We start from the raw sequence: 72,089 nt of genomic DNA on the forward strand, positions 1-72,089 counted from the left end.
AATTAAATAAAATGACCATGAGTTCTTATAAATTCCAAAAATTACACCACAAAGCAAAGACAGTTAAGAGCATATCATTTAAATTTTAAACGAAGTGTATGATACCTAAATAATAATCAAAAGAAACCTACAATAAACAGGCCTACCTATGTGATCAGTGGGATAACATAGATGTTATGACAGATGAGACAGAGACTCTGTAGAAGCTGAGGCATTCTTTTGTGCTCTCATGTTCTTGCTGGGATGGGTGGTCCAGAGCTTCTTCTCCTTAGAGGCCATGTAGGACATGTGGTTCACCACCCTGTTGCTGAACCCATATTTGTTATCATACCAGGAACTAAGCTTTAGATGTTGTCATTAAGAGCAAGGCCAGACACAGCATCAATGGTGGAAGAGTAGGTATCACTGTTAATGTTGTAGGGGAGAACCTTTAGTCTAGCCTAGGATGCCCTTTAGTGGGTGCTCCAATGTTTCTTTACTATGTTCTTGGTACTCTCATACTTGGCAGCTTTCTCCAGGCAGCAAGTCAGATCCATGATGGGCACATTGGGTGTACAAACTTGAAAAACTATGAGAGTGAACTTCTCTTCAGTTCTCAGATGACCTTGCCCACAGTTTTCACAGTGCCAGAAAATGAAGAAATTATGTTCTTGCCCACAGCTTTCATAGTACCAGATAATGAAGGAACTATGTTCTGGGCAGCCTCATGGTTATCAGCACAGTTTTCCAGGCAGGGCCATCCAGTGTTCTCAGTTGTCATCATGACATGGACTGATGTTTTGAGTTATTCCATAATGCCAAAGTTGCCATAGATGAACTTGAACAGTAGGTGCTAAGCAGGAAATGATACAAAAGCACTGCTGAAAATCTTGAGTAAATTGTCTTACTTTTTATGGATCTCATACCATGTACTCTTTGAGCAGACCTGGCTCTCTATTGTAGTAAAGACATGAGTAGAATCCACAACATACCTGGCACCCCATTTGATGGTAGGATCTCACTCCTGGAAGATGGAGATGGCTTTCCCATTATCATCAAGTTTTCCATTTTCAACCTTGACTATGCCATGAAACTTGCCATTGATAGAGTCATTCTGGAACATGTAGACCATGTAGGGGTCATTGATGGCAACACTATATACTTGGCCATAGTTAAAAGCAGATTTGGTAACCAGGTACAACATACAGTTAAATCTGATCACTCCATCCTTCATCATCCTGTCTAAGGAATGAGGCTGACACTGCAGGAGAAGATGGGGCCTGTCACTGAAATGGTAGAAGACATTTTCTTCCATGCTGCCTTCCATAGTGACACAAAAACTTTCCCTGAAATCTTGTATGACAATACAATACTTGTAGTACAATACAATACTGTGATTATTGTATTAGCATAATCTTCAAAGTGAAACTATGACATAATCATTGGTAAAATATGAAATAATAATTCTGTATCATTTCCTAAAATAAAAATGAAGGCATTTATCTTCATGTGCTGATAGTGCTAAGAGTCCTACTCTTAAATTTTAATAGTCATATATGATTAATAGTTCCTTTATTGTCTATTATGACAAAAAGTAGTTGTCTTATTATAAACTACAAATTCTTTTTCTGTATTAGCTTAAAAAGTGTTCAGAAACTCCATCAATTTTCAAATAAAGCTACCTTTTCTTATCTATTTCCCAAGGGTTCTAGTTTCCTTTTTGTTCATGAGATTAAACCATGGCCAAGAGTACCTAGGGGAGGAAGCTATCTTCTTCAGGTTGTTTGCAGTAAAATCCTGATACTAAAATTTTGTCTTGGAGGAAATCATGGTAAGATGTGGAATGTTATTGGGGAGTTGAAACAACAAAATACTTTAAGACAGCATGTTTAAAGGGAGGAGTATGGAGCTCATGAAGACAGAATGTTTACAAATAGGTAAAAATTACAGAATGACTTCGGGGGAGGTGAAATATTTCATTCTGCATAGATGCTCAGAAGAAAATAAATCAATATATCTTTAGGAAACTCCTGAAACTGATCAGATTATTCAGACTTCTCCTTTACAAACATATAGAAGCTGGGAGAACTGTTAAGAAAAGCTGAGGTATCTAAACGACTCTCAGATAAGCTGAGCTCCCAAGGTAAGGCTCAAAGCTAACTATCAGTAATTAAACAGAAAGCAATTAAACAGTGTGCAAGAAACACATATTATGCCACTTTTATCACAATTGCTCTGTAATACAGCGTGAGGTCAGGGATGTTCTAGATCCCTAGAAGTTCTTTTATCATTCAGAATAGTTTTTGTTATCCTGAGATTATTTTTATTCCAAATGAATTTGCAAATTGCTCTTTCTAACTCTATGAAGAATTGAGTTGAAATTTTGCTGGGAATTGCATTGAATCTGTTGATTGCTTTCAACAAGATGGCCATTTTTCCAATATTAATCCTGCCAATCCATGAGCCCATGCTCATCTTCTGATCTTTCCATCTTCTGAGATCTGCTTCAATTTCTTTCTTCAGAGACTTGAAGTTCTTGTCATACAGATCTTTCACTTGCTTGGTTAGAGTCACACCAAAGTATTTCAAATTATTTGTGGCTCTTGTGAAGGATGTTGTTTCCCTAATTTCTTTCTCAGCCTGTTTATCCTTTGAGTAAAGTAAGACTGCTGATATGTTTGAGTTAATTTTATTTTTTTTCTTTTTTCTTTTTTTCAGAGCTGGGGACTGAACCCAGGGCCTTGCGCTTGCTAAGCAAGTGCTCTACCACTGAGCTAAATCCCCAACCCCTTGAGTTAATTTTATATCCAGGCACTTTGCTGAAATTATTTATCAACTGTAGGATTTCTCTGGTGGAAGTTTTAGGGTCACTTTAATATACTATTATATTATCTGCAAAGAGCAAAGTTAGTGCTGACAGGAGCCAGTGATGAATGTCTGTCTCCTGAGAGGCTCTGCCAGAGCCTTACAAATATGGATGAGAATGCTTGTAGCTAACTATTGGATTGAGCACAAGGACCCCAATGGAGGAGTTACAGAAAGGACTGAAGGAGTTAAAAGGGTTTACAACCCCGTAAGAAGAACAATACCAGATACCACCAGAGATCCTAGGGACTAAACCACCAACCATTGAGTACACATAGTGAGACCCATGGCTCTAGCTGCATGTGTAGCAGAGGATGGTAATTCCCAGCATCAATAGGAGGAAAAGCCCTTGGTGCTGTGAAGACTCATATTCCCAATGTAGGGGAATGCCAGGGCCTTTATATGGGAGTAGGTGGGTGGGAGTGGAAGCATCCTCATAGAAGCAGGGGAAGGGGGACATGTGAGCATGGAAAAGAGGGTAATATTTGAAATGGAAATACATGAAAAATTCAAGGAAAACAAAATAAAATAAATACCCAAGTGGGGTGGGGAACAGATACTAGCTAAGCTGCCTGGAAGAGAGTCACATCAGTCCAACTACCTGATAAACACAGTCTTCAAACTCTATACTGCCTCCAGGTTGTACAGGGCCCTGCAGGTTCCAGCTTTCATGGTTTCCCACAATTATTAGAAGGGACTTCAGTGATGTAGCTGACTGAACCATTTCTGTTTTTGTAAGTAACCTGTTACTCATATTCCTATAGGCAACCTCAGTGAAACTCATGGGTTCATTAAGCAGGATTTTATGGTATTCCTACTTTGGTCTGTCATTAGTTCCCTAACTATGGTAAGTAGAGATTTCTTATTGTATCTCTGTAAATACTGTCAAATAATATCATGTCACAGGGAAATCATAGTGACACTCAAGCAAAAACTGAAGTAGAAACCATAGAGAAATATTGCGTACTGGCTCACTTCCTGGCTTATCCTAATGATGGTGGGCTCGGCATACATTCATCAAATAGAAATCAGGACAATGCCCCGAGGATGAGCTCACAGTTTAGACCACTCTGGAACATTTCTCAAATGAAGGTCACTCATCCCAAGGTCTATGTGTTGGGTCAATCTGACGACACAAACCAACATTTGTCAAGCATAACCACAGAATGAAATAGAATTAGTGATGTTGTTAAGTAGTAACATAAATAGAGTAAACAAATTTTGAGTATTCCTCTTCTCTACTCCTTTAATTGCCTGTGGGATGACTATTGAGAGAGACAGATGATATGAGGATTTTGCCCTTCGTTGCTTCTTCAGCATTGTCTTATGGAAGATTTGAACAATTCAGGAGTATTATCTCTGATAGGCTTCTATAGACACAAATTTATTTTCTATAAAAAGTGAACATTAAACATTTATGTTTCTTCTTGCAGCTTTAATGAGAATCTTAAGGACTTCTAGAATTGAATTACCTGCCCCATGAGTGGGAAAAGACCCTAATAGAAACGGGAAAAGGGATGGGAAAGTGGGCTTGCAGAGTGGAAACTGAGAAATGGGATAATACTTGAAATATAAATAAATAAAATAACCACGAAAAAATTAGCTGCCCTAGTTCTTTGAAATTATGCAGATTTATTAGTTCCAGAATTTCATACTTTTAAACTTTCTGAATGAAAATGCAAAAGGAATATTAACACAATTGTTATTATGAACCTTTCAATTGGTTACCAAAATGCACAGGTATAAATAACTAAATAAGATTATTACTATTGGTAATATTTTCCACACTTGATTCATACTACTATCTATTTGAATCACTAACATATCATGTGCTTTATTTACTCTTTTTTATATTAATATAAATAAGAGGGCTGGCACCCATGTCTTACTAATACCTTTCATCCAGCACTAAGCATTAAATTTGATGCGTGAATATTATCTCATTTATCAAGTGTCATTTTGTGTGTGTGTGTGTGTGTGTGTGTGTGTGTGTGTAGGTGTTTATGTGTGTAGGTGTGTATTATTTTAACAAACCAAGTATTTAAGTAATGTTCAAAGCATAAGGAATGATAGTACCTGGCAGCTAACCAAATCCTCTGATCCCAGGTACTCTGGAAACTTAAGCAGAAAGATTTTAAACTCATGGCTATCCTGGAAAATAGAATAGGAATAATTCAAGATCAAATCGGAAAGTTATTTAGGAAAATCTTGTTTCAAAATTCATAAAAACACAACTCAGTGTTGGTTCGAATATTGAATTAAACCCTATCCTAAACTTAATCTTTCATTATCTAAAAGTATTTACGGTACTCAGAATTATTTCCATATAAAAATTTGTGTTTGACTATGATTAGTCTCCTTCCACATACAGGAAAACCAAGACCTGAGGAGAAGAGAAATATAATGTTAAAATTGCAAAAAGATCACTCTCAGCTTAAAATTATGAAGTTAGGATTTCAATATTCCTTAAATCCAACATTAGGAGAAACAGAAATGGATCAACAAGCAAAAGCTAATCCTGGTGAAAAGCTGTGTTCGTGTGTATCTACAAACCCAGCAATGCAATCCTACAGCAATGTGGAAGACACAGCAGAATTTCTGGGATGTTCTTGGACCAGCTAGCTATGGCAAAGTATGCCTGTACTTGCACACACACATATGCACTTACATACATGTCTGTACACAAATAAGTGAATATTTAAATCAAATACTATATTAGTTTGTGCTAAGTTGACTTATTTCTATAATTATGGTTTCTTTTTACTTTGTGAAAATTTTAATTATAAAAGCTTCAGTGGCAATTCCTGACATGCAACATTTTTTGTAGTTGATTAATCCTTTTTTATTGGATATTTTATGTATGTACATTTCAAATATTATTCTCTTTCCCAGTTCTTCCCACTCCCATTGCCTTTCCCACTATTTCTATGACGATGCTCCCCCTCCACCACCCACTCAACACCCTGGCATTCTCCTACACTGCGGAAACCAGACTTCACAGGACCAAGGGCTCTCCTCCTATTGATGCCAGACAATCCCATCGTCTGCTACATATGCTGCAGGAACACTTTTTTGAATAGAACAAAATATTAGCAATTCCAAAAGAAGGCAGTGATAACCTTTGAGGACCAGGGTTTGTTTTTTACATAATATAACTAGAAAAGAAGAAACTAAACGTATTCTTGTATGGGAACAGGAACTACTTTAAAAGCTCTGTTTCAGCTCCTTAATTTTACTGTGTGTACAAATATGGTTATTAAAATTCCCACAGGATGACAAATGAATGCATATTATTGGTTTGACCACATGTCCTCAAGTATTTCCACTGAAATAGCATTTGTAAACATGACATTTACTTTTGACTTCTGACTGGTGCTATTCATTGATCTCAGTAAGAAGGCTTGCACTCTCTGTATACTGCTAATGCTGTCATCTGCTACAGGGAAGTTCTTTCATTCCTGTCATACCTTTAAAGAAATTAAGAGTTAGAAATCTCAGTGTATGTTATGATTCAGTTTGGACTCCAGTAAACTGGATCAAATTCAATTTGAAAAAGACGTTTTACAACAGAGTACAGAGCACAATTTAACAAAGAGTGATGTCATGAGGATAGTCTTAAAGCATCCTGCTATCAGCAGTGTGTACTCTGCCTCCTACTCACAGTGTTGAGGTTTGAACTCTCAGCTGTTGCAGCTGCCATGCCTTTGTTCAACCATCCTAGATTCTAAATTGTAAAGATCCCTTTTGTTTCCTCAGATGAAGTGAATATTGTTATTAGTCTGTTCCTTAAGTTAAAGTTAAATTTAAAAGTAGGTTTCTTGCTCTTATTGAATATCCTTAAAATCTTTATGATTTAGCTTTTTAGCTATTGAAACATTGTAATAATATTTTAAAATTCATATTGTTATATATAAAATTTAAAAATATTAGGTATTATAAAATATATTATGATAAGCCTATTTATCAATAAAATATTTAATTGTTTAATAGCTTGTGCTACATATGTTGTTTGCAATTTAAAAAATAAAAATTGGAAGACTGAAAATATTGATTTTGAACATAAACCTGTAAGGGAAAAAATACTGGCACTTCTGGCAATTATTTTCAGATTCTTTCCAATATAAAAAATTTGTTGACCTATACAGAGAAAAGACAGAGCCCCATGTGTATCGAGTGCTAACAAGAAATGAGATAGGAAAAAATATAACACAGTGAATTAACTCAAGTAGAAGACAATGTAATTCGAGAGAAGTAGGAAAAAGCATCAGCTGCAGTTTTTGGCGTTTTACACTGTTAGACACGGTGGGTTATTCTTAGACACTGATATGCTGCTTCATTTGATTCTGAAAGGGAAAATAAGAGGGAAGCACTGTCATCCCCAAATCACAAATGAAGACTGAATTTCAGTCAGGTTAACACAGACACTGACTCAAAGTCTGATCTAAGTGAGTCTGAAGCTCATGTTCCAATAATGTGCTTAAGTCCTCAAATAACCATAAAACACCTGAGAGTACATCTTGTGGGAGAGCATTTTCTTAGCGAGTATAAGATCAAGATCCTCAATTTTGTTGTAAGTGTTTAAAGTTTACACTGTTATCCAAATACAGGTTGGAATTGAAGGAAACTCTATGAATGTCTACATACATGTTGTAAATATAAAAACAAGCAGTATACCTTCTAGGAAATTTTAAAATATTTGTATGAAGGGAGGAATATTTTAGTTTATAAAAAACAGTGAGAATTTTATCAGCTAAGTCAATGTTTTAATTTGGCTTTCTGGTATTCTTTGAAAAGATATATTTACAAACTAACTAAGCTTCAATTCTTATTCCAGACCTGCATTTAAATATTGCAAACATCATGTTAAGAATAAATTTGAGCTTAAATTTTGCCTAGCATGAAAGGAAGAGTGTGGATAATTATTAATACCTTTTGTGTTTCAACACAGAAAATCAATATAAACAAAAAGATTTTTTTGATCTATTATAATACATATCAAAACTTGCCAAATTAACTATATACTAATTAGGTATAGGTGTGAAATTCACTTGCTAATCACTCTGATTATTTTGATAAATATTCTGATTACGAACTGCACTTTGCACTATTATTAAATATGTTTTATCTTGTTGGTATAATTCTGAGAAGCTAGTGAACATATCTCTTGAATCTGAACTCAAAACAGGGATTATTGCATAAAGCACATCGAATGGTCTATTCACTTCCAATCACTTCACTTCATTAGGCCTTCGGATAATGTCATTATTTATGAGACTGGGTAGAGGAATAGATCAAGTAAGAAATAAGATTACTGTTAGTAAGTAGTGTTCTTAAACCATAATTATTGATAATAAAACTACCTATTGATAGTAATAACTATCAATAGTAATAACTATTCGTAATAATAAGTAGGATAGAAAATATCAACCTGAGTGATGTAACCCAGTCACAGGAAAACCACACATAGTATGCACTCACTGATAAGTGGATATTAGCCCAAAAGCTCAAATTACCCAAGATACAATCCACAGACCACATGAAGCTCAAGAAGAAGGACCAAAGCATGGATGCTTCAATTGTTCTTAAAAGGGGGAACAAAAATATTCATAGGAGGAGATATGGAGACAAAGTTTGACCTTCACTGAAATGCTGTCTTGTTCTATAGAGTATGCCAGGCTCCATAGCCTGGAAGTTGCTGTAAAGTCTATGCCGGTCCCCACTATTGCAATAGTATTACAATTTCTGACGTATGCTACCATATCTAAATGAAACAAAAATGTAAGTAATTGTACAAAGCTTTGATATAGATCATGATAGGTACTTTGTATATTTAAATTACATCTCAGAGCCAATATAATAAAATATTGGTAATGTGAACTTGATTGCTTTAAAATAATCACACAATTTAATGGATATGAATTCTACTGAATATCTTTAATATGATGACCGAATAGATAAAGGCTTCTATTAGGAAAATGGCATCTGAAATCTGAGTTTTGTTACCTTTGCTACAAAGAGCAGAAAGTAAATTATTGTTTGTTGGTACTTTTATATAGGCAGAAACAATAACGGATTCCAATGCCCTCAGTTTCTGGTTTATAAGCTCTAAATCATATCTCAAAAATCTGAATATTGTGGACTATTTTAATAGATGGCCTAATTTTTTTACAAATGAGAAATTATTTTTGATGACCCTATACTAATCAGTAGAGAATTCAAAATGACTAAGATAATGTGCTTTAACAGAAATGAACCTACTTGAAAAAAAACCTTATAGCTTCCTTTCTTCAAACTAACAATTTTTCCAGTTCATTCAATTATTCTTCAGTCCTATTGACCTAATATGAAGCTGCAGAATCAAATGTATATAAAATTATGAATTTAGTTTGCTATTTGAATATTTCTCTTGTTTTTATAATCAAAATTTTATACCTTTAAGATTTCTGATTCTAATTGTCAGACTTAAGTACGGTAATGTGTGGTTCTGACACAATGGTCTAGCTTCTGTCTCCACCTCAGGGTCTCTTAGGAGATTTAACCTCTGCTTTGAAGTATTTCTTATCTCTAGCTGTCTTCTCTGTTTCTTCTCTCCTCTTTTACTTCCCTGACCTTCCTTCCCCTAGTCCCTCTTTTATTCCATTCTTTCTCATTCCTCCTGGCTGCCTACAGAAAGCAGCACCTTTCTTTATGACACAACAGGACTCTCTGTCTCCTTGCCACAGGCCTGAAAACAATAGCATCAGCTGCTGACCAAAAGCTTCAAAACCAAAACTCAAAATAAATCCTCTGTTTACCTTTTTTTCTCTAAAGTTAACTTGCACATAGAAATATTCATATGCATGTACTTGCATAAACACTCAGAGAGAAGGGAGAGGGAGAGGGAGAAAAATGAAAGGAAAAGTCAGGTCAAGTAAATAAGGAAGAAAAAGAAAACATGAGCAAATATTTGCAAGAGCTATCTGTTCTATTACAACTTTTCTGAAAGTTTAAAATCATATGCACAGAAATTCTTAAGACCCAATTTAGAATTTCAAAAACAACACTTAAACATGTTACTTATTATGACCATAGCCTTATTTTTAAAACTTGTGTAAATACTACCAGCACGTGACCATCTCATTTATTAACGCCTAAAGTACTGGTGTTTCCCTTACACTTAACATAAAAATGAAATACACCAGACTTTGATTTAGAACTCATTTTATTTTTATTGTTCTTAATTTTGCTTAAAATTTTGCCTTTAATCTTGCTTTTTAATTTAAAATATTGACAAAATTTGATGCCTTTTAAAATATACTTATATTCAAATACCCTACTTGAAATATAATTAATAAACAAAATGCTAAGTAAGCTGTGATACTCTCAGTGACAATATTAATTATCTAGAGAACCAATTGAATAGTTTCATCTGTGGACCTTTCAAAATACTTCCCCAACCTTCAGAAAATATATAAATATTAAATATTTTACAGACACCACATTTCTTCTGGAATTTATGGAAATTTATAAAGCGAAAAGTAGAGACAGATAGCAAGGAATAGGAAAATAAAATAACAGAAGAATACCGGAGCAGAGGTGGTAAATTATCATGCAATAATTATTTCATAGGATTGAATAGTTAGCTCGGTTTTCTATACAGGACATCATTTCTCTCTCATTGAATAGGTGTTACATCTAATTACAGAGTTATTAGTTACTGTCAAGGAGGCTGGGAAACTGCTCACCTTTAGAGTTACTATCCTCTTTTGGTTTTTAAGTTGGTTCATAGGCATCAGGGCTAGGGTGGGCTGTTGCTTGCTCCTTTTGAAACCTTTGGGGTATCTTCTGGTACACTGAACACTAGTGCTAAAGAAGGGGATGTGTAGGGTTGTTTGTCCACTTCCACTCCACCACAGGGCATGGCCTCATGGGGAGGCAGAAGCTAGGGGGTTGGCTGCACTTATCCCACACCAACCTGCTTTAGGGAGGCACCCAGGCACTGCTCCTTGGTCGGAAAATCCAGTCTGTAATGTGGGAAAATCCGAGCTGGATCAGGGTCCCAGGGCTTGCAATGAAGCCAGAGCCATGGAGTTCTCAGACTTAGACATCCAAGTGACACTGGAAGTCATAGAAGAGCGGAGAACAGAGTCAAGGGCATGATTGTCCTTAGATTGGCAGGGGCAGGCTTGGTGGCAGTTGTGGCTGGGAGCACAGAGAGGCCTTCTGCTGGAGATTACACTGTGGGTTACACTTCTTCATGGTTCCCAACAGCAGATCTTGGTGAAAAGAGACAGTTCATGATTTTAAACAGTCCATTGTCATGGTGGAAAGTGGATTCATAAAACCATACCACCATTCTCAGGGTAGGCCTGTGATTAATTAGCTTTTGCAGGGAGGAATGTCTGGGAAGTAAAGCTTATTATCTAAGCCCTCTGGGCCTCTAGGTACCTCATTAGCATGGAGAGCTCTGTTTTGGACCTGTGTGACCTCGGACACATTACTTTCATGTGAGAAACATGGTACATGTTCCAAATCAGGAGTCTGGCAGGGAACTGGGAGTCACCTAAGGGTCAAGTGTGTGCCCACTGAGCTCCAGGTCTCCACCTGCTCTACCTTACCAAACTTCCTGGCATGGTTTTACATCCCACAGGGTCATTTATGTCAATTATAGCTCTGAGGTACCTGCACAATTATCTGAATTTCGTGACATCTTCAACAATAAGGGCTTACCTTCTAATTCATTAAACTAACATAGACTTTAGCAAGTCTGTAAACATCTGTCCTTTTACTTACAGATAAATGTAATCTTCACCTTTTATCGGAGCATCTTCTCTCTGCTCAGATAGAGACGATTACATAAAACCACAATTAATTAATATTCAGAGTGGTGGAGCCCATTCTCAATGGATACATCTACAAAGCACTCCAGAACCTAACACCCAGGAAACATTGTGGAAGGAAGGACAGGAATAAAAATTGTAAAAGCCATGGATCAGGGAGTTTGCTGTAAAATTATGTCTCCTAGTACTATCAGAAGAAATGCCCACCCAGTATTAACAAACATGACCACCAAGAAATGGACTGAACAAGGATGACACACATGCCAAGCTGAATAGGAAAAAAGCCCTGAAGCCCCAAGCCTACAGTCAGAACTGTAAGCAATTAGGCAAAGCTGAAAAAAGGAGAGGTGCTTTCCCAGGTAGGAAATAACAATTGGTACTTAATGGCCAGCCCTGAAAACATACATAAGTGGGGGTAGGTGAGCAGATGAGGCAATACCCTCTCAGATGTGCAGAAGGAAAGAAGATAGGTGAAGAACTCAGGGAGGGGGAATCTGAGAAGGGGCAACTTTTTAAAAGTCAATAAATTATTTTTAAAAGTTTTATTGGTTACATTTACATTTCAAATGTTATCCCCCTTCCCAGTTTGCCCCCTGAAAACTCCATATCCCAATCCCCCCTGCTTCTATAAGGGTATTCCCCCACTCACCCACTGCCACCTCACCACCCTAGCTAGCATTCTCCTAGGCTCAGGCATCAAGCCTTCTCAGGACCAAGGGCCTTTCCTCCCATTGATGTCCAACAAGGCCATCCATCCTCTGCTACATATGCAACTGGAACCATGGGTCCCTCCATGTGTATACTTTGGTTAGTGGTTTAGTCCCTGAAAGCTCTGGGGGTGGGACTGGTTGGATTATATGGTTGTTTTTCCTATGGGGTTGCAAAACTCTTCAGCTCTTTCAGTCCTTTCCCTATAATTTATTAAAAATTTAAAAAGATAAAATTATGTGAACTTAGGCTATATTTAGGAACATACATTTCTATATAAATAAGTATATAATTAGTTTAAAAAAGCAAGAAGGTCATGAATGGAAGGTTTTAAAGGAAAAATGGGAAAGGAAGTATAAAGAGAATATCTTGTGTACTGTATGGATGCATCATCTGTCAGTTAGAAAACCTATGGCCTATAGAAAAGGATATAATAAAAGGTGGAAAATCTGGAAGACAGAAAAACTACTTGGATAGAACCAGGCATGGAAAATTTGCATAGAAAGATGGGTGAGATGGGCACAGGTAATCAGCCATGTGGTAGAATGTAGATTAGAATAAATGGGTTATTGTAAATTATGATCTAGTTTAGAAGAACCTAAGTACATGGCCAAGGTATTTGGAAACATATTTTTAGTCTGAATCTTATTTTGGTGAGAAAGAATCAGGCCTAACTTCTACAAGGAATATGCATTAGTAATTAAATTATAATACTTAAAACAAGGAAGCAGAATGAAAAGAATGTAAGATCCCATAAAGAAAATTTGTCTTTTCATTTACTTCTGCAACTAAGAATACCATAAATCACAGAGAGGCAATTCAAGTGACGTGCTTGGAGACTATCTTATATTGCAAGATGCTTTTTTCCTGCAAATTGTCATAATATGGCTATCTGGAATTGGCACCAACTTACAAGAGAAAAATAGTTTTCTCCAATCGAATTTTACTTGGTATCTTTGTTGTACAACATTGGTATATAACACTTAAAAATAATCTCCATGTTCAATAGTAGAAGGAACAACAAGAAAACAAACTCAAGGGTGTTTTTCTAGACATTCAAAATTGTATTGTGTTGTTCGGAGTTTTGTTTTTTGTTTTTTTTTTTCCTTTGCTTACTTGTTCTTTGTGTATACCATGGTTTTCACATTTATGTTTTTATGGTGTACATGTGCCTGCTCATGCCCGAGTGCTTGTGTTTGCTTGCAAATCTTTCTTCTGTTTTTTTTTTTCTTTATTTAAAAAAAATAGCTGTTTCTTATATTGTGGCCTGTTTTAGAAACAGAAATGGTGTTGAATTGGATGGGTAGGGAGATAGAAGAATTTGGGAGAAATTACAGAGAGGCAATTGTGATTAGACTATATTGTATAAAAAACAATTTTTGGAACCTTGCTTATCCCAGCCCATAGTTCCCTGCTCCCAAACCCCGTGGGACAGAGAGCTCATCACCCAGACATGTGGGCACTACAGAGACTGCAGGGCAGAAGAGACAACCACTTCTGCCCACCTTTGCCCAGATCCCTGGCCCAAGAGGAAACTGTATAGGACTTCTGGGAATAGGAAGATAGGGGCACTCAAGCAGCAGGAGCCCTGCAGTCCAGACAATGCCTGGATCTGAAGGGACCCAGACAAAGAGCTCACTACACCCAAATCCCGTGGAAGGGAGAGCTAGACCTTCAGAGGAGTAGATACGCCTGGTAAACCAGAGGAGACCCCTCTCTGCCAGCATGTATGACTCTAAAGGAAAATGCCTAGCACCATCTGGGCCCACTGTGCACAGGGACCCCGGAGAAGGAAGGGCAGGCCCTTCTGGTTGTTGCTCTCACAGAGAGCTGAAACCCAGCACCGAGGAGCAACTCCAGGCCCGAGACCAGAAGTAAGACAAAATTTTCTGCTCCAAGTGACCTGCCTGGTGGACTCAGGACACACAAAAGCAAAATTCCTCTGGGACTGGACACTTCCAGTTTCTAGCTGGACCTGAACCTTGCTGATCCTGGCCCACAGTTCCCTGCTCCCAACCCTGTGGGAGGGAGAGTTAGACCTTCAGAGGGGGAGACACGCCTGGGAAACCAGAGGAGACTAACCTCTGCCCACATTTCTGATTCTAGAGGAAAACACCTAGCACCATCAGGGCCCCCTGAACACAGGGACCCAGAAGTAGGAGCAGACGCTTCTGGTTGCTACACTCATGGAGAACTGAAACCCAGTCCTGAGGAGTGACTTCAGGCCCAAGACGAGATGTAAGACGAACTTTTCTGCTTCAAGTATCCTTCTTGGTGGACTCAGGACACAGGCCCACAGGAACAGCTGAAAACCAGTAGACAGGAATGACTACATGCCTGAAAGTAGAACACTCTGTTCCCATAACTGGCTGAAAGAAAAGAGGAAAACAGGTCTACATCACTCCTGACACACATGCCTATAGGACGGTAAAGCCACTGCCAGAAATAGCAGAACAAGTAACACGACAGACAACCTGATGGCAAGAGGCAAGCACAAGAACCCAAGAAACAGAAACCAAGACTACATGGCATCATCAGAGCCCAATTCTCCCACCAAAGCAAACACTGAATATCTACACACACCAGAAAAGCAAGATATAAATTTAAAATCACATTTGAACATGATGATGAAGAACTTTAAGAAAGACATAAAGAACTCCCTTGGAGAAATGCAGGAAAACACAAATAAACAAGTAGAAGCCTATAGAGAAGAATCACAAAAATCCCTGAAAGAATTACAAGAAAACACAATCAAACAGGGGAAGGAATTAAAAATGGAAATAGAAGCAATAATGAAAGCACAAAGGGAGACAACCCTGGATATATAAAACCAAAGGAAGAGACAAGGAGCTGTGGATAAAAGCATCACCAACAGAATACAAGAGATAGAAGAGAGAATCTCAAGAGCAGAAGATTCCATAGAAATCATTGACACAACTATCAAGGATAAGTTAAAACGGAAAAAACTACTGGCCCAAAAAATACAGGAAATGCAGGACTCAATGAGGAGATCAATAGGTATAGAAGAGAGTGAAGACTCCCAGGTCAAAGGACCAGTAAATATCTTCAACAAAGTCATAAAAGAAAACCTCCCTAACCTAAAGAAAGAGATGCCCATAAACATACAAGAAACCTACAGAACTCCAAATAAATTAGACCAGAAAAGAAACTCCTCCTGTCACATAATAGTCAAAACACCAAATGCACAAAAAAGAAAAAAAAAGAAAAAAAGAAAGAATATTAAAAGTAGTAAGGAGAAAAATGTCAAGTAACATATAAAGGCAGACCTATCAAAATCACACCAGACTTTTTGCCAGAGACTATGACAGCCAGAAGATCCTGGACAAATGTCATACAGACCCAAAGAGAACACAAATGCCAGCCCAGGTTACTGTATCCAGCAAAACCCTCAATTAACATAGATGAAGAAACCAAGAAATTCCATGACGAAACCAAATTTACACAATATCTTTCTACAAATCCAGCCAAACAAAAGACAATAAAGGGTAAAGCACAATACAAGGAGGCAAGCAACACCCTAGAAAAAGCAAGAAACTAATCATTTTGCAACAAAACAAAGAGAAGACAAGCACACAAACATAATCACAAATCCAAATATGAATATAACAGGAAGCAACAATCACTATTCCTTAATATCTCTCAACATCAATGGACTCAATTCCCCAATGAGAAGACACAGATTAACAAATTGGATAAGTAATGAGGACCCAGGATTTTGTTGTCCACAGGAAACACACCTCAGAGTCAAAGACAGACACTACCTCAGAGTAAAGGCTGGAAAACAACTTTCCAAGCAAATGGTCTGAAGAAACAAGCTGGAGTAGCCATTCTCATATCAAATAAAATGGAGTTTCAACCAAAAGTCATCAAAAAAGATAAGGAAGGACAGATCATATTCTTCAAAGGAAAAATCCACCAAGATGAACTCTCAATAACAAATATCTATGCTCCAAATACAAGGACACCTATATACGTAAAAGAAATTTTACTAAAGCTCAAAGCACATACTGCACCTCACACAATAATAGTAGGAGATTTCAGCATCCCACTCTCATCAATGGACAGATCATGGAAACAGAAATAAAACAGAGACATAGACAGACTAACAGAAGTCATGAACCAAATGGACTTAGCAGATAGTTATAGAACATTCTATCCTAAAATAAAAGGATATACCTTCTTATCACCACCTTGTCACGCCCACCTCGGCCAGCAAGGAAAACACAACACGGTTGGATTCTTCTCAACAGCCTTTACTGCAGGACACATTCATTGTTGACACAGGGACCTCAAGCGGCAAAAGCGCTCACCTTATATACACAACAGTATGCTAATAATCCTTCACGGATTGGCGGGGCATGGGTCACCCCACTATCACCCCACTGTCATTCCACTATCACCCCACTTCTTGTCCTCCAGCGATTGGCGGAGAACGAATCACCTCACCAGCATGGTACCGCCCCCTCATTAGCATATTACCGAAAACTGACACCAGGTGCAAAACCTGCGCATGCGCAGCACTATTGTTCACCACAGGAGGGCACCGGATCATACAGCTGCCCTGACGAGGGGACAAGCCTGCCCATGCTCGGTAAGTTGTTTACATTCAGACAGGGCTGGCTGTCAGCGCCATCTTTGTTTTGCCGCGGCGCTCCCTACACCTCCTCATGGTAGTTTCTCCAACAATGACCATATAATCAGGCACAAAGCATGCCTCAACAGATACAGAAAAATAGAAATAAATACATGTGTCCTATCAGACCACCACGGCCTAAAGCTGGTCTTCAATAACAATAAGGAAAGAACATGCACATATACATGGAAGTTGAACATTGCTCTACTCAATGATAATCTGGTCAAGGAAGAAATAAAGAAATAAAAGACTTCTTAGAATTTAATGAAAATGAAGGTACAACATACCCAAACTTATGGGACACAATGAAAGCTGTGCTAAGAGGAAAACTCAAAGCTCTGAGTGCCTGCAGAAAGAAACAGGAGAGAGCATATATCAGCAGCTTGACAGCACACCTAAAAGGTCTAGATCAAAAAGATGCAAATACACTCAGGAGGAGTAGAAGGCAGGAAATAATCAAACTCAGAGCTGAAATCAACCAAGTAGAAACAAAAAGGACTATACAAAGAATCAACAGAACCAAAAGTTGGTTCTTTGAGCAAATCAACAAGATAGATAAACCCTTAGCCAGACTAACCAGAGGACACAGAGAGTCTGCCCAAATTAACAAAATCAGAAATGAAAAGGGAGATATAACAACAGACTCAGAGGAAATTCAAAAAATTATCAGATCCTACTACCAAAGCCTATATTCAACAAAACGTGAAAATCTGGAGGAAATGGACAATTTCCTAGACAGATACCAGGTACCAAAGTTAAATGAGGAACACATAAACCATTTAAACAACCCCATAACTCCTAACAAAATAAAAGAAGTCATTAAAAGTCTCTCAACCAAAAGGAGACCAGGTCCAGATGGGTTCAATTGAGAATTCTATCAGCCCTTCATAGAAGAACTCATACCAGTACTATCCAAACTATTCCACAAAACTGAAACAGACGGAGCACTACTGAATTCCTTCCATGAAGCCACAATTACTCTTATACCTAAAACACAAAGATCCAACAAAGAAAGGGAAATTCAGACCAATTTTCCTTATGAATATCAATACAAAAATACTCAATAAAATTCTTGCAAAACAAATCCAAGAACAGATCAAAACAATCATTCATCATGATCAAGTAAGCTTTAGTCCAGGGATACAGGATTGGTTTAATATATGGAAAACCAACAACGTAACCCACTATATTAAAAAACTGAAAGATAAAAACCACATGATCATTTTATTAATCTTCAGAAATCATTTGGCATAATTCAACATCCCTTCATGATAAAAGTCCTGGAAATAACAGGAATTCAAGGCCCATACCTAAACACAGTAAAAGCCATATACAGCAAACCAGTAACTAAAATTAAATTAAATGGAAAGAAATGTGAAGCAATCTCACTAAAATCAGGGACTAGACAAGACTGCCCACTCTCTCCCTACTTATTCAGTATAGTTCTTGAAGTCCTAGCCAGAGCAATCAGACAACAAAAGGAGATCAAAGGGATACAGATTGGAAAAGAAGAAGTCAAAATATCACTATTTGCAGATGATATGCTAGTATATTTAAGTGATCCCAAAAGTTCCACCAGAGAACTACTAAAGCTGATAAACACCTTCAGCAAAGTGGCTGGGTACAAAATTAACTCAAATAAATCAGTAGCCTTCCTCTACACAAAAGAGATACAAGCTGAGAAAGAAATTAGGGAAACGACACCCTTCATAATACTCCCAAATAATATAGAATATCTCGGTGTGACTTCAACCAAGCAAGTGAACGATTTGTATGATAAGGACTTCAAGTCTGTGAAGAAAGGAATTGAAGAAGATCTCAGAAGATGGAGAGATCTCGCATGTTCATGGATTGGCAGGATTAATATAGTAAAAATGGCCACATTACCAAAAGTGACCTAGAGATTCAATGAAAGCCCCATCAAAATTCCAATCTAATTCTTCATAGAGTTAGACAGAACAATTCACAAATTCATCTGGAATAACAAAAAAACCCAGGATAGCTAAAACTATCCTCAACAATGAAAGGACTTCCACAGGAATCACTATCCCTGAACTCAATCAGCATTTCAGAACAATAGTATAAAAACTGTATGATACTGGTACAGAGACAGGCAGATAGACCAGTGCAACAGAATTGAAGACCCAGAAATGAACCCATACACTTATGGCCACTTGATTTTTGACAAAGGAGCCAAAACCATCCAAAGAGGGGAAAAAAGCATTTTCAGCAGATGGTACTGATTCAACTGGAGGTCAGCATACAGAAGAATGTAGATGGATCCATTCTTATCTCCCTGTACAAAGTTTAAGTCCAAGTGGATCAAGGACCTCCACATCAAACCAGATACATTCAAACTAATAGAAGAAAAAGTGGGGTAGAATCTCAAACACATCTGAAATGAAGAAAATTTCCTGAAAAAAACACCAAGGACTTACACTCTAAGATCAAGAATCGACAAATGGGATCTCATGAAACTACAAAGCTTCTGTAAGGCAAAGGATACTGTTGTTAGAACAAAATGGCAAACAACAGATTGGGAAAAGATATTTACCAATCCTACACTGATAGAGGGCTTATATCCAAAATATACAAAGAACTCAAAAAGTAGACTGCAGGGACACTAATATCCCTATTAAAAAGTGTGGTTCAATTAAACTAAATAGAGAGAAAATTGAAGCAATCCCACTAAAATCAGGGACTAGACAAGGCTGCCCACTCTCTCCCTACTTATTCAATATAGTTCTTGAAGTTCTAGCCAGAGCAATCTGACAACAAAAGGAGGTCAAGGGGATACAGATCGGAAAAGAAGAAGTCAAAATATCACTATTTGCAGATGATATGATAGTATATTTAAGTGATCCCAAAAGTTCCACCAGAGAACTACTAAAGCTGATAAACAACTTCAGCAAAGTGGCTGGGTATAAAATTAACTCAAATAAATCCGTAGCCTTCCTCTACAAAAAAGAGAAACAAGCCGAGAAAGAAATTAGGGAAACGACACCCTTCATAATAGACCCAAATAATATAAAGTACCTCGGTGTGACTTTAACCAAGCAAGTAAAAGATGTGTACAATAAGAACTTCAAGACTCTGAAGAAAGAAATTGAAGAAGACCTCAGAAGATGGAAAGATCTCCCATGCTCATGGATTGGCAGGATTAATATAGTAAAAATGGCCATTTTACCAAAAGTGATCTACAGATTCAATACAATCCCCATCAAAATACCAATCGAATTCTTCAAAGAGTTAGACAGAACAATTTGCAAATTCATCTGGAATAACAAAAAACCCAGGATAGCTAAAACTATCCTCAACAATAAAAGGACTTCAGGGGGAATCACTTGTAATACTCAAGCAGTATTACAGAGCAATAGTGATAAAAACTGCATGGTATTGGTACAGAGACAGACAGATAGACCAATGGAACAGAATTGAAGGCCCAGAAATGAACCCACACACCTATGGGCACTTGATCTTTGACAAAGGAGCCAAAGCCATCCAATGGAAAAAAGATAGCATTTTCAGCAAATGGTGCTGGTTCAACTGGAGGTCAACATGTAGAAGAATGCAGATCGATCCATGGTTATCACCCTGTACAAAGCTTAAGTCCAAGTGGATCAAGGACCTCCACATTAAACCAGACACACTCAAACTAATAGAAGAAAAACTAGGGAAGAATCTGGAACACATGAGCTAAACAAAGAATTCACAGCTGAGGAATGCTGAATGGCTGAGAAACACCTAAAGAAATGTTCAACATCTTTAGTAATAAGGGAAATGCAAATCAAATAGCCCTGAGATTTCACTTCACACCAGTGAGAATGGCTAAGATCAAAAACTCAGGTGACAGCAAATGCTGGCGAGGGTGTGGAGAAAGAAGAATATTCCTCCATTGTTTGTGGGATTGCAGACTGGTACAACCATTCTGGAAATCATTCTGGAGGTTTCTCAGAAAATTCGACATTGAACTACATGAGGACCCAGTTGTACCATTCTTGGGCATATACCCAAATATGCCCAACATATAACAAAGACTCATGCTCAACTATGTTCATAGCAGCCTTTTTTATAGTAGCCAGAAGCTGGAAAGAACCCAGATGCCCTTCAACAGAGGAATGGATACAGAAATGTGGTACATCTACACAATGGAATATTACTCAGCTATCAAAAACAATGCCTTTATGAAATTCATAGACAAATGTTTGGAACTAGAAAATATCATCCTGAGTGAGGTAACCCAATCATAGAAAAACACACATGGTATGCACTCATTGATAAGTGGCTATTAGCTCAAATGCTTGAATTACCCTAGATGCCTAGAACACATGAAACTCAAGAATGTTGAACAAAATGCGAATGCTTCACTCCTTCATTAAATGGGGAACAAGAATACCCTTTGCAGGGAATAGAGAGTCAAAGATTAAAACAGACACAGAAGGAACACCCATTCAGAGCCTGCCCCACATGTGGCCCATACATATACAGCCACCCAATTAGATAAGATGGATGAAGCAAAGAAGTGCAGGCTGACAGGAGCTGGATGTAGATCTCTCCTGAGAGACAAAGCCAGAATACAGCAAATACAGAGGTGAATGCCAGCAGCAATCCACTGAACTGAGAATGGGACCCCGGTGAAGGAATCAGAGAAAGGACTGGAAGAGCTTGTAAGGGCTTGAGAGCCCACATGAACAACAATGCCAACCAACCAGAACTTCCAGGGACTAAGCCACTAACCAAAGACCCTGGACTCTGACCTCATAGGTAGCAGTGAATATCCTAGTAAGAGCACCAGTGGAAGGGGAAGCCCTTGGTCCTGCCAAGACTGAACCCCCAGTGAACATGATTGTTGGGGGGAGGGTGCTAATGGGGGGAGGATGGGGAGAGGCAGCCTGTATAGAAGGGGAGGGGGAGGGGTTAGAGGGATGTTGGCCCAGAAACCGGGAAGGGGAATAACAATCAAAATGTAAAGAAGAAATGCTCAAGTTAATAAAGGTTGAAAAAAAAAAGAAGAGTAGGAGATGAATGAGAATGATTTGGGGAGAAGTGAAGTTGATGTAGAATATGACGAATATACATTGCAAACATTCATGAAATTTGCAAAGAATTGATAAACTATTTGAAATATTATATTTTATTTAAAATGTATACTTCATTTAAGCTTGTATTGTTATTGTTATTATTATTATTATTATTATTTCAACAAACATAAGATAAAAGAAATAATTAGTTTTAAGATGAATACACCACCTAGTAAATGAAAAATTATATATGATTTCAATAATAAATTTATTTGTGCATCTAGTTTGCTGATTTTTTTTGAGTACACATTGTTTTTCCTCTTCCATAGAAGTTATTTCTTCTATACTCAGCATTCCTTACACGCCTATAGTTTTTTTGTGTAGCGTTGAGAATTGTGGACTTTCCCATGTCCATTGTGACATGTCTACTGCTGCTGTCCCTGTTCTGCTCAATGGTCATTCCTATAAACATAAATATGACACATTATAATAACTGGGAAATTTTTATTTAGTAATATTAGTCTTTTGTCTGTGTGTAACAACAATTAATAAAATGAAGAGATCATAAATTTGAGAAAAATATATACGTATCTAGGAATGTTTAGAGAGCAAAAAGAAAAGAAAAAATGATGAAATTGTGTTTAATTTCAAAATAAAAATTATGATAAGGAAATAAATAACATATAAAATTATATAGGTTAAGAATGTTATCATATATTAGTTTGAGAATGCTAGTGTTCACCTTTAATCCTAGTACTCAGGAGGCAGAAACAGGCAGATTTCTCTGAGTTTGAAGCCTTCCTGGTACACATAGTGAGGTCTAGGGCAGCTAAAATGATGTAGTCAAACCCCATTCTTAAAGAAAAATGAAAATTTAAAAAGGTATACTAAATAGATGAAACTATGAATTATACTGCTCTATTACTCAGTCATTGGTAAGTAGACATCTTTAAAGCCTAGCAATCCTGAACTGACTCAGCTATGTTTAGTGAATATTTTCCTCTCAAACAAGAGCTTCAGTGTTTCAATACCATCTATGCTAAGACCATTTATACCTTCATACAAAGTAGGTTCCCAGTGATATGATTTGACTCTAGCTAGCAATTATGGAATGTAGCAATTTTAAGTATAATAGCTAAAAGTGTTTGTGCATACAAAGAATATGATTCTAAAAATATGACCAAAGAATCTACAAAATCCAGTTGTTAGAACCTTCTCTCTTTCAGTGGGCCCATAATATATTCATATTTATATATTATATAAACATTTCTAATATGTATTAGAAAGATAATACATAAAGAAATGTTTATACAATAGATTAAGATCACTGTTCCCCTCCTCAAAAAATTACCATAACCTCCTGATATCTATGCCCACCCAATTCCACATACTTTGTTTCATTCTCTCTTTCTTTAGAAAACAGACAAAGCAGAACTAAATAAAAGTTTTAGAAAACACAAAGAAATAGCACAAAAATCACACGCTTAGATCAACACTCATAAAGCATGAACTGAGAAACTGTAATATACCAGCAGAAGGCCAGTAAGTCTAAAACATCCAAACAAAGTCACATGAGGCAAAAGTGTACAAAAACACGATTAAGGTGATTTTTTTTTATTGACCATCTCTTGCTGGGTATGGGGTCTGTCCTTAAGTGAGACTTCACTGTGGAAAACTAACATTTCTTTTTTAAGTGGATGTCGATTATAAGTAGCTAACTAGTCAGGACTGATATCTCTTGTATACTTCCTCTTCTCAGAGCTGGGACTCCATCCTGCTAGACCTTTTGATGGCCATGCATGTGCATACTACCACACTATCACGAACTTTTACATCCAGAACTTAGTTACAGTCCACCATGCCTTTGTCATTAAAATGCAGCCTGAGTAATTTGTTTCATAGTAACTTGTGGGAATACAGTAATGCTATGAAATCTCTCTCAATTGTTCGTTTACCTCTGCTAATCATGAGTAAGTGCATCTAAACTTACAGTGTTTATGATTTACATTAGGTCACAAAATCCAGACAATTAACATTATTGTTCTATTCTCTCTGTCAATTGCTTTTTCACAACCACATAACTAAATGTTTCTTTTTCTAAACTACACAATAGTATGGAATTCTTGCAAAATGTCTTGTAAAGGATGAGGGGATAGTAAAGGATGCTTTAATAGGGGAGGAGAATGGGGGAGAATGCATAAGAAAGGGGAAAAAGTGTAATAAATAATATTTTCAAAAGAAATGGAAATAATTATTTTATATTTACCTGAAATTTTATTTGAGACATAAAAAATTGTGTGTGTGTGTTTATGTGTGTGTGTGTGTCTTTTAAATGAAATTCCACCACTTACTGTGATAGTCCTCCCTATAACAAAGAGGACACAAAACAATATAATCTGTGGCTATTGCTTTTGGTTTTCTTCCAAAAGTTGATAGTAAGCCTCTGTTGCAGAAGACACCACGTATTTTGAATATAGGACTCAGACCATTCAATCTTTACCTAAAAACTTAAAGACTAGTTTTTATAGAATCTAACGGTGATATGTAGAATGCCTAAGATAGGAAAACAATCAATAGTCAGCTATTAAAGCTATAAACCACAGCAATGACCTCCATGACAAGGTATCTCTAAATGTTTAATAGTAGCACTTATAATTTGATAGTTACCAATATCTTTCTTGTTGGAGTCAATGTCCCTTGAAATGAAGGTAAAGGGAAATTATGTGTGTGGTAAAGCTGGCCAATTACACTTGGCTACTGAAGTCATGGATTTTAGAGGCAAAGCTAATACCACAACTTTCTGAAACCAATGTAATCCCTAAGTTCATTCTAAATGCTTATTCCATGGCTAAAGAAAAGTGCAGCTCTCAGCCCTCATCAAAGAAGCTTTACAACAGAAGACTATTATAGACAACCACAACTAATCAAAATGTAAAGAACAACTGACATTTGGGTATCTAACCCCAAATTATACTTCAAAACACAACTCTCTTACCTAAGGTTCTGGCATTACATATGAGGATTCAGAAAGATTATAAGAGTTAGGTGTCCAGGAACTCTGCTGTGATACTGTGCCTTCTAGCTTTGAGAGGGAAGCTATGTCCATTAAAATTCAAGAACATAGCTACCTAAACAAGACCTGAATTATGAGAAGACCAGTTAACATCTCAGTGTCTGTGGATAGATTCTTAATGGTCCCATCCCTAAACGAAAAGCTACAAGCTGAGAGAGGGAGAGTTAATCATGCCCAAAGATGAATTCCTAATTGGTTATCTAACACCAAGTTGTCAGCCCTAAAATGAAGAGACTCAACAGTTTGTATTTATATGTTTATTCATCTAATATGTAATAACAATGATTAAAGAAAAGGAGTCCTTGAATTTGGGGAGAAGGGGTAGAGTGGAAGTTGGCAGGACAGGAAAAAGGAAATGAAAGAGAAATTATATTTTAATTACATTCTTAAAAATGGATACCTTTGAAGTTTGTATTTTATTTATAATTTTCTGAAAACTCTTCTTTTCAGCTCTTAACGACTCCAACCTAAATCACATGTGCAGGCCTGCTTCGCTTTTTAACTACCAGCCCTGTATAAGAAAAGATCTGAATTCATTCATATCTCCTGATACTACATATAACATTTGAAATAATTTCACCGTATGTTATTCCTGGTCATTTTCATTGTGAGTTTACATACAAAAATGCTACAGAGTTATTTTTTTCTCTTCAAAAGAACAAGCAGGTAATATTTTTAAGAACGTTTTTCTACTGTCCTGATAATAATATAATCATTCCTGTGTGTCTCCACTAAGATTTATACTGCTGTAGAGAGATATCATGACCTCAGCAACTTTTATAAAGGAAAACATTTGATAAGGGCTGGTTTATAGGTTCAGAGGTTTGGTCCATTATTATCATGCCAAGAAGGATGGTGACATGCAGACAGACCTGGTATTGGAGAAGGAGCCAGATTTCTAAATCTGCATCCATGGGCATTAGGCAGAGAAAGAGGGGGAGGGAGAAGGGAGAGAAGGAGGGAGGGGAGAAGGAGGGAGGGAGAGAGAGAGAGAAAGTTGAGAGGGGGGAGGGAGGGTTGGGAGAGAGGGGGAGAGAGAGAGAGAGAGAGAGAGAGTTGAGAGAGAGAGAGAGAGAGAGAGAGAGAGAGAGAACCTGGCTTGAGCATTTACAATTCTAAAGGCCTTCCTGCAACAAGGCCACACCTCTTCCAACAAAACCATATTTCCTATCAAGCAGTGCCAATCCCTACCATATGCCTTTATGGAAGCCATTCCTATTCAAATCATTACACTGTGTACATTTGAAATCTAAACCTGGTTATTTTAAAAATTGTTTTCATATAAATGGGCTATGAACACATGTGTGTTCACATATAGGTGAGTACATGTGTCTGTGGGTATGGGGCTAGCAATTGACAGTTATCTTTCTTCCTTTCTCTGTCTTATTTGGGTGGATCCTTTCACAGAAATCATGCTTTATTATCATGTTAGGTAGGAGAATAATATTTAATTACAAAATAACTATTAAATCCAGTATATAGATTGCAGAGAAAAAAAGAAGAAAAAATGTACAGTCAGAACTTCATTAGTAGAGGAATCAGTGTATAATTAGCAGCACAGACAGTAGTTATATGGAGAGAAAGAGAAAGGGGAGGGGAGAATCTCTTAAATTTTACATTGGATCAGATAAAATTTTCAACACCACCAGCTACAGAAGTGTTGAAAAAAATAACAAAGAAAAGAGCTATAAAGTTTTAGCTTGGCGATATGGAATTATGATCATCTGTTTTCTATTCAGGTTAATTACCATGTAGCACAACAGCAATTATGTATGTCATTAAGTAGATGCTAGATTAACCTACGTGTGATTTACTTGATCATAGTAATAATATGCAGTGTGCAGGATTCTGAGATTTTACATATTATATTCTGTGAAAATTGAAAATATTAGATGCATTGATTATGAAACTTTATGATGTCATATCGTCTAATCCAGATATGACATTATACAATATAAACAATAGAAAAGCAGGTGTTAACATGACTATCTGTTACTTATTCTGAGAAAATACTTGCTCAAGTATGTCCATTCATGGCAGAAATTCATTCTGTAAGTTACCTTAAAATTCAGTTTTTAGCACAAGCACCATTTTAATATTACCTGAAATTTAAAATTTATTTTACCTGGGGATGCATCTGAAAAGATATAAAGTTTGTACTAATACCAGATAAAAGGTAGATACTTTTCTTTGGCATGCATTTTTTTAAGTTTTCAGTTTTTACTTGATATTATTTTGTCAGTATATTTTTAGGAAATTAGTTACATGTATTAATTTAGCATTAAGATGTATCAAAAAAGTATTTATCATGTAGTGACTCACATTTAAAATATCTGAAGAATATTGTGAGATTAATTCTAGGATTCACACTTCAAACTACGTGGACTTCACACGTCTGAACATTCGTTTTCCTAATTTACATGTCATATGCATTAACAGTAGTTCCACATAACAACTAGTGTTCAACATTTCTGGAATGGCCGCAAAGTTTCTCATTTGGTCGACTCAATTCTGTTCCTGAAGCATGGTGAAATTTATAAGCATGACCAAATACTATTGAATGGCTGTGCTTTTCTACCTTTTTCTTGCTTTTGTGATAGATTCGTCTCTTTATACATATACAACTTTTCAATTGGTAGGCAATTATATTAAAATCCTCGATATACAGGCAATGTGAGGTTTTTTGAAAATAATTCTGCTTTTTGTGGAACTATAATATAATCGCAGCATTTTGTCTTCCTTTTTCTCTCACAAATGCTCCTTTATGACAGTCCTGATTCTCTTTCAATTCAAAGGTTTTCTTTGTCATTAATTGTTGCTACATGAATATGTATATATGAATATACATATCTTTCCATGAAAAATAAACACAGCCTGCTCATTCCACATGATGATTGGGTGTATGTTTCTAAGCTAACCATTTGGTATTATATAAACAACTGGTGTGATTTTTCCTAGAAAAGACTGTTTCTCTCACTTCAGATATCCCTGTTGTCTGTACTCCTTTGTGTACAGTTGAGGCCTAGTATTTTTTTTTCTAATCCACACTAGCATGTCCAGTGTTGTACTTGTTATGAAATGTGGTTTACAAGTATAAAATGAGCTGGGTACATGGTTCTTGCCAGTAATCTTCCTATTTCAGAAGCTGAAGCCAGAGGATGGCTATGAGTTTGAGATTCGCTTGAACTACAAGTGAAACTGTCAGAAAAAAAATGAGAGAGAGAGAATGAGAGAGAAAGAGAGAGAGAGAGAGAGAGAGAGAGAGAGAGAGAGAGAGAGAGAGAACAGTGGTTTGTTTGAATACTTGACCCTTAGGAGATGTGACTTTATTGGAATAGAAGTGTCCTTATTTTCAAGTGTGTCACTGTGGAGGTGGTCTTTGAGATCTTACATATTCTCAAGCTATGTCCAGTGTGGTACACACAGGCTTCTGGCTGTCAGTAGATCAAGATATAGAATTCTTGGCTCTTCTTGTAGTACATCTGCCTGGCTGCTTCCATAGTTTTAGCTATGATGATAATGGACTAAATCTTTGCAACTGGAAGCCAGCCCCAATTAAATGTTTTTTCTTTCTAATTGTTGCCATGCTCATGGTGTTTCTTCACAGAAATAAAGCCCTAACTAAATTAGAAAGAAAGGAAAAAAGAAAGGGAGGGAGGGGACCCAGATCAATTAAGCAAATATCTTTCTCTCATGTGTGAATGCCAGATCATCCTAATAAGATATTGTGCACAGACATGATAGACAGCTTTACTTACTGTTGGCCCCCATTTTTACCATGTATAAACTGAAAGAATTAGCCTAAAAGGGCATATAATGTTATATTTTTATTTAATATTCTAAAAGGATGAAAAATGTAAAGGTAAGTTATGAAAGGTGAAAGAGAAAATTGTTCTGTATTAGTCAAAATGAAATAATCCAAAGTAATTAATGCAAGTCAGAGAAAGACAAATCTCATTATTTTAGAAATTAGAACAACTAGATGGTCAACAGAAAGAGAAAGTTAGATGATTTAGAAGTTTAAAATGTATCATCAGTAATGTAATTATACAACTGTAAGTACACACTCCACTTTCCCATCATTCATCTGCCCTTATGCTTGTTCCTGTTTTTAAAGGAGTGCACATGTTGTGTATAGACCTAATAGAAACCAGAAAATCTTTGCTTAGGATTTATGTTCTCTGAGTACAGTTTTAGAGCATAACTATCTGAATATATACAAAAATTTCTGTGCATATTTTCAAAGTTTACCTAGTTCCCAAATAAAGATCAGTTCTAAAATCCAAGCACCTCTGACTGAAATATTAATCTTTCTATGGCCACATTTACTAGAGGGAAAGCCAGTCTATGAAGACAAATACTCTTTTTAAGTACTTAAATAAAAGTGATTTTCTGAAGTCACTTTTTACTATTATTAAATCATTTTTGAGAATGAATCACAGGTTAGATTTGCAAAACATATCGATCCATTGAGTTATAAATTACATAAACACTCTTAACTTATACATATTAGTTCAAGAACATGCACAGAGAAATAGTTTTGCTTATGTTACTGTATTCATCTTTCTTATCTTGTTAAAATAGTCACCATAAAAAGATTTTTAAGATTATTCCTGGGGCTATTTATTTCCAACACGGAGAACCATGACATATACTCTTTTTCTTATAATAAATATACTTGCAAAAATTCTCACTCTGAACTAACATTTTGCAAAAGGAAACAAAACGTTAATATGGCAATATTCTTTTTCCACAGCATATGTTTCTATGTGGGCAAAATATCTTAAATAGAGATGTCCAATCTTTTTTTAATTACCTGAAAACATGTAATTGTCTGCCTATTCAAACACTACAAATATGCCTAGAGGTCAACCATCATGATATTCCATTCAATCTGAATAACATCACTGGCAATGTGATATAAGAGCAGTCCTGCCAAAGCCATTACCCGAGATCTCTATGTCTACACAACAGCTTTCCTTCTGCTAATAGTGTTTGTGCCATCTGTCTGTCTCCAATTAAAGTCCATTCTTGATTCAATGACCAGATGTTCCAGAATGTGGGGGATGTTTTGTTACCCTCTCTCTGCCTGAAAAGAAGTGCATTAACTCCTGTCTTAATGTTGTTTTCTTTTTTAATTCTTTTCCCTTCATTTTGTATTTCTGATGTTATAAAATCATTCACTGCACTTTTGACAAACCATAAAGTAGACTTTTTTCTCCCTTTATATTTCTCATGAAGTCAATTTTGAATGTTTGTATATCTAATTTCAGCTCAAGGTTGTTCATGCATTCTACATATTTATTAGAATTTACAAAACTCAGATAATATCTAAGTGTACACAAAATGCATATATAATAAATTTTAAATTAAAACAATATATATTTTCGCAGAAAAAAAGGCATATTGTTTTCAACCACTCATTTCTGTAATGTATTATTTTCTGAAGTCTACAAAAAAAAATACCTCATACACTTCTCATTCTAACTTGGTACAAAATAAACTTTGTTTAATTTAGAATGACAAGATAAACATTAAATTTTAAATTACATTAAAATTTTATATCTTAAACTATTTGTATTTTGTTCATTATCTTAGAGAAGGATATTCAAGCAGATTTTGATATTGTTGATACAGAATACCTATTATAACTGCAGCTTGTGGCTCTTGTTGTAAGAGTCTAGGAATAGAACATGTAATTTTCAGTTCCCTCCTTTGCCAATGACATTGGAGAACAGGACAGAAAATTCTTCAAAGAGGTCTCAATGCTACTATATTATCATGTGTAATTTGAATATTCTTCTAGATACAAGTACTAGGCTCCAATATTTTTTCACTCATAGAGATCATGCTACAGACAAGGTCTTATTTTAGAAAGGAAGGTAAAATCATGACATTTGGGACCTGAATTTTAGAAAAGTGAATAGCAACATTTAACTGCACGGGGAAACATTTCTACTTTGGTGGAAGCTGCCTGAGTTCAGTCACTGTCTGGTGGAGCATTTGGTTATTTCAAAAATATGTGTTTCTAGAATTTGTTCATTGAGAAATAAAGATCTTACCACATAACAGGGAGAATGTATTGAATTTTTTAACTTTCTTGAATATACATGACATACTATTTATTCTTGAATATTACTTTTTATTTTGGGAAAGCATATTTTGTAAGATTTACATAATTTTTTTGTTTTTACAGCTAAGATTATGTTTACTGTTATCAGACTAAAATGTTTAGGATGGATTTCAAGAGATCCAAGCAAAAGACTGTGTCTTGGTTCAACAACAGAAGAGTCTGTATTCTGTCCCCAGTACAGGTTATCTTTTCACTAAGTCATTATGAGCAAATATGTCCCTATCACTACATTTTCCTGCTACTTCCATAGATGAGCCCACCAGTCTCTCCAGTCCTTCACAAAAATCTCTTGTGCCTCAAAATTAGGATGAACTGTCTATTATTATTATTATTATTATTATTATTATTATTATTATTAATCATTCCTCCATATGCACACAAACTAATAGAAGAAAACGTGGGGAAGAATCTCAAACATATGGGCACTGCGGAAAATTTCCTGAACAAAACACCAATGGCTTATGCTCTAAGATCAAGAAACGACAAAAGGGATCTCATAAAACTACAAAGATTCTGTAAGGCAAAGGACACTGTCCTTAGATGAAATATGCGAACTTTGCATTATGAGCAGTGGAAAGTCATAAGGGATTTTTGTTTAAAGTAAGTAACCTGATGAATTTACATTTTTAGTAGATTCAGATATCTGGTCTGCAAATAAACAGTTTTAAGGCCACAAACTGAAAGGTAAGTAAACTCTGTCCAGCCTCATCATGATGCTTCCTGTCAAAAAAGTAAATATTATATTTTAACAAACTTAATATTATTTTATTCCTTGAAATAGGTGCAAGTTTTTACTCAAGTAAATAATGCCTGACATGGAAAGAGAGAACAAGTAGTGAGGAGAGTGGGCAAAATTGTGGCTTTAGTTCTCTGTAAACTGCTAAATATATTAATTAGCAAGTCATATGTAGCTGTCAAGCATCAGAGAATGTAAATTTTCAACTCTATTTTATTGTAGTTAGTTTTAATCTTAAACACATTTAACTAATAGATACCTATTGAATAAAACAGCTTTAATTGGCAAGAACAAATGGGTGGGTAGTAGCTTTTCAGTTACTTCCCCAGACAATATAAACTGAGAGAAGATTTATAATGAAAACCAAGAGTTCTGTTCCAGCTACAGATCTTTAGATTTGAGAATTAACAAATAAATTCTATGTATACTCCATGAAGTTCAGTGATGTGACATAGAATATTTAAACCTAACAGAGTCCATTGTGCAGAAAAACATTTCATTTGGTGACTGCCTGCTGAACAAGCATGGAAACATGATGTGGGTTTCCTAGCAACCACATAAAATATCAGGCCCACCTGCAAACTCAGGACTGAAAAGGGGTAGCAGTAAGTAGAGGCAGGCCCATTCCTGGAGATCATCAGCCAGCCATCCTAGTATAATTGCTGAACTCTGACTTCAATGAGAGACTGTGTCTCAAAAGAATAAATGAGGCCCCCTGCCCGCAGCAGCTCACTGCTCCCAAACCCTGTAGGAGAGAGAGTTCACCGCCCTGACAGGTGGGCACTCCTGAGACTGCAGAGCGGAAGAGACCACCAACACTGGCCCATGACCCATGCCCACATCCCTGGCCCAAGAGGAAACTGTATACTGCCTCTGGGTTCCTGGAGATAAGGGCCAGGAGCAGCAGGTCTCCTGCATCTGAGACACCGCCTGAACCTGAAGGGACTGACCAGATACACAGTTCTCTGCACCCAAATCCCATGGGAGGGAGAGCTAAACCTTCAGAGAGGCAGACACACCTGGGAAACCAGAAGAAACTACACTCTGCCCACATTACTCATTCCAGAGGAAAACACCAAATGCCATCTGGAACCCTGGCGCATGGAAGCTTCCAGAAAGGGCGGCTCAGATCTTCCTGGTTGCTGCCCCCGGTGAGAGCTCAAAAGCAACACCCCACTAGCAAACTTGAGCCTTGGGGCCACAGTTAAGAGAAACCTTCCTGCTCCAAGCGACCTGCCTGGTGAACTCAAGACACAGGCCCACAGGAACAGCTGAAGACCTGTAGATAGGAAAAACTACACACCCAAAAGCAGAACATTCTGTTCCCATAACTGGCTGAAAGAAAACAGGAAAATGGGTCTACAGCACCCCTGACACACAGGCTTATAGGACAGCCTAGCCACTGTCAGAAATAGCAGAACAAAGTAACACTAGAGATAATCTGATGGCGAGAGGCAAGCACAGGAACCCAAGCAACAGAAACCAAGACTACATGGCATCATCTCCCACCAAAGCAAACACGGAATATCCAAACACACCAGAAAAGCAAGATCTAGTTTCAAAATCATATTTGATCATGATGCTGGAGGACTTCAAGAAAGACATGAAGAACTCCCTTAGAGAAACACAGGAAAACATAAATAAACAAGTAGAAGCCTACAGAGAGGAATCACAAAAAACACTGAAAGAAATCCAGGAAAACACAATCAAACAGTTGAAGGGATTAAACATGGAAATAGAAGCAATCACAAAAGAACACATGGAAACAACCCTGGATATAGAAAACCAAAAGAAGAGACAAGGAGCTGTAGATACAAGCTTCACCAACAGAATACAAGAGATGGAAGAGAGAATCTCAGGAGCAAAAGATTACATAGAAATCATCGACTCAACTGTCAAAGATAATGTAAAGTGGAAAAAGCTACTGGTCCAAAACATACAGGAAATCCAGGACTCAATGAGAAGATCAAACCTAAGGATAATAGGTATAGAAGAGAGTGAAGACTCCCAGCTCAAAGGACCAGTAAATATCTTCAACAAAATCATAGAAGAAAACTTTCCTAACCTAAAGAAAGAGATACCCATAAGCATACAAGAAGCCTACAGAACTCCAAATAGATTTGACCAGAAAAGAAATTCCTCCCACCACATAAATAGTCAAACACCAAATGCTAACAAAATAAAGAAAGAATATTAAAAGCAGTAAGGAAAAGGTCAAGTAACATATAAAGGCTGGACCTATCAGAATCACACCAGACTTTCGGCCTAGAGACTGTTTAAAGCCAGAAGATCCTGACTGATGTCATACAGACCCTAAGAGAACACAAAATGCCAGCCCAGGTTACTGTATCCTGCAAAACTCACAATTAACATAGATGGAGAAAACAAGCTATTCCATGACAAAACCAAATTTACACAATATCTTTCTACAAATCCAGTGTTACAAAGGATAATAAATGGTAAAGATCAACATTAGGAGGCAAGCTACACCCTAGAAGAAGCAAGAAACTAATCATCTTGGCAACAAAACAAAGAGAAGAAAAGCACACAAACATAACCTCACATCCATATATGAATATAACAGAAAGCAATAATCACTATTCCTTAATATCTCTCAACATCAATGGGCTCAACTCGCCCAATAAAAAGACATAGATTAACAAACTGGACCCTGCATTCTGCTGCCTACAGGAAACACACCTCAGAGACAAAGACAGACACTACCTCAGAGTGAAAGGCTGGAAAACAACTTTCCAAGCAAATGTTCGAAAGAAGCAAGCTGAAGTAGCCATTCTAATATCAAATGAAATCAATTTTCAACTAAAAGTCATCAAAAAAGATAAGGAAGGACACTTCATATTCATCAAAGGGAAAAATCCACCAAGATGAGCTCTCAATCCTAAATATCTATGCCCCAAATACAAAGGCACCTACATACGTAAAAGAAACCTTACTAAAGTTCAAAACACACATTGTACCTCACACAGTAATAGTAGGAGATTTAAACACCCCACTCTCAGCAATGGACAGATCATGGAAACAGAAATAAAACAGAGACATAGACAGACTAAGAGAAGTCATGAGCCAAATGGACTTAACAGATATTTATCGTACATTCTATCCTAAAGTAAAAGGATATACATTCTTCTCAGCTCCTCATGGTACTTTCTCCAAGATTGACCATATAATTGGTTAAAAAACGGGCCTTAACAGGTACAGAAAGATAGAAATAATCCCACGAGTACTATCAGACCACCACAGACTAAAGCTGGTCTTCAATAACAATAAGGGAAGAATGCCCACATATATGTTGAAGTTGAACAATGTTCTACTCAACGATAACCTGGTCAAGGAAGAAATAAAGAAGGAAATTAAAGACTTCTTAGAATTTAATGAAAATGAAGATACAACATACCCAAACTTATGGGACACAATGAAAGCTGTGCTAAGAGGAAAACTCATAGCGCTGAGTGCCTGCAGAAAGAAACAGGAAAGAGCATATGTCAGCAGCTTGACAGCACACCTAAAAGCTCTAGAACAAAAAGAAGCAAATACACCCAGGAGGAGTGAAGGCAGGAAATAATCAAACTCAGAGCCGAAATCAACCAAGTAGAAACAAAAAGGACCATAGAAAGAATCAACAGAACCAAAAGTTGGTTATTTGAGAAAATCAACAAGATAGATAAACCCTTAGCCAGAGGAGAGGACACAGAGAGTGTGTCCAAATTAACAAAATCAGAAATGAAAAGGGAGACATAACTACAGAATCAGAGGAAATTAAAAAAAATCATCAGATCTTAGTATAAAAGCATATATTCAACAAAACTTGAAAATCTGCAGGAAAAGGACAATTTCCTAGAAAGATACCAGGTACCGAAGTTAAATCAGGAACAGATAAACCAGTTAAACAACCCCATAACTCCTAAGGAAATAGAAGCAGCCATTAAAGGTCTCCCAACAAAAAGAGCACACGTCCAGACAGGTTTAGTGCAGAATTCTATCAGACCTTCATAGAAGACCTCATACCAATACTATCCAAACTATTCCGCAAAATTGAAACAGATGGAGCACTACCGAATTCCTTCTATGAAGTCACAATTACTCTTATACCTAAACCACACAAAGACCCAACAAATAAAGAGAACTTCAGACCAATTTCCCTTATGAATATCGACGCAAAAATACTCAATAAAATTCTGGCAAACTGAATGAAAGAGCACATCAAAACAATCATCAACCATGATCAAGTAGGCTTCATCCCAGGCATGCAGGGATGGTTTAATATACGGAAAACCATTAATGTGATCCATTACATAAACAACCTGAAAGAACAAAACCACATGATCATTTCATTAGATGCTGAGAAAGCATTTGACAAAACTCAACACCCCTTCATGATAAAAGTCCTGGAAAGAATAGGAATTCAAGGCCCATACCTAAACATAATAAAAGCCATATACAACAAACCAGTGGCTAACATTAAACGAAAAGGAGAGAAACTTGAAGCAATCCCACTAAAATCACGGACTAGACAAGGCTGCCCAGTCTCTCACTACTTATTCAATATACTTCTTGAAGTTCTAGCCAGAGCAATCAGAAAACAAAAGGAGATCAAGGGGATACTTCTTCTTGGAAAAGAAGAAGTCAAAACATCACTATTTGCAGATGATATGATAGTATATTTAAGTGATCCCAAAAGTTCCACCAGAGAACAACTAAAGCTGATAAACAACTTCAGCAAAGTGGCTGGGTATAAAATTAACTCAAATAAATCAGTAACCTTCCTCTACACAAAAGAGAAACAAGCTGAGAAAGAAATTAGGGAAACGACACCCTTCATAATAGACCCAAATAATATAAAGTACCTTGGTGTGACTTTAACCAAGCCAGTAACAGATCTGTACAATAAGAACTTTAAGACTCTGAAGAAAGAAATTAAAGAAGACCTCAGAGTATGGAATGATCTCCCATGCTCATGGATGGCAGGATTAATATAGTACTAATGGCCATTTTACCAAAAGCGATCTACAGATTCAATGCAATCCCCATCAAAATACCAATCCAATTCTTCAAAGAGTTAGACAGAACAATTTGCAAATTCATCTGGAATAACAAAAAACCCAGGATAGCTAAAACTATCCTCAACAATAAAAGGACTTCAGGGGGAATCACTATCCCTGAACTCAAGCAGTATTACAGAGCAATAGTGATAAAAACTGCATGGTATTGGCACAGAGACAGACAGATAGACCAATGGAACAGAATTGAATACCCAGAAATGAACCCACACACCTATGGGCACTTGATCTTTGACAAAGGAGCCAAAACCATCCAATGGAAAAAAGATAGCATTTTCAGCAAATGGTGCTGGTTCAACTGGAGGTCAACATGTAGAAGAAGGCAGATCGATCCATGCTTATCACCCTGTACAAAGCTTAAGTCCAAGTGGATCAAGGACCTCCACATCAAACCAGATACACTCAAACTAATAGAAGAAAAACTAGGGCAGCATCTCGAACACATGGGCACTGGAAAAAATTTCCTGAACAAAACACCAATGGCTTATGTTCTAAGATCAAGAATCCACAAATGGTATCTCATAAAACTGCAAAGCTTCTCTAAGGCAAAGGACACTGTGGTTAGGACAAAACGGCAACCAACAGATTGGGAAAAGATCTTTACCAATCCTACAACAGATAGAGGACTTATATCCAAAATATACAAAGAACTCAAGAAGTTAGACCGCAGGGAGACAAATAACCCTATTAAAAAATGGGGTTCAGAGCTAAACAAAGAATTCACAGCTGAGGAATGCTAAACGACTGAGAAACACCTAAAGAAATGTTCAACATCTTTAGTCATAAGGGAAATGCAAATCAAAACAACCCTGAGATTTCACCTCACACCAGTGAGAATGGCTAAGATCAAAAACTCAGGTGACAGCAAATGCTGGCGAGGATGAGGAGAAAGAGGAACACTCCTCCATTGTTGGTGGGATTGCAGACGGGTACAACCATTCTGGAAATCAGTCTGGAGGTTCCTCAGAAAATTGGACATTGAACTACCTGAGGACCCAGCTATACCTCTCTTGGGCATATACCCAAAAGATGCTTCAACATATAAAAAAGACACGTGCTCCACTATGTTCATAGCAGCCTTATTTATAATAGCCAGAAGCCGGAAAGAACCCAAATGCCCTTCAACAGAGGAATGGATACAGAAAATGTGGTACGTCTACACAATGGAATATTACTCAGCTATCAAAAACAATGACTTTATGAAATTCATAGGCAAATGCATGGAACTGGGAAATATCATCCTGAGTGAGGTAACCCAGTCACAAAAGAGCACACATGGTATGCACTCATTGATAAGTGGCCATTAGCCCAAATGCTTGAATTACCCTAGATGCCTAGAACACATGAAACTCAAGACGGATGATCAAAATGTGAATGCTTCACTCCTTCTTTAAAAGGGGAACAAGAATACCCTTGGCAGGCAATAGAGAGGCAAAGATTAAAACAGACACAGAAGGAACACCCATTCAGAGCCTGCCCCACATGTGGCCCCTACATATACAGCCACCCAATTAGACAAGATGGATGAAGCAAAGAAGTGCAGGCAGACAGGAGCAGGATGTAGATCTCTCCCGAGAGACACAGTCAGAATACAGCAAATACAGAGGCAAATGCCAGCAGCCAAGCACTGAACTGATAATAGGACCCCTGTTGAAGGAATCAGAGAAAGAACTGGAAGAGCTTGAAAGGGCTCGAGACCCCTTATGAACAACAATGCCAACCAACCAGAGCTTCCAGGGACTAAGCCACTACCTAAAGACTATACATGGACTGACCCTGGACTCTGACCTCATAGGTAGCATTGAATATCCTAGTAAGATCACCAGGGTAAGGGGAAGCCCTGGGTCCTCTTAGGACGGCCCCGCCAGGGAGCATATTTGGTGCGGGTATGGAGCCAGGGGGGGGAGGGTGGGGGGGGGAACACCGATAAGGAAGGGGAGGGGAAGGGGTTGGGGGATGTTGGCCCGGAAACCGGAAAAGGTAATAACACTCGAAATGTAAATAAGAAATACTCAAGTTAATAAAAAAAAAAAACATGAAAAATGAAGCAAGATCAAGGAAAACACTTAATAATGACAACAGCCTACAAGCACGTGCATACTTCTGCCTATGCACCCACATATACACATCCATATACCAACTTGAAGTGGACACAACACAAACACATGCACATAAAAAAGACCTGTATTATTCTAGTGTCTGCTAATCAAATCAAATGGAATCCAGCAGAAAAAAGATAAAACCTGGCTGGAGAGATGGCTCAGCGGTTAAGAGCACTGACTGCTCTTCCAGAGGTCCTGAGTTCAAATCTCAGCAACCACATGGTGGCTCACAACCATCTGTAATGGGATCTGATGCCTCTTCTGGTGTGTCTGGAGACAGTGACAGTGTACTCATATAGAATAAATAAATTAATCTTTAAAAAAAAAAAAAAAAAGATAAAACCAATCAGTGTCAAGGTATTCATTTTGAAATTCAAGGAGTCACACAAAGCTGTGGATCTGGACACTGCCTTTTAGAGTGGTAACAGGGACCAGAAAAGGCCTCATAAAAAAGAAATCTTACCTGCACATCCTTTATGATAGATAGAACATATTATACATTTCTCATATAACCCTTTGGATTCATTAAAAGATATATGAATTTTTAAAAAGATAAGCAATCCTGAAAAAGGCATTATTTACACTTCAGAAATACTTTCTACAAATTTGTAATAGTAATACTTGTCATGTAGCTTTTAATGAAATTTTGTCTCATGTTCCTATCATATAAATATTTTACACAATCTGTTTCTGAACTATTGGCTCTCACCTAGTAAACTATTTTGAGAAGGTGAAGCGACTTTAAAAACTGAGACTTATCTTTTGGGAGTTGACCAGTGGAAATGTACTCTTTGTTATAGACATCATTTCCTCCATCCCACTACACACCCTTAACCTAAACCTTAAAACTTTCAACTAGATATCTCTGGTCCCTGGTCTTCTGAATCTATGCCATGCTGTAAGGTCCCATTTCCATGGATGACCACCACCATGCCTTGAGCACCATAATGGAATATTTCCCCTAAAATAAACCATTCTCCCCTAAGTTGTTTCCCTAAGTATTTCTCCTAAAATACTCCTGTTCGCGCCTAAGTTGCTTCATGTGGGATTTATCTAGACCAATGAGAAAAAATATAGTACACATACCAAGAACAAATCCTTTATAGATATACATGACCTCTGTGATTGTATCATGCTTCAGTGTTTCAGAATGGCCTGATGTGTATACTACAAATTGTAGCAAACATAAATAAAATAAGCTATGCAGAACTATATCACATGTAAAGAAGATCTGAGATATTGGAAAATAGGTAAAAAGCTGAAGACACTTGGGTCATACAGCAATAAAGAAATCTAACTGTTACTCACCTGGCTTACTGAATAGTACTTCAGGAAGACTATGTGAACATGACTGAGGGAGAAGAGTAGTCAAAATCTCAACCAGTTGTGATCCTAATTACCTCCCTGTAAAGATGTGCTCACCGGTGCTGCACTGGTACAAATGTCAAGGAAAAACAACCAATGATTAGATTTAAAGCCAGTCCCTTATAGAACTTGTGACTAAATAAGGCTCCAACTAAAACCTGCTACTATTTTTCTACAAAACACGAGTAGAATTCGAATGATCGTTAGTAAAGCATAGATGATATACGCATAGATAAGTTCATTTTGAAACCCTCAAAAGTGAAAATTCTGGAAGTAATTGACAATGAATGTAGGACTCACAAGTAGTCAGCATACAGAGAATAGAAGACTTCAGTTGTCAGTTCTGATTGTAATGCTTTTATCATAGTCTCACCCGAAAGGTTTGGGCCTATAGTAGAAGAAAAATAAGAAAGCTTTTAAAGACTCTAAAGCAATGCATGACTTCAAGAATACAGGGTTTCTGGACAGAACAAGAAAGATGCACATATGAAGTCATAATTAATGTGAAAGCATGCACAAGAACCACTCAAACTCAAGCCAGACAAAATTGCAGCATGAAGAAGCAGCGATGACCATGAAGTGCCACCATTTGCTGAAAAGCTATGAGTTTTGATTGTTTGGGTAGAAAAATATGTCAATTCTCATTAGTAGTTTGATAACTAATATATCACTTACTCTCCAGGTCATATCTCATGCCCACACTAATATGACAGCACAAATTAAATTTGATGGATAAGGGAAAACAAAACAAACAAAAACCAAAAGGAGTGAATAGTGAAGGACAGGGTTATGTAGCAGGAGTTAGTGTAGGGAGATGAATAGTATGAAATTTCAATACCTAAAATTCTCAAAGAATAAATAAAAACATTACTAAAATTATGTAAAATCAGAAACAAAAATACAAGTTAAAATTGTCAACCATAGGTTAATGAGCTACTTAAATGTTGGTTTATTATAGTAAACTATCATTTACCTGTACACAGAACTTTTTCTAAACTATAATGAGAAATCATAATATATTCAGAAGCTGTAGCTCATTTTGGTACCTCTGCAGAATAACTAACAAATTCTGGTCATGTTTATACAAAAAGGAATATTGTCATCCTTTAGTTGTCAAACCACTGAATTTGTATTCTGTGGGCAGTCTTCAACTAGCATATCCCTTCTGTGCTTCTATACACATAGGACATGCTTGGCTAATGATGCCTAAACAACACAGCACTTAACTCTGAATAGCTGAGAGAGAGAGAGAGAGAGAGAGAGAGAGAGAGAGAGAGAGAGAGAGAGAGAGAGAGAGAGAGAGAGAGAGAGAGAGACAGAGAGAGACAGAGAGAGAGAGAGAGAGACAGAGAGAGAGGCAGACAGAGAGAGAGAATATAAACTTTAAGAGGTCTAAACTTCCCAGTGAAACTAGGAAAGGGAGTGTTTTTATGGTCTTCACAACAGTGAGCATGAAAAGATTAAACAGTAAAACTCTGTGATGACTGCATGAAGTCTTGTTCAATTTTGTAGAACAGGGAAACCTTTCCACAGTCCTGTCTAACAGAATCAATTTATACATCTGATTTAAATTAGAAGTATTTTCCTACATACAATCTCAATGTAATGAAAAACTCATTATTCTAGAACAACAGAACTAATTAACAGGAAATGAACAAACAAATCATAAGAAATCGGTATAAGACAAAATGTGCAAAAACTTTTGTAAAGATGCAGAAAGGCAGAACAAAGAACAACCAAGAAATAGAGAAAAGCATAGATACAAAGCACATGCAGAAAAATCATCACCAAGAATCTCACACGTGGCTAATAATTATGCAATTTTCAGTAGTTTTGGAGGAAGTAAACCTTCATAAACCTGCACCTGATTTCACCTGAAGAATAAATTCTGCTTGGCAAGTTAATCCAAATATGAACAGTTTACTCTCATAATGATATTATAATGAATATATTCAAAATATAATGAACATATTCAAAAATAATCAATGAGACTATTGTAATATGCTGAGAATAAAAAACCAGATCCTAAAATTTAGGAGATCCCTAAAAATAAGAAGAAATGACAAATCTTTTATTCACTCACATCTTAGGAATGTTTTTAATATCTTCCATGGTAAATAATGGGCACTCCGATGTTAAAATTTAATACATTTTATTTGGAAGTAGGTATTTTTGAATAGTCTTAAAATAGTACAAAACCTGAATATGTTCTAATGTAAGGTGTGATGTCAAAATTGTGAATATTCTGATAATGACCTCGGTCACTTACTTTCAATTACATGGGGAAGAAGGATAGGAATTGATGGGTAATTTAAGTTTTCTAACACCACAGTCAAAATTTCAGGATGTTGCCTAAACAAATAACGGTGAATTCTAAGGAGAATTCACCAAGACACATGGCATGTGCAGAGTATATATTCTGATTTAAAATATAGACACTCATTTAACAATTTGAAGCTTGGCCACAGATAAACTAGAATATTGACTGAACAGTTCAATATTGTATAAAAAAATGTTAACTCTAATTTGTTGTTTAAATTACCTTTAGATAATAAGAATGTGAAGACATTATAAACTAACCACAACATCAAATTTCTTGTACCTTTTCTCTTTCCCGGAATTTTCAAATACCACACAATTCTTTAACAATTTATACCTATCTGCTTTCTAGTGAAACTAATTCAGTTCCTACCACTTTATTTTCTCATTACTTGCAACAATAAATGTCATTCTTCATACACACATTTCATCCCATTGCACTGTATTTAATTGTCTGAGTTTGCATGAGTGCATAGGACTGACACAAACTTGTTAAAAACAACCCTTCACTTCATTAGGTAACAACAGATAGTATTGGATTATGTAGATTATAACCTAGGCACAAAAAGCTTAAAGAAAATTAACTTTACAAATAAAAAAACAGGTTTCATACTACATAATATTCTTATAAGGAATATGAAATATAACTATTAGATTAAGAAAAGAGAGCTTAGAAAAACATTACATATAATCAAAAGATAAATGGGTAAACAAATACATCTCTTTATATTAAAAGCATATGATTTAATGAATAAATTAAAAAGAGAAAAGTAGCATACAAATTGGAAAACTGTCTAAGTGTTCTAACTTAGGAAACAAGAATTTGCAGAATTAAAATTCATATTTCTCAGTATTTATTTTGTTAAGGCTAAGAAAATGAATTACATAAGTGATTGTTCGTAAACCATAAAATCAAGTGAAAAAAGAACCTTGAAAAAGAGAAAATGGAACTATTTTATTAAACATATCTACATTTATCTCACCTTAAAGTATTACTTTGGTACAGTAAAATGACATATGAACAGTAAATTTTAAAACAGAGACTGGAAAATCCAACAACATATCAGTATCTTTTTGGTAACTCATCTCTATTTCTTGTTTTCTAAAATTAAATACGCATATATGGGATTGATAGCTTCATCTAAACAATTCATTCCAAAGTTTTTCCTGAAAATGAAATTAACATCTTGTTCTTGATTTTTGTGTGTGTATTTTCTGAAACCTACTTGAAATTGCTTATTGAATCTCTAGACTACAGTTGGATTTACAAAAACATTAATACAATGTTAAAACTTTAATCTAATGTTCTTTAGATTTTTTTTTTTGGTTCTTTTTTTCGGAGCTGGGGACCGAACCCAGGGCCTTGCGCTTCCTAGGCAAGTGCTCTACCACTGAGCTAAATCCCCAACCCTAGATTTTTACATATCAAAATTTTGCAGGTCTACAGTGCTATATTGTGGTCTATACTGATGAAATACTTGAAAATATGCTATCGAGTGCAACATCATATTTTATGCTATATTAAAAATTTACACATATGTTCCTAGTTAATATTTGTCTTTGTAAATCTTCTTCCATAAATGCCATATGAATACATATTTCTCCCAAAACCTAGCTGCATGTTCTCACTGGTTTGGTGGACTTGCTATCACTGTCTATTTGCATCATTTTTTAAAATTTCCCAGTGATTTTGTATCAGTTTTAGTAACGGATTATTAGCTAAAATATATTTTAAATCAGCTTCCTACAAATCATAATCAAACTAACCCAAGAAAACCACCTTTACTTCAAGAATTTTGAAAAATTACCTAATTTAATATGAACTGCTATATTAAAATTCTATATAATACCAGTTCCTTTACAAAAAAAGTAGAAAATACTAAGAATCTGCATGCCTGTGATATGATTTGCATCTATAATTAATATGAAAGAAAAATTATATTTATGCCAAAATATTGAAGATATCTAATCATCTATTAAACAATAAGAAAAAAATTTCTAAAACTACCAAATTAGATCTAGAGAGAAGCAAACTCTCTAGTGACTGAGAAATATCCTGGGTATTACTAATTCCAATGACCATGAATGAACCTCAAGTCACCATTCTGCTTTTGAGATTCTCATTGAGCTGTTTGTTATTTCAGCTTACACTTAAGCAGATGTCTACTCTGTCAGCAATAATCTCCTGTTAATTACATAGCATAGGATTTAAAGCCACATGTTGGACCACAGTACTATCAGTGTCTACCCATTCTTTATAAACAGTACTTCTATCAGTTTCCTTAATGAAGAAAAATTCTGTGGAAGAGAGATTTTGTTGACCACTTGGAGATCAGACCACTCTACTAATAATGCACACATCTTTCAAATCACTGGCATGGTTCACTTTCAATGGAGGAAAGTTTTGGCTCATAAAATAATTCTAAGGCACATAGCTTTGTAAACATTGTGACAAGAGTGTGTATCATATCAGGAGTATGGTATATGTTATACATTCCTCAGACTGATCAAAAGCAAAGGAGAAATTGATAATTGGAATGAGAACTATAAAGTGAGCCAAATGATTTCTCTAAATACCGAGGAATGGAGAGATAAACATAATGCTACACTTACAATAATGAAAATGTCCAGTATATTTCTTTCCCAGAGCAAAACAAAATGCTAATGTCTATGTTAAATGTGATTTTTTTGTTAATGTGATATCAAAGGAAGCACCCCTTGTGGAACCATAAACTGTGTTCAAGGATAAAGATCAAAACTGCTTATCCCCTGCTCTGCTCTTTCAAGTGGCCATCACTGAAGCTCTGTGTCAGAATATCTGCCATTACGGAAAGTGGCAGCCATGGCATCACAACTGTACTCTCATTTCCATTCTTGAGGACTAGCCACCTGTGTAGGCTTGCTGAAAAGCTTGGTATAGTACCAAGACTTAAAAGAAAATTCGATTCTCAGTGGTTCTTCAAAACATAATTAAAATGTCACAGTTTCCTGAAACCCTTTTGTTTACTGCAATAGCAAGGAACTTGGAACTGCAGTAGAAATGAGACAAGATAAGCATAAGTGAAATATAGAGACTATTTGGGTGGATTTGAAGGAACAGAGATTGGAGTGCAGAAGTAGAAATTATCACACTAACATCTCCAGTCTGGAAACTATAAGCACTGAGGCTAAATACAGATTTTTTTTTTTAAAGATGGTAAATCTTGGATTAAAACACAATGGAGGATGGCTCTGGAATGCAGCAATACTATTTATGGATGTTTTGCCATACTCAAGGCTTTAGTATTTCTTCAAAAGTCCATGGTAGATCTACCTTTAGAGTTCTAAGTGATATCTGCTGCACTGTCTTATGACTTATATTCTATATGTTGTCTTATGGATAGTCAGGCCTTAAGTCAAAACATACACAATTCATTTTTCTAAGAACTTTACATTTGATAGTGCTGATGTAATTTTACTAAAAGCACTCAGAAGTAATATTGTCATCCTTATACTGTTAGAGGGATTTAAACTTGTCACAGTTATGTAGCATGTCTAGGCCAGAAGCAAAACGACACAATCTCACAAAGAAAACAATGCTATAATAAAACCTGTTCTACTGGGTTGGGGATTTAGCTCAGTGGTAGAGCGCTTGCCTAGCAAGCGCAAGGCCCTGGGTTCAGTCCCCAGCTCCGAAAAAAAGAAAAAAGAAAAAAAAGTTGTTAAAAAAAAAACCTGTTCTACTAATGTGAAGAAGCCCATGCAGTCCACTTGTCCAACAACAGATATTTCTTAGATGTGGGACAGTATTGTCTACTAGGAATAAGTGTTATTGTTTTTCTTGGATGCAAGGCAGGTGCATGAGCATGTGTGTTTGCAAATATGTGTGTGTTTAAATTGAAGATGTATCACTGCAATTTAAAAAGGGAAGGGGAATTGGTCTTAGAATGTAATGAAAATTTCAACTTCATTGAAATATCTTTTACCATGAATCTTTTATTAAGAATATGAAGCAAACTTGATAAACACAGAATAAAATCATATTTAAGGAATTTAATTTTTCTTTTTTCTTTTTTTTTTCTTTTTTTCGGAGCTGGGGACCGAACCCAGGGCCTTGCGCTGGCTAGGCAAGCGCTCTACTAGTGAGCTAAATCCCCAACCGGAATTTAATTTTTCTATTCACTATAGTTCTACCAATCATTCCACATAGATGTTTCTTCTCAGAAGATTTTAGTGAATAGATTCTCTCCCTATATTGTTCTCTTTAATTATGTAAATTCTTGGCCTTGGTAGAAATTTGAAAGGTACTCTCACATTGATCAGTATTGCCACTCAAGACAGAAGACGAATGCAAATCCTACTGTCTTCAGTTATAATGATAGATGTTGATGATTCAAAATTTCAAGAACCCACAGACAAAGGATGAAAGGGTACTTGCCAGCCAAAATTCAAAGACTGTAATATCAAACTGATTAATTATGAAACCCTGTGAAACATGTCCTCCAGTAAATTTCAAGGAGAAAAAAGAGAAATCACATTGAGAGATTTTGTAATTTTCTATAATAAAATTATCTCATGAGAGATTCTATGCAAAATATACATTATTAAGGTCAATACCAGTTAAGGAGTTAAGGGACTACCTATCTCACGTTGGCTATTAATCTTCACAAAGTAAAAAGGTAAAAATGAAAGAGAGAGAGAGAGAGAGAGAGAGAGAGAAATCACGATGTCTAAGTAAACTTTGTTTTCTTTCAGTCAAGCCCAAGGGACACAATTAAAAGGGCACAGGAGATAATCGTAGATGTCAAAGTAGTATTAATTCCTATAAAATCTAGTTTTATCAATACAAATATATATTTTTTCCTGGAATTACTGTGACAAGCATATAAGCCAATGTGATACATATAGCTTAGTGGAAACCCAGGAAAAGCATTCAGTAAATTTTAAGAAGTTATATTCAGAATTTTGTGGTATAGCTTTATACATGTATGGAAAGTAAAATCCTTTCATTTCCCTGATGTTTATACATTCATAAGTGTGATATAGCTTCTTGAAGAGCTCTATCAATGGCTAAAATTTTTATCCTGGTTCCTGACTTTCCAGAACTGGTGTTTATATGGTCTGGTAAAATTCATTTAATCATTCCTGAATCCAGGTTTCTTGTCAGTGATGTATGGAGTTGTGCTCAACATCTCTATCTTCCTGACCTCTAAGATCATTTCAGTCATACAATAAAAATAGACTTAGTTGTTGAGGAAGTCATAACCCAAACTGAGCAAATGTATCCATCATTGCGGCTTTTTAGTAAGAACATTTTAAATAATTTCTTCTGTCCACATACAAGATTTTTTAAAAATATGCCCAATCTTATTCTGATTTGCTCACAGATTGGTGCCTTGTCCAATTGTCATCAGAAAGACTTCCTCCCATAGCAGATAGGAGGGATATGATCAGGTACAGAGATCCACAGCCAGAAATTATGGGGAGATATTCAGAGACAGAGACTGAGACAGAGAGACAGAGACAGAAACAGAAACAGAGACACAGAAAGAGACAGAGACAAAAGAGAGACAGAGAGAGATACACAGGCAGAAGGGGGAAGAAATTAATTTGGACATCTCTACTCAATCCCTCGGGGGGCAGCAGGCTGTGAAAGGTATCCTGATTCCTGGTCTAGAAAGGTCAAAGCCTTGGGGACCCTAAGGAATGGTAGAAACTTTCTAATCTCCCAGACCATCAGGCCCCTATCACATAGCTACAGCTCTATAAAAGATTAAATAAATTAAAGAACCTCAAAAATGTTTATATTGAATATCTCTTCATAGTCTATACATAAACAGCCTAGGTTGCCAATCCTGGAACTGCCCTTCAACCAGTACATATTAAATAATATACATGAGCAAAATGAATACTTCTTCTCTTTGTTTGTGATACTAATAAACTAGTATATATATATATATATATATATATATTAGTAATATATATATACTAGTAATATATATATATTATTGATCACTTGAACTCCTTCTTTCATAAATATTCTTAACTCTCCCAGTATTTCATCAGGAATTGTGGAATACATGAAGTCCCACTCCAATGAGAGGGGCTATTAACAGTTAATGGGGTTATTAACAGTTAAGAAGTTAAATAACTTCTACTGAAGTTATTTTATTTGGTGATAATTGCCCATTCTTTAGTAAATAGATCCACCATTCCTTTACAATAAATTTTAATTAAACCCCCAAAAGAACATATAGGAAAATACATTTAAATAAATAATAATGTAAAAAGACATGACAAAAGTTGTAGAGTTTTGTTGAAGAAAGGAGGAAAGGAAATTATAATAGGGTTATCTGGATCAAATAATTACATATCTGGATGAACTTATTTAGAAAATTAAAAACATTGCTTAAAACTCTAAAAAAAAAGTTTCTAAAACAGAATGTCATCTCGTAGGTCCAATTAATAGGAGAAAATTTATTTGGTAATTTTTTAAGAAAATATCAATGTGTATCCTATAGAAAAAGTTTAATAAGTTCTATAGAAGCTGCTTGTAGATGTTTTAAATGTTGTATCTTCCTATAATTTTGATTTATCATAAAATAAAGTGAAACAGCCACTTCTATCAGCATGTCTTGATCGAACCCAAATGCCTGTGCTAGGTATGTCAGTTTCCTTGGGAGCTAACAAGCAGATAGGAGTAATCAATGTCACAGTGTTGAGAGTTCTAATGTTTTGTTTCATTTTGACTCCCAAAAGCCATGCTTCCAGACTTGAGGGTCCCTTCCCCTAGCTGGGTTTAATTGACAATAAAGAATTGCCATAGAGTCCATGGCTGGGCAAGGAGATGGCAGAACTTTTATATAGCATGGGCAAGAGACCTATAGAGATGGGGAGAAGAGAGGAATCACCATGAATTGGAGGTAGAGAGATCAGATTTAAGAGCTGCAGAAGAGAAAGGGAATGCTGCCCTATGCAGTGGGGAGTGCCCAAAAGGTAACAGGTCAACAAAGATAAAGTATAGATTTAGAAGGTGTTGAGACAGGAATCCTAGAGGGATTAGGAATGTGCAGCCATTATGCTACCAAAGGCATAGCATAATTATCTGGTATGTGTCTTCCATTCGCCATTCCAGAGAGCTGTTGGGTGGGGACAGCATGAGTGACTTGCTAGGAGCCAAAATGGTTTGACTAATTTACTGCTACACCACAGTGCTTTTATAGAAGCAGTTTGTTATGATCTTTTACTTTATATGGATAAAATACTAGTACTCAGGCTCTGATTTGTGTGTTGGTCATCAATGGCTCCAACACCATGCAATCACATATACCCTAGCATGGCCCTATGCATGATCCACCAAAGTGGGTCGAGTGGGAGCTGCCTCAGTGCTGGACCACAACTCCCATAATATCACTGTAATCTGTCCCTCTGTGTTGAATTTGCAAGTATTAACATTATGAAAAATTGTTGAATATATTATGTTTTCCTCTCTGTCTCCTCCCCTCTCTTTCTCTCTCTCTCTCTCTCTCTCTCTCTCTCTCTCTCTCTCTCTCTCTCTCTCTCTGTGTGTGTGTGTGTGTGTGCGTGGGCGTGTGCGTCTGTGTCTGTGTCTGTGTCTGTGTGTTCATTTTGCTTAGTATATTTTGGAAATAAGCTTTGCAATGCATCAGAACAAATCAGAGATCAGTCACAAACATGATGCAGGTCTCAGTAGTCAATATATAATACTTATGGGAGAAACAAAAACTGAATAAGACAACAGTGAGCCACTAAGGGAAGATTTCTCATGTCTGATGAGTGAGAGAGAGAGAGAGAGTGAAGCAAAACCAATCCCATTACCAGTAGTTATGCTTCAGTCACTCCAATATCATTCATTTTGCTTTTGTTTCTGATATGCAGAGCCTGTTTGATGAATTCCCTTATGGGGACAGGCAAGTCTTGAGAGAATACATATAAAAAAGTTGTGAAGAGTACATAATTTATTAAACCTAACTCATTATTGGAAGCATTTAGCATACAATTCATTTAATGGGAGTCATTGGTGGGAAAAAGAACTGTTGTTTTGATCTAATCACATAAGCTGCAGCATAATTTTCCTTGTCGGAAACGATTTACCTCATCTTGAACAACACAAACACTCACACTTGGCTTGCTGCTGGAAAACAAAGCATTGTTTTTTTCATTTATTAATGACAGTCACTTTACATTTTCATTATGTTCTGTAACAAAAAACTGTAAGTTTTCAGTGAAATGGTTGAAAAACTGAATAGAAATGTTACAGTGTAAGTTCATACGGACAGAACAGACTTACGGAGAGGTTTCTGCCTATTAACCAAGTTGACTCAAGATTAAAACTCAGCATGATCTCCTACATGAGATCCTGTCTAGAAAGAAAAGAGGAATGAAAATAATCAGAAAGATTGTCCAGTCTGAATCTTCTTCACAAAGAATAAAACAAAATTGTGAAGAAGAGGCTAAGAGGACAAGCTAACCGCATGAACCTAGCTTGCTACAAATAGAAGGCAGTCTATCATCAATTACAAAGGATATAAATGCTAGAAGAGGTGATAGTTCAGGGGATGAGGTGCTCTGGGGAATTTTTTTTTAATGTGGAAAAGCCTGCTTCTGTCTGTGACCCTAGGCAGGCTTTGTTTTATATACTATTCTAACTTTTTCAAACCAAATGTAACTGAACTCTTTAGTAACTAAATAAATTCAAATGATATGTTGAGATTTATTAACCATTATCCAGTTTAGCCCATGGGAATATTTTTATGTCTAGTTTTTCTCACTGAAAGCATGATTCAGTCTTAAAGCAACTTTCTTTTTGTCTGTAAAAGACAGAGCCCCAGACACAGAAGAGCTGCTCCAAAGGGTCTGTGTCATTTGTTCTGAATACATTGTCATATAACATTACAAATAGGACTCATGTTCAGCTCTGTCAAGAACGTTGAATTATACTTTTCCTCACCTCATTATCACATTTCAGGTTTTCCCATTGGGTAAATGGGAAATGGAGCATAGTTTTATTTTTGTTTTAATTATAATATAAGGATTTTCCCTTCTGCATGCCAGTCACAGGTTTTTATGTTAAGTCACGATGTTGATTGGCAGATAAAGAAAAAATGTGAACCCAGTTGTGTTGTTGAGTAAATGCTCTATATACTCATACCTCTAAAATTTCACCTCTTCTAGTATTTATATCCTGTTGTTTGATGATAGACTGCCTTCTATTCACAGCCTATAAAAGGTATATATGAAATATATACCAGTGTAATGATAAATGCTACAAAATAATCATGATAAAAAAAATTTTCAAAAGAAGATGGCATGAAACTGACGTTCAATGAGTCACATTGATTTCAATGTGATTTTGATGAGTGTCACATCAGAAAAAATAGTAAAACATATAGAGATAATTAACTAAGGGGGTTTGATCTAGGAACTATGAACTTACAGATTTTCAATAAATTTCCTTGTTGTAATAGTATAATGTGTGTTGTTTTCTTCTAAAACTAATTATAAGGCTAAAATATAATGCATTATATCTTTTAAAAGTGTATATACTTACCGAGAAAAGGATTATTTCTCTCTAGAATTTAAAGTTTTAACAACTACTTAGTGTTGAAATATATGCTATTTTTATTATTGAACTCGATTATTGGAAAAATCTAGAAATTAATGTTTTGCTTCCTTCAGAGCTCAGAGTGAATAGAGGGCCCCTAGCTATTTCCCCACTCTGACACTTCAAGTGTTTGTGAGGCTCAGCGCTTCCTCTCCCAATGAGGCCAGACAAAACAACCTAACTAAAAGAACATATTCTAAATACACGCAACAGCTTTTGGGATAGCCTGTGCACCAATATCTTATCCACATGAAGACCAAGCTACACACCTGCTACATATATGCAGGGAGGCCTTTATTTTCTTTAGTATATTTTTTCTTTAGTTGGTGGTTCAGACTCTAAGAGGCCCAAGGATCCAGGTTAGTTGACTCTGTTGGTCTTCCTGTACAGTTCCTACCCAACTCACAGACCCTGCAATCCTTCCTCCTATTCTTCAATAAGAGTCCCCAAGATCCATCCATTGTTTGGCTGTGGGTCTCTGCATCTGTCTGAGTCAGCTCCTTATTGGAGCCTCTCAGAGAACAGCCATGCTAGAATTCCTGTCTGCAAGTTTAACAGTGTCATTAATAATGTCAGGTATTGGTACTTGCCCTTGGGACGGGTCTCAAATTGGACCAGTATTGGTTGGCCATTTCCATCAGTCTCTGCTTCATCCCCATGCCTGCATTTCTTGTAGGCAGGATAAAATTTCATTGAAAGTTTCGTGGGTGTGTTTTTTTTCTCTATCGCTCCACTAGAGATCCTGCCTGAGTACAGGAGATGGCCTCTTCAGGTTCCATATCCCCAATGTTGGGAGTCACAGCTAAGGTCATCCCCGTTGATTCAACCTCCTCACCCCTGTCAGTAGTTTAAAATTAATGCCATGCTTTAGTCTAAACTAGTGATTTCAGAATCTTTGAGATATTACTGATTGCATAATAATGAATTGATCATTTTTAATTTTAATATTGCATTAAAATTTGTAAAGATGCACCCATGTAAAAAATTTTGTGGATCAAACTTATTGGATATTTTCACATTGAGTCAGGAAAAAGAACAAGTTGGTTAACACACACACACACACACACACACACACACACACACACACACACACACACACACAGTCCTGAACAGAAAAGGTAGGGACTTATTTAAGCTTCTGGTTTTCAGGAGGGTTGGAAACACTGAAGAGGTAGGAGTATGATAGAATTTTGTCTTAGTCAAGGTTTCTATTGCTGTGATATACACCATAACCAAAAAGCAAGTTAAGGAGGAAGGGGTATATTGGGTTTATTCTTTCATATCACTGTTCATCATTGAAGGAAATCAGGACAGATACTCACATAGATCTGGAAACTGAAGACAGGAGCTGATGCAGATGCCATGGACGGCTGCTATTTGCTGCCTTACGCCTCATGACTTGCTCAGCCTGCTTTCTATGGAGCCCAGAAGAAAGAAGAAAGAAGACCACCAGCCCTGTGATAGACCCACCCACAATGGGCTAGGTCCTCCCCCACTGATCACTAAGAAATTGCCTTACAGACTTGCCTAAAACCCAGGACTTTTCTTAATTAGGGTTCCCTCCTCTCAGGTGACTTCAGCTTGTGTCAAATAGACATAAAACTATATCCAGCACAAAGTTCATATCCAAGTTCATGAAACCTGTAATGCAATGGGCTACTCAAGAGCCCAGATAATTTAGCCATCACTCCAAAGCTGACCACCAAACTGATACGTTGTGGTCCTGGCTGCCTCAGCCTTCATGTCACTTGGATTCAAGACCTCCACTGTTTTGTCTCCTCCTGTCTTCCCTGTGTGGCTATGTGAACCCAGAGGTGTTTCTTCTAGCTTCCCATTCTCAGCACTCCTCAAACTCTTGCCCACTGCGATGGCTATGGCATAGTGACCTCTCAGGACATTGGCACAATGACATCTAAGAATTATCCAGGAACTTACCCCAATTACACTGTGTGTGGGAAAGGTCATCACAGTCCCGAAGGGGAAGAGACTTATTCTGAGGCTGAGATTTGAACACTGATTCCAAGACCTGTGCTTCTGACTATCTCCTCTTCAGCAGTGCAACGGATCAGTATGACCCTATTGTGGGAGTTGGGCTGTTTCCAGAGAACTCTGGCTGAACTCAAAGGAAGCGACTGTCGGCTTCCAAAGTGGATCTCACTTTCCTGGCCGGGGCTTTCTGCTAGCCTATTCTAGCAATGATCATCCAGATTTAATAACCTGTTTGGAATGAGGCAGTCATTATTCCAAGGAAAAATACAGCCAGTTCTGCCCAGCTGCTTGTAGAGACATAGCAAGGGACATTTCTGGGAATACAAAAGATGGCTACTGAGACAGCGCTTTATTGTGCAAAGCTGACATCCATGCAGGGATCATCTCAAATGAACTAGGTGGCTACGACAACCTGCTTCAGAGCTTCAGAGCAAAGGGTTAAGTCACTCTGAGGGAATCCTGGCCAATGGTGTGCTCTCCCAACATGGTTCTCTGTCAGAAAGTGATTTCTGTTTACATCCCCAGGAATGACTATAACAACAGTCCCTCCTTCTTACTGGAATGGGATCTTGGCAATCTGTAGAAAGAGGAAAAAGAAAGGAAATCCACGTGTATCAGTTGAGGCTCAGAGAACAGGCTGTTGGAAGCCGATTAAAGATCCCTTTGCCAGGCATCCGTAGACAGAATTTACCATCAGCTATGACAATAAAAAAGAGATGACACAAAAGTTGGCTCTCATCACTAGTGATATGGCAGATTATCAGCAGCCTTTCATGATTGGCATAGGGACAGTCATGAGAAAGAGCTCTACCCTCCAGTCCATGGACACAGACCCTGAGGAGGCCAGAGTGAACACTGAGGCCAGCGGCCACTATAACTGTCCTCACTGCCGGGGTGCCATGAGTACGCACTGCACTTGATGCACTCGGAATCTGAGAATGCCACACCTTTGTGGAGCGGCACCTGCTGCAAACTCACACCTTCTCCACACAGAGAAGCAACCAAGTCCCCAAATACAGGCCCACTCACAAACACTCCCTTTCCTCGGGAGGCTTTCCTCCACCTGCAGGAGTCACACAGATTGAAAGCTATCAGAGGCCAACAAGCCCCAAGCCTATGGGTAGTGGCTCTGACAGGCCTGCTGTCAGGTTCTTGTATATCAGAGACCCATCCTCTCAATCATAGATGACTTCCAGGGGGAATAATGGTTATTCAGCACCCAGAAATGGTCTTGAGCCCCTCAACCAGATGGCCGTGACTGCTCTTCGTGAACCCAATGTGAAAGAAACCTGTTACTGAGAGTCACTGGAAAAAGTGTGCAGGCATGCATGTGTGACTCTTCAGGATCCTAGGAACAATCTCACTTCCTGTTTACAGAACTGCGCAGCTGGTTTTGTTCCGACCTTTCCAGCAGAGCAGATTGGTTTCTGCTGTGCTAGAACAAGGAGTCTTATTTGTCTAACTGTGATGCTGTGCTATAAAATGTGCAATGTGTACAGTTACACTTAACATGAATTAATGCAACAAGGTGCTTGTTTTCTACACAGGACTTAAGGAGGAAACACAGGATTCACAGAGATGTAGCCTGTGTTCATATTTCTCAGTGTGTTTGATTATCGACACTGTAAGCAGCAGGTCTGTTTAAAACCCTCGTGGGTTGTGGTGGCTCATTTTCTTTTTGATAAAGTGAAAGCATTTTTATCATTCTTTCTCCTGGAAGAAGTGAAAGTACTTGAAGCATGTAAAGCACACTGGGGTGGGTGATGGCCAGCAATGGCGGCCCATGTATGCAAACAAGAATACCACTTCAGCAGCTGCAGCCTGCTTTCTTAGATTTCCCTTGAGAGGAGTAGGGCAGCCTAGTGTCCTGGGGCCTGTGTGGGTCCAAGTTGCACCCCAAGGGACCACATTGTCTAAGGATAGGACCTAGCCTACTGCACAGTGTTCTTAAGCAAATCAGCCTTTTCAGGGTGCTGAGACTCAAGGCAATCAACCACACTGTCCATCGACATCATGTAATGAAGGAGGTGCAGGACTTGTAGCTCAAGGTAGGAATATCAAGTATTTCTACACCTCGGATCATGAATACAGCTGAGTCCAGAAGCCCTACTTCCTACAATAGTAATGCATGTTGGTGACTTCCATTGTCCCTGGAAAACAAGTGCTCTTTGAAATGTGTTCTGGCCCCTGTTGAAGCAGAGCTTTTTAAGTGGAGAGCTAGTAACTGCCCTGGTGATTTAAAAAGCAGTTTAACCCTGAGGAGCCCCAATCTCAGCTCTACCTCATGATTCATATTGTTTCTTCCTAAGTTTACTTTGTGAATGAACTAGGTGGGATATAATCTCTTTTTGCCGAAGAAGAAAATGTATGTGTCTTGTTATTAAAAGAAATCATGGACCAAAACCAAAAATATCCTTTCCTTACAAATTGTATTATAATCCTATTTGTGTGATTGTCATTTTCTATGAATTATATGTTAAAATAGGATGCTGAAAGCTCGTGGCAGAGTATCTGCTGGTTATACTGGAGGTTAAACCATTTATATTATAGAGTATACATGATTTTGTGTGTATACTAATTGTAATAAACTATGACAAATCAGAAAAAAAAATTCAGCAAAAATGGAACTACAGGCCAAATAGACATTCTGATCCCAGGGAAGATCATCTTCATTTTGGTAAGAATTGTCAGATGTTCCTTTTTGAAATAGAGTAAATAGAAAAATATGCTTTAAATGTTGTCTTTTTTTATAGACTCACTACACATATAAATATGAATAAATCATCAGTAAAGTGGCAAATTAAAATAAATAATTAATAAATATATCTATTTTCTAAACTATGGTCTCTGAAGTTTACCTCTAACAAATTGGATATTATATAAAATCAAATTAGCAATTAAGAAGAATATGTGAGACACATAAAGTGTACAGAGAAACAATAAAACAATTTGAAATGAGAAAAATAATATAGAAATAATGAAGCAGAGTTACTCCTATAACAATTAGAAATATTTTCTACATAATAAAATATTCTGATATCAGAGTATTGTATTCAAACATATCAATAAAATTAAACATATGCATTATAAATCATCATAATACTGAGAATTGAATATTAATTTATCTTCAGAGGAAAAATTCAAGTGAACAGAAGCAATATTTACAGAAATTATTAGTTAACAATTTTTTACCAATTACAAAGAAGTATTTTCTATGAGTGATTAAGTATGAGTTACTTTTGCTTATAACAAAATAACCAAAGAATAGACTACTGACATGACCTTCAGAGAAAATTCTAATTATTTGCTCATCTCTCATTCTTATCTTTATCCATCTTGTTTCCTTAGAATTATTCTAGTGTGGCTTCTGGGGGAAAAGTTCTACTGAAGTACACAATAACATCAACTGACTCAAGAACTAATAATGTGAGCCATAAATATAACCATATAAAATACAAATGGCCTTAGTACCCTGGATGTGGGGGCAAAAATAATAAATAACAGCTTCAAAGTTGAAGGAAATGGAAATAAAGTATCATTCTAATAAATTAACAAATGGGGCCCATTAGACTTATAAAAATGCAAAACACTACACACTTTGAATGAAGTTAATAAAACCAGATGGGAAATAATTTATTAAGAAGCCATTAAAAAGGGAAAAAATCTTCAGAAAACTATGCGTTGAAAACATGATCTGAAAACAAAACAATAGTAATGAGGGTGATTGGTGTAGCTAATAAAGAAGAAAAACTGGTTATCACAGTTTAAACTATCACTGTGAATAAAAGTGTATTGTTTCCTGAATAATGCACACAGGCACCTAATGCTCTTATTTTAAATAAGTTCAAATTACATTAAGCAAGAAATAAAAGTAAGTTCTACATAATATATTCTTGTTTATCTCATTTCAATTACCATTTTGTCTGTCTGATGAGGCGACAAACTTCACAATTCAGGAACTATACCAATAGACTCCATTGTCTATTTCTAATTGCTCAGTGACATTTGTGGGGAAGGAAGACAGGAGTCACATGATATTGATTAAACTAGTAAGGGTCATATGCTGAGGTCCTTGATCCATTTGGAGTTGAGATTTTGGAGGCAATATATATGGATCTATGTTCATTTTTATACATATAGTCATCCAATTGGACCAGCACAATTTGTTGCTGATGCTGTCCTTTCTCCAGTGTGCAGATTATGTTTCTTTATTGTAGAAAATACAGTGTACATACATGGTACATGTACAATTGGGTGCCTGTAGTTTGGTAGGTGTGTGGAGTTACATCGGGATCTTTAATTACATTCCATTCATTGACCAACACGTCTGTTTTTATGCCAAACATTATGCTGTTATTATTAGGATAGCTTTGTAATTGGATGGGAAACCTTGGTTGATGATATCTCCCAGCAGTTCTTTTATTATTCAATCTGTTTTAACTATCCTGGGTGTTTCATGTCTCCATTACAAACTTACAGGTTTTTTTCTTCAATTTCTATAAGGAATTATGTTGGAATTTTGGTGGGAATTGCAATGAATCTCTAAATTACTTTAGTAGGGTGATCATTTTTCACAATGTTAATCCTCCTGGTTCATGAACGGGGATCTGGAAGGGTCTTCCCATGTTACTACGACTTTTCAATTATTTTCTTCAACATCTTTAATTACTTATTGCATAATGGCTTCAATTGTTTGGCTAGAATTATTCTAATGCAATTTTTGAGGTGATTATGAAAGGTACTATTTCACTGTTTTCTTTCTCATAATGTTCAACATATATATATATATATATATGCTAAAGATATGTATGTTAATTTTGATTCTGCTACTTGGCTGAATCTACAAAAGCTTTCCAGTAAAATCATCAGAGTCTTTATGCATAAAATTATATTGTCTTCAGATAAAGACTTACTTCCCATTTGTATCACATTGCTCTAATTTGTATTTTTTTCTAAAACTTCAAGTACAACATTAAGTATGGAGAAAATGAACATCTTTGTATGATTTCTGACTGTAGTGGAAATGTTTAAGTTTCATAACATTTGGAATGATATTGGGTTTAGATTACTATACATTGCCTTATTATGTTGTGATATGCCCCTCATATGCCCAGTCAGTTCAATAAAGAATCTTGGAATTTACCAAAGACCTGCATCTAATCTTATAACAATAAATATAAAAGAAATCATCTTTTATTTATTAGAGATTTGATTTATTTCTTGTGCTTTCTTTTGTTGAAAATCTTTTCTATTTACATTTAAAATGTCATTGCCTTTCCCAGTTTCCCCTCCAGAAATCTCCTAACACATCCCCCTCCACCAGTTTCTGTAAGGGTGCTACTCCACAAACAAACACATTGCCTATGCCTCCGGGCCCTAGCATTCCACTACAATGAGGCATCCAGGCCTTCACCAAGGACCTCTTCTCCCATTCATTCTGGACAAAGTCATCCTCTGCTACATATGTGGGTAGAGCCCTGGGTGGCTCCAAGTATACTCTTTGGTTGGTGGTTTAGTCTCTGGGAGCTCTGGAGGGTCTTGTTGGTTGAAATTGTTGTTTTTCCTAATGTGCCTGAAAACCCCTTCACCTCCTTCAGTCCAAAATATTTGACAACAAAACAAAATTTATGCAGTATCTTTCACAAATCCAGCCCTACAAAGAATAATAGATGGAAAATTCCTATTCAAGGAGGGAAATTACACTGTAGAAAAAGCAAGAACATAATCTTTTTGCAACAAACCCAAAAGAAGAGAGCCATACAAACATAATTCTACCTCTAACAACCAAAATAACAGGAAAGTACAATCACTATTCCTTAATATCTCTTAACATCAATGGATTTAATTCCTGAATAAAAAGACATAGACTAACAGACTGGATATTAAAGGAGGATCCAATATTTTGCTGCATGCAGGAAACGTACCTCAGTGACAAAGACGAATATTAGTTCAGAGTAATAGGCTGGAAAACAATTTTCAAAAATGATCCCAAGAAACAAGCTAGAGTAGCCATTCTAATGCCAAATAATATCAACTTTCCAACAAAAGTTACCAAAAAAGGTAAGGAAGGACAATTCATATTGATAAAATGAAAAATCCACCAAGATGAGCTCTCAGTCCTAAATATCTATGCTACAAGTGCAAGGGCACATATATTCATAAAAGAAACCTTACTAAAGTTCAAAACACACATTGCACCTCAAACAATAATAGTGGGGAACTTCAACATTCCGCTTTCATCGATGGACAGATCATGAACAGAAACAGAAAATAAACAAAGACATAGAGAAACTAACAGAATTTAGGAACCAAATGCATTTGACAGGTATCCATAATAGATTTCATACTAAAACAAAAGAATATACCTTCTTCAGAGCACCTCATGGTACCTTCTCCAAAATTGACCTTCCCCAAAATCAGTCACTGGCCTCAACAGATAGATACAAGAAGTTTGAAATAATCCCATGCATTCTATCAGATCACCATGCACTAAGGCTTGTCTTCAATAACAACAAAAATGACAGAAAGCTCACATACACATAGAAAGTAAACAACGCTCTACTCAATAATAACTTGGCCAAGGAAGAAATAAAGAAAGAAATCAAAGGCTTTTTAGAATTTAGTGAAAATGAAAGCATAACATACCAAAGCATATGGGACAAAATGAAAGCAGTGCTAAGAGGAAAACACATAGCTCTGAGTGCTTCTAAAAAGTAATTGGAGAGAGCATACATTCATATATTAGCAGCGTGACAGCACACCTAAAATTTCTAGAACAAAAAGAAGGAAATACACTCAAAAGAAGTAGACAGTAGGCAATAATGAAACTCAGGGTGGAAGTCTACCAAATAGAAACAAAAAGAACTATACAAAGAATTAAGAAAACCAGGAGCTGGTTCCTTGAGAAAATCAACAAGATAGATAAACCGCTAGCCAGACTAATCAGAGGACACAGAGAGAATATCCAAACTAACAAAATCAGAAATGAAAAGGTAGACATAACAACAGAATCTAAGGAAATTCAAAAAGTCATCAAGTCAAACTACAAAAGCCTATATTCAACAAACTAAAAAATCTGGATGAAATGGACAATATTCTAGATAGTACCAGGTACCAAAGTTAAATCAGGATCACAGAAATCATTTAAACAGTACTCCTAAAGAAATAGAAGCAGTTATTAAAAGTCTCCCAACCAAAAAAAAAAAAAATCCCAGAACCAGATGGCTTTACTGCAGAATTCTATGAGATCTTCATAAAAGATCTAATACTAATTCTCTCCAAACTATTACACAGAATATAAACAAAGGAGCACTAACCAATTTCTTCCATGAAGCCACAATGACGCTTATGCCTAAACCACACAATGACCCAATAAAGAAAGAGAACTTCAGACCAATTTTCCTTTTGAATATCGATGCAAAAATACATGATAAGATTCTTGCAATCCAAATTCAATAAACATCAAAACAATCATACATCATGATCAAGTAGGCTTCATCCTAGGGATGCAGGGATGGTTTGATATATGGAAAATCATCAACATAACCTACTTTATATAAATAAAGTCAAAGAAAAATACCACATGAACATCTCACTAGATGCTGAGAAAGCATTTGACAAAATTCAACACCTCTTCATGATAAAAGTCCTGGAAAGATCAGAAATTCCAGGCCCATACCTAACCAGAATAAAAGCAATATAGAAGAATCCAGTAGCCAATATTAAACTAAATCGAAAGAAACTTGAAGCAATCCCACTAAAATCGGGTACTAGACAAGGCTGCCTACTCTCTCTCTCTACTTATTCAATATAGTACTCAAAGTCCTAGTCAGAGAAATTAAAGAACAAAAATAGTCCAAACGGATACAAATTGGAAAGGAAGAAGTCAAAATATCACTATTTGCAGATATGATATGACAGTATATTTAAGTGACCCCAAAAGTTCCACCAGAGAACTACTAAGCCTGCTAAACAACTTCAGCAAAGTGGCTGGATATAAAATTAATTCAAACAAATCAGTAGACTTCCTCTACTCAAAGGATAAAGAGGCTGAGAAAGAAATTAGGGAATCCATACCCTTCAAAATAGTCACAAACATTATAAAATATGTCAGTGTAACTTTAACCAAGCAAGTGAAAGATCTTTACAACAAGAACTTCAAGTCTCTACAAAATGAAATTGATGCTGTGAGAAGATGAAAGGATCTCCCATGTTTATGGATTGGCAAGATTAATATAGTAAAAATGACCATTTTGCCAAAAGCAATCTAAAGATTTAATGCAATCTCCATCAAAATTCCAACTCAATTCTTCATAGATTTAGAAAGAAGCAATTTGCAAATTCATTGGAATAACAAAAATCCCAGGATAGCAAAAACTATCCTCAAAAATAAAAGAATTTCTGAGGGAATCACCATCCTTAACCTCAAGCTGTATTACAGAGCAATCATGATCAATCTGTATGGTATTGGTACAGAGACAGGCAGGTAGATCAATGGAATAGAATTTAAAACCCAGAAATAAACCCACACACCTATGGTCACTTGATCTTTGACAAAGAAGTTAAAACCATCCAGTGGATAAAAGACATCATTTTCAACAAATGATGCTGGTAAAGAACACAGTCAGTAGGACAAAACAGCAACCAACAGATTGGGAAAAGATCTTTACCAATCCTACATTCGATAAAGGGCTAAGATCCAATACATACAAAGAACCGAAGAACTTAGACTCCAGAGAATCAAATAACCCTTTTAAAAAATGGGGTACAAGCAAATACAGAGGCGAATGCCAGCAGCAAACCACTGAACTGAGACTAGGACCCCCGTTGAAGGAATCAGAGAAAGAACTGGAAGAGCTTGAAGGGGCTCCAGACCCCATATGTACAACAATGCCAAGCAACCAGAGCTTCCAGGGACTAAGCCACCACCTAAAGACTATACATGGACTGACCCTGGACTCTGACCTCATAGGTAGCAATGAATATCCTAGTAAGAGCACCAGTGGAAGGGGAAGCCCTGGGTCCTGCTAAGACTGAACCCCCAGTGAACTAGACTGTTGGAGGGAGGGCGGCAATGGGGGGAGGGTGGGGAGGGGAACACCCATAAGGAAGGGGAGGGGGGAGGGGGATGTTTGCCCGGAAACCGGGAAAGGGAATAACACTCGAAATGTATATAAGAAATACTCAAGTTAATTAAAAAAAAATGGGGTACATAGCTAAACAAAGAATTCTCAGCTAAGGAATTTCAAATGACTGAGAAGTACCTAAAGAAATGTTCAAAATTCTGAGTCATCAGAGAAATGCAAAACCAAACAACCCAGAGATTCCACCTCACACAAGTCAGAATGGCTAAGATAAAAAAAACTCAGGTGACAACAGATGCTGGCAAGGATGTGGAGAAAGAGGAACACTCCTCCATTGTTGCTGAGATGCAAGCTTGTACAACCACTTTGGAAATCAGTCTGGCAGTTCCCCAGATAATTGGACATAGTACTAACTGAGGACCCAGCTATAGTATTCCTGGGCATATACCCACAAGATGCTCCAACATAAAACAAGTACACATGCTCCTCTATGGTCACAGGAACCTTATTTATAATAAACTTAGATGTCCTTCAACAGAGGAATGGATACAGAAACTGTGGTACATCTACACAATGGAGTAATACTCAGCTATTAAAAATGACTTCTTAAAATTCATAGGCAAATAGATGGAATTAGAAACTATGATCTTGAGTACAGTAACCCAATCACAAAAGAATATGCATGGTATGTGCTCACTGATAAGTGGATATTAGCCCCAAATCTCGAAGTACCTGACACAATCCACATACCACAGGAAGTTCAAGAAGGATGACCAAAGTGCAGTTACTTCAGTCCTGCTTAAAAAGGGGAACAAAAATATTCATAGAAGGACATATGGAGACAATATTTGGTGCAAAGCCTGAATGAATGGTCATTCAGTCCGTAGTCCCCAGCCCACCTGGGGATCTAGCCCATACACATACCGCCACCAAACGCAGTCAACATTGCAGATGTCAAGAAGTGCAGGCTGACAGGAACCTGATATAGCTGTATCCTGAGAGGCTCTGCCAGAGCATGGCAAATACAGAGGTGAATGCTCATAGCCAACCATAAAACTGAGAACGGGGTCTCCATTGGAGGAGTTGAAGGGGGGATTGAAGGAGCTGAGGGTGTTTGCAACTCCAGGTGAGCAACAATGCCAACCAACCAGAGCTGCCAGGGACTAGACAGCCCTCCAGGGAGTACACATGGACAGATCCATCCTCCATTTACATGTGTAGCGAGGATGGCCTTGTTGGTCACCAGTGGGAGGAGAAGCCCTGTTCCTGCCAAGGATGGACCCTCAGTGTGGGAGAGTGTAGGGGCAAGGAACTGGGAAGGGATGCATGGTTGTACGGGGAAACACCCTCATGGGGGAGGGGAGAAGGGGTCTGCAATGGGTTTGTTTGTAGACAGGAACCAAAGGGGGATGGCATTTGGAATGTGGATGGAAAACTATCTAATAAAAAAAAAAGAAAAAAAGAATAGAAACTTATACTTTTGAAAAACTGTAAATAGTCATTGAGTAATGTTGCAGATCATAATTATTAAAAGATTAACTGATGAAGTAACAAAAACTAACTAGTAATAAATAGGACTTATGAAGATAAGAAATAATCTGTATGGCAAAGAGCACCATAATCCAAGCAAGGGAGTAGTGTATGGAAGGGAAAGAATACAGATAAATTATACATCTCACAGAACTTTAGTATTTAGAATATACAAAGTAAAATTATAGTATATCAAGAAAAGAACCCAATTTTAAAATGTGATACATACGTAAAGGTAGAAAATTCTCAAAAGATGAAATACTAATTTCTGCAACAAACCTTTAAAAAATGTTCAGCCAATGGGGAAATACAAATTAAAAGTAATTTAAATTTTCATCTTATATCAGTTATCGTGGTCCAAATCTACAAAACAATAAGAGTAAATGCTAGTGGAGATATGAAAAGTTATTCATTGCCAGTAAGTGTATAAACAAGTGCAGTCACTATAGAAATGAATGTGGAGGTTTCTCCAAAGGCAAAAATAAATCTACCAGATCTGAATATACCACTCTTAGGCACATGCTTGGACAACTATATATCTTACTACACTCACACATTTTCATTCATGCTACTGCTGTCCCTGTTGTTGATAAAAGCTAGAAATTGGAAATAGCCAAGATGTCAATCAATCAATGAGTGGATAATGAAATTATGTTTGATCTATACAATGGAATATTAGTCAGTTGTTAGAACAGATGAAATTTTCAGATAAATAGACAGGGCTAGAAACAGTCAACCTAAGAGACATAACCAAGACTCAGAAGGACAAGGACTCTGTTTCCTCTTAAATATGAATGTTAGATGTTAAGCTTTAGGAGTGTGTCTTTCTTTTTTAATTGGTTATTTTATTTATTTACATTTCAAATTTTATCGCCCTTCCCAGTTTCCTCCTCACAAACTTCCTATCCCATCCACCTCCCTCACCCACCTACTCAGGCCTGCTTCACTTTCCTAGCATTCCCTACTTTGAGACATCACAAGCCTTCACAGTACCAAGGGTCTACCCTTCTATTGATGCCAAATAAGGCCATCCTCCAGTATATTTACAGCTGGAGCCCTGGGTCCTTCCATGTGTATTTCAATTAGTCTTCCTTCTTCTTGGGCTTCACATGGTCTGTGAGTTGTATCTTGGTTCTTTTGAGATTTTTCCATATTACCCACTTATCAGTGAATACATACCATGTGTGTTCTTTTGTGACTGTATTGCGCAGTTTAGGAAAATGCCAGGGCAGGGAGGCAGGAGGGAGTGGGTAGGTGGTTGGCAGAGCACCCTCATAGAAGCAGGGGATGGGGATGGGATTGGGAGGGGAGGGTTTCAGAGGGGAAACTGGAAAAGGGGATTACATTCGAAATGCAAATAAAGAAAATATCCAACAAAAGAAAAGGAACAGACAAAAGGCATGAAATAAAGTATATTTTATTTTTGTGAAAAAAATTTGATGAAGTCATTGTTTTTACGAGCTGAGTAGTATTCCTTTGTGTAAATATACCACATTTTTTGTATCCATTCCTGTATTGAGGGACATCTACGTTTTTTCTAGCTTCTGGCTATTATAAATAAAGCTGCTATGAACATAATGGAACATGTTTCCTTGCTATATGTTGGAGCATCTTTTGGGTATATGCCCAGAAGTGCTATAGCTGGGTCCTCAGATAGCACTATGTCCAATTTTCTGAGAAACCTCCAGACTAATTTCCAGAGTAGTTATACCAGCTTGCAATTCCACCAGCAATGGAGGAGTGTTCCTCTTTCTCCACAAACTCTCCAGCATCTACTATCACCTAAGGTTTTGGTCTTATCCATTCTGATTGATGTGAGGTGGAATCTCAGGGTTGTGTCTTTTATCTAAAATATTCACACAGGTTGGAAAGATCATAAAGGATCAGGACATTATGAGGGGATCTTCTAATATGAGGTAAAGGTATCACCGTGTAATTAAAGGATAGAGAATAGTAAGAATAAATGAAATGATGAATGGGAGAGTAAGGTAAAAGACAGAATATGGAGAAGGATAGCTCACACATTTAAAGACCTTTTGAAAACCTATATAGATAGCCACTACTTTACAATATTCCTAAAATGTGGAAAAGGCATTTAAATCTAGTTATCATATATTAGGGTAGACAATGCTATAATTATCTATATGATATGCTACCAATTATAATGCCCTGTACCATGAGTAGGTTACAATTTATTTTCTAAAAGGGTTCTATATTACCCTCCACCCCAAACATAAAGGTTTTGCCAGTAGAATTGGTTATACTTCACAACCTAATGGTAAGGAGCTATTTCTAATAGCAAAACTTACTTTCTGATATTTATTATGAAAAATTCTAGCTGGTGTTCAACTAGAAGCTTCAGTCCTATTGACCAGCATTCACAGTGATAGTATTACAGAAGTGACAAGAGAAGAAAAGTAATTATCATTATCTCTAGTCTATAAACTCTGTGACTTACCACAATGACGTGCCTGCAATATATACCAGTGCTATAGTGGCACAAATATTATGAATGTAATCAACCACTTTCTGATTGGATTTAAGGCCCACTCCATGAGGTGGAATCCACATCTGACACTATTAATGAGGTCAAATACCTGGGACTGATTGATCATGTTCCTTACAGAAAAATGTCCTGCTAATGTTCTGCTAAATCACCAGTGGTATAACAACTTGTAATGCCATATTTCTTTGTCTAGTATATTTCTCAACCCTAACCAGAGAAAGTTTTTCTTGTAGTAAGCGATATTTAACAAGGACTCACAAGTAGACAAGGTGCAGATAGTAAGAGACTTTGAAGAACTCAATCCTATATGGGTTATGTTATCTCACTCAACTTCATGGCTCAGAGATCTATGTGGACAAGGAAACTAAAAGATTTTAAAGGCCAGAGATGGTAGATGACTCCAAGGAAATAGCATCTTCCAGACATAACAGAGCTGATGCAAATAGGAACTCACAGAGATTGTGACAGCATTCATGAGAACTGCACAAACACAAGCCAGACAAAACCCCTTGAAAGAAGAAAGCTCATTTCTTCCAACAAAACCACACCTATTCCAACAAGACCATATCTCCAATAATGCTTATAAATCTATAGGGGCCATTTTCATTCAAACCACCACAGTAGCCTCTTTCCATTCTGATACTAACAATGCCTCTTTCAATGATCTTTTCCTGCTTTAGAAAATAAACCAGAGTTGCATTTCTCAGTATCACCTTTCCTATTTTACTTTGGACTACAATGTTCCAATGGGAGACACTGCTACAAGACTTAGAAAACAAGTTAGGAGATTCCTTTAGACAGCTGGAGCAGTGACTAAGGTCAGTTGAATGGACAGATATGAGATTCATATCACATTCCCCATACAGGACTTTACTAATCTTTCAGTATTGAAGACATAGAGAATTTCTGTGAATTACCTGGAGATTCTAAAATATTTAAGTGGGAACCTGCAAATGATTGCAAGCCACCTGATATTTGAATCTTTGATATATCAGACTGGGATCATTGGGAAAAATATTTTTGATATTTGCCTCTTTCCTCTTTTAACAGTTGTTCCTTGAGTAAAAGTTGTTTTCCAAATCACAGAGCAGATAAATAATTAAGTGAATGATTTCAGATAGTGCCACTGTGTCTGCCACCTCCACTGTTGAGAACAGATGGAAAGCAAGAATAGAGATCTCATGTGGTTGTGTTTGTTCCTAATTAACAACTAATTCAATGCTATTTGTATGAGCATGTCTGTTTCATGGGTTTCTAAGTATTTTCTAACTACTAAATCTAATATCAGTAAGAGGACATGGGTTCACGGAAGGCTAATTCACGTTGTATTGCTCAAACCCTTTGAGATAATGGAGTCTGTAACTGAGTCCTTACTCAAATTTTCCATTATTTCAAGGGCATGTAATTTTTGATGCATTCAAGTACTTCTTCAGTTATAACTGCTGTTTCCTGGATTCAAAGACACCTGCCTTGATCTTGAATGCAAGCAACTGTTTAACAGTTTGGAAATTTTACTTTTGCTTTCATTACTATCCTCTGATGTCTATAAATACATAAGTAGATAATAAATACTTATATACTAATACATATAATGCCTATGCTATAGTTTTTAAATTACCATGTTTATAGACTACAAATATAATTACTTTAAAATATTAACAGAAATGTATGCTGAAAAAGTCATGGAATTGAAGAATTTCCTTACATAGTCTCCTCAACTCTGGTTTTTGTCCCATTCTAGTTTTTTTCCAGATTATAAATTCTTTATTTTCCAAAGAATTTAGATATCCTGAAATTTGATCAGAACATTAGGTCAGTTCTGAGACAATGTTGTCAAAAGATAATCGTCTTTCATGCCCACCCCCTAAAATGCTCTCCAGGTTTCATGTTAAATGCCAAGGATTGAATGGAATCAAGGAGTCTCCAGGAGTTGGTAGAATGATGAAGTGAAGCCTCCAACCAACTCACATTGAACTATTATAAAAACAGGCGAAAATTTAATCTTTTGTTATAGCACTAAATTTTAGGAGTTAATGATTAAAAGGATATTGGACTAATATGATTGAATATATCAAATATATCCAGTGTTTCTCTGTACAGTAGGTTATACTGTACAGGAATGAATACTTTAGAATTATTTTCAGTGTTATGTGTGTGTCATGTGATGTGTGTGTGTGTGTGTGTGTGTGTATGTGTGTATCAAGTTTACTACTCAGGATGAGTATACACTGTTTTTGAAATGTCTGTGTATATTACATGCAAAAAGAAACTATATGAGTTTTTGAAAATGGTATTGAGAGTGTCAATGTGCCAATAGGCAAAGGTTTTGCTCCCAGGCCGGGTCACATCATAAGTTCAATTCTCAAGAGTCCACATTATCAACAAAAAGAACTGACATCTGGAAACTTATCCTCCAACTTCTTATTGTGCACTTGCAGCACAATAAGCCTCCTCTGCTCTGACCTCAAAAACTAATAAAATTAATAAACACTAATAATTTAATTGTCATGGGACAAAATATCTGGTAAAAGTAAATATTACTGTTATTGAGAAATAAAATTGTCATCTGTTAGACAGAGTTTGTAGTATCCTGACTTTTAATTGATATGTAGAAAAGTTTTCTATAACTATAAATGAAAAGCTAAGATTTATATTCTATTCCATTTTCAGTACTATGGCACAAACTATAAAATATTACTCAACAAAAATCTGATTGCCAATTCAAATCTTTAAACTGCCTCTAGTTTTCCATACTGATGTGAAAAATACATTATGTCAATGGTACTATTCTACACTGTGATTTGACAAAACAAAAATGGGATCTCTAAGCAAACTGAAAGACAAGCCAATGAATGATGGGATATTGTAATTGCTATGTGCATATAGAAAACCTACACAAACCTTAAGATTCTTAATTTAGACTTATCCATAATCATCCTAAAATGTTTGAAAACCTGTGTATTTACTGTTCAGCAGGCATTTTTAGACTTTTACACTCTGTGGTATGTCAGGTTTGGCTTCATGCTTGGGAAAATATGGACCCTTAAGGGTCTATTGACATTTGGAAAAAACCAATCTGTCTTCACGGAGCACCATCTGTTTACCATATTGTCTATCAAGAAGATACAAGAGCCATTATGTTGTGAACAATTGCACAAGAAGTCGTTGCATTTTATTTCTGAGTAGCTGAGTAGCATAAACTATCACTTTGCTAGAAAGTAGGCTCAATTTCCAATTTGAAAACAATTATGGAAATTTGACTTTCAGCTTTCAGAATCTAAATCACCTCCTACTTTCTTACATGCTTATATTCACAAACATTTTCATGGTCAAGATTTACCTTGTATATGATAATTAAAACCAGAATAAGATTGTATTATGTTTTTCTGAGGATCTGAAAGTATGTCAAAAATTGTTTGACCATGGTGTTGTACACTATAGCCCAAGAAATGTCTAGAGAGATGGCTTAGTGCTTAAGAACACCTGCTCTTTGGCTTAAAACCTGGTGGTTTAGAACTCTAATACCAGGAAGTCTGATACCTTCTTCTGACCTCTACAAACATTAGACATCCACACAATGAACATACATTAAGGAAGAATACTCATATACATAAAATAAATTAAAATAAATTAAAAAAACTCCAGTCAATATTCTTCAATGCTCTTTATATAAAATAGTCAAATAGTCACTAAATGTAATTGGAAAAAACTGATGATGCATCTAAATACAAATTGGGATTTTGAATAAAACATAAAGACACTGAGTCTAAGTGGGTTGATGGCTTCCTATCTTGTTTTGGCATAAACAAAACTCAATAAAAATCTATGAAAACCTTGTCTACTATTTTAAAGAAGGATGAAAGCAATATAAGCCCTGCTGCGTGAGAACATAAAAGAAAATTGCTTATCTGACTCAGTAAGGAGTTGAATTAACTCTGAAAATACCACTCCTTTTCAATATTTCTTTCTTTTCACCCAGAACTGAGTTTTTAAAACTGAGATTGCTTATGTACAAGCTTGATAATATGTTTAACTGGGAATAAGGCCTAAGGAAGCTTTACATACAGTACTGATCACAAGAATACTTAATTTTCTAGAGTCCCAGTTAGGACTATTCGCTACCTTTTTATCTCTAACAATTACAAAACAAATTTATAAATATATAAAACAATATAGCATGTGAACTATGTATTTTGAAAATGTAAACTGTATTTTAGAAACTAGTCATACATACACAGAAGGTTACCTAATCCTTTAAATTAAATATTTGTTATCAAAATTGTCCTTCGAAAACTTGCTTGTGTTTATGAATTATTTTTGCTTGGATTCCATTTTGCTTAGGTTTATAAATTAGTATTTAAATATATTTATAAATACAACTATAAATACACATTTAAATGCTATAGTTAAACAGTGATACATGAATAATAGCATGTCCTTTCATTGTGAAGAAATGAGGATTATTACAAATCCATGAATAAATAGGATTATAACAAGATAAACTAAGAAAAGCATAAAAATCTAT

General features: G+C 36.5%; 1 pseudogene; it reads left to right on the forward strand.

Moving 5' to 3' along the window:
• Positions 1 to 16,750: 16,750 nt before the first annotated feature.
• LOC116896072 lies at positions 16,751 to 55,744 on the forward strand (annotated as a pseudogene).
• Positions 55,745 to 72,089: the final 16,345 nt, after the last annotated feature.

This window comes from Rattus rattus, chromosome 3 (assembly GCF_011064425.1).
Source record: "Rattus rattus isolate New Zealand chromosome 3, Rrattus_CSIRO_v1, whole genome shotgun sequence".
Classification (NCBI taxonomy): domain Eukaryota; kingdom Metazoa; phylum Chordata; class Mammalia; order Rodentia; family Muridae; genus Rattus; species Rattus rattus.